We start from the raw sequence: 69,340 nt of genomic DNA, 5'->3' as shown, positions 1-69,340 counted from the left end.
TAAGTAAGGCATCAGCTGCTCAACGTGCTGGTAGGGCTGGAAGAACTGGACCTGGACACTGTTACCGTCTCTACTCTTCTGCAGTTTTTAGTAATATACTTCCTGACTTTTCTCTTGCTGAAATATCTAAAATGCCTGTTGACGGCATCGTCCTTCTCATGAAATCGATGCGTATTGATAAGGTTGGTTAAATGTATTTGTCAGTGCTTGATCTACCTTTTTCTATAATCTCGCGGGGCATGGCTTTCTATGTGGTATACATTTGGTCAGATAACATGTGTTGAGGCTTGTTTTTGCTGGACAAAAGTAGACCTACATGCAAAATCTCGTGTATGATAATTCAGCTTGATGATTTACATGAACATATTTTTGGGGTGGGGTTTTTATTCTTTCTATGCTTTTCCCCAACTGTCCATAAATTTCATCAATAACATGATTGATTTGTATAATTTGGTCAGATATTGGTGTTGGACTTTGTTGAGTTGTGAATCTTATTTTCTATGCATGACTTATCACCAGTGTTGTGTTCATGGTTTTGGGTTGCTGCTGCTTGGTCCATAAGCAGTAACCACTTCTTGTTTCGTTCATATGTAAGCCTTTTCAGTTGATACTGTCATCAAATTAGTATTTAGTTTGTGGAAGTTTTGGGTGGTTTAGTAATTCAGGAACTACCTGATCTAACTTCTATTTTTTCTCGTTGAGATTTGGAGATTTGCTTGTTTTGATAATTTGGTTCTTTGTTTTATGCCAGGTTCTAAACTTTCCATTTCCAACTCCTCCCAAGACCACTGCATTAGTTGAAGCAGAGCATTGCTTGAAGGCTCTTGAAGCACTTGATAGCAATGGAAAATTGACACCCTTAGGGAAAGCCATGGCTCGTTTTCCCATGAGTCCACGCCACTCCAGGATGCTCCTTACTGTTATCCAGACTATGAGGATGGTGAAAAGTTACACCCGCTCAAATCTAGTCTTGGGATATGCGGTTGCAGCAGCTGCTGCTTTGAGTTTGTCAAATCCTTTTGTCATGCAGTTTGAAGGAAGTCACGTAAATAAAGATGACTTAGAGCAGGATGAGAAATCTGGTTCCCTGGATAATGAGCAAGTCATTGACAAGCAAGAAAAATTGAGGAGAAAGAAACTGAAAGAAACTGCAAAAGTGACCCGTGCAAAATTTTATAATCCTAGCAGTGATGCTCTAACTGTAGCATATGCTCTGCAATGTTTTGAACTTTCTGGAAGCCGAGTGGAATTCTGCAATGACAATGCATTGCACTTGAAAACCATGGAGGAAATGTCCAATCTGCGAAGGCAGCTTCTTCAACTGGTTTTTGAAAAAGGCCTCTGTGGCACCGAGCAGGATTACACATGGACTCATGGAACTCTAGACAATGTTGAATATGCTTGGAGGGTTTCCTCCAATAATCCCCCTCTTTTACTGAATGAGGAAGAGATCTTAGGCCAAGCTATCTGTGCTGGATGGGCAGATAGGGTTGCCAAACGCATTAGAGGAGTTTCAGGACTATCAGAAGGAGACAGAAAAGCACACGCCGCTCGGTATCAAGCTTGCATGGTAAAAGAAACTGTGTTCCTCCATCGTTGGTCATCTGTTTCTAGCTCAGCCCCTGAGTTCTTGGTTTACAGTGAATTACTACAGACAAAACGACCATACATGCATGGTGTGACCAGCGTGAAATCAGAGTGGCTTGTTAAATATGCTAAGTCTTTGTGCACCTTCTCCTCAGCCCTTGCAGATCCCAAACCTTTTTATGAGCCTCAAAGTGACCAAGTATTCTGCTACGCCATTCCTACTTTTGGACCTCATTTATGGGAACTTCCCTTGCATAGTTTGCCAATCACAAATGATGCGCAACGAGTAGCCGTGTTTGCTTATGCATTGCTCGAAGGCAAAGTGTTACCATGCTTAAGATCTGTTCGTAATCTTATGGCAGCCCCTCCTAGTTGCATTTTGAGGCCAGAGGCATCAGGTCAAAAAAGGGTCGGAAATCTTTTGAACAAGTTAAAGACCAAATTTATTGATAGCTGCACAATGTTAAGGGAGGTCTGGATGGAGAACCCTGAGGAACTGCATTCAGAAATGCTGGGCTGGTTTCAGGAGAGTTTCCACAGGCACTTTGAAGTGCTTTGGTCACAAATGCACAAAGAAATTCTTTTAGAACCTCAAGAACGTTTTCCCAAAAGGGAAAGAGCTAAAAAAAAGCAGTCTTTTTGTGTAAAAGCTGGACTGGAGATATTATGATTATTTATTGTCGCTATAAGTATTTAGGCTTTGTTATTTTAGGTAAATTACACAACTTTTTTTAACTGTTTTCTTTTCTTTCATCCGACCTAAAACAATGAAAAGGTCCAAATTACTAAGGCCAATATATTGAGCAAAACAAAGCGGGGGACTTCGTAGTTTCTCATCAAATTCATTACCGAGTCCATGGGATTTTTTTATTTATTTTTTTTATCCGTTCATTTCCCAATTTTTTTTATTATGACTGATTATTATCTCTTTTAACTTTGTTTAATAGTTTCTTTAAACTGCCAATTATAGCAATATCCTCCTAACTTAATAGTCTTCTTATCAATAAATCTCATTAAAGTTTAATCTAAAAATGTTGTGTATAATTCATATAATAACTCATTTGATTTGATTTGCACACAAATCTTGAGATGAGAGGGTCAAAAAACCAATTCCAGATGGCACACAATATAAGAATCAAGTCTTTTGGGATGTATATATATCAGAAACAATCATCCATTTGTTTAATGGGCAAAGTTTTTTCCAAATTAGGGGGACAATTCTTTCGAATTGATCTATTAAACTAGAACTTGTGATTTTTATATTCATTAAAAAAAAATGCACGTGAGAATTATATGTTCTATTAAAAATGCAAATGTCAATGAGACCTGCTTCTATAGGGTTGTGGCACAAACTCACCATTTTGTACAATTCAATGAGAGATTGACATATCATCTCAGTACGACTTAAAATAAGAAAATAAACACACCAGATCATAATCTCACCTTACATATATGGATGTGATCTGGTGTGTTTGTTTTATTTTCTTAAGTTGTATTAAGCTAATGTATTAATCTCTCATTGGAGGGTTTGTGCCACAACCCCATATAAGTTATTCTTTATGACAATCACTTGTTCTAAATATTAAATATATATGTTAGTCTAATAAATTGTGTTGAAAGAATTTTAAAGAAATTGTCCTTTGTTTTACTGATTGAAGGTTTCTTTATTTTGAGTAATGCTACTCTTCACACTTATTTTACATTGGTTGATGTGATGTATTTTAAGTTTTTGTTTATGTCAATCACCACGTTACTTGGTATAAACTTTGTAATAAATGAATGTGCTTTTAGTTTTAAAGTTTTTTTTTAGTTTAGGTGGGTAGGGAGTAATACTTGGAGTTACATTTCACTTGTCACTTTAAAAATGATGTGATATTTAAAATCACCATTAAGCTTGTGATTGATTATTATTAAATTTTAATCAAATAATAATTTTAAAAGCCACCTCATTCATAGAGTGACAAAAGATGAACACAAGAGTAACTTCTAAAATTATTGATGGCAAGGTATAGAATTAAAGCCCAATTCTAAGGATCCTTCCTTGTAGCCATTTTACCGTTCAATTAAAATGAATTTTTTTTTAAGAAAAAAGCCCAATTCTAATAAAGAAACTTTTGGAAGCCCAAATTTATTGCTTAATCCATGACACGTGTACGAATCTCTCACCGTCTGAATAAAAATCCAGCCCAAAAGGCCCAATAACGGCGAACCCGAGCCTTCACAAACCCTAGCGCTAATCGCATTTCTGTGGTCGATATATAAGGCCTCGCTTTCGCTAACTCTCATCCTCTCTGCCATAGCAGCAACCACAAAGAGAGAGAGAGAGAGAGAGAGATGGTTTCGCTGAAGCTCCAGAAGCGGCTCTCCGCGAGCGTGCTCAAGTGCGGTCGAGGAAAGGTGTGGATTGACCCTAATGAAGTCAACGAAATCTCCATGGCCAACTCTCGTACGCTCTCTCTCTCTCTCTCTCTCTCTCTCTCTATTTTTTAAGTTTTTGAGATCTGTTTTGCTATGTGGATCGGTTTGATTTTAAGTTTACTTCTTCGAGCATTGTTTGGTTGCCGAGAAATCGTGTGCGGAAGGGAAGAAATGAAAACATTTTTGAGTGTTGGTATATACTGCAGCTTTTGTAGTTGCTGGTGAAAATTGTGAGTTCTATGTTAATTTTTATGCTTTTTCTCAGCGGAAAAAAAAATGTAGCGTTAGGGTCTGAATCTGATAGGTTTTGTTTATCTGGGCTAGGGTTTTAGTTCACCGTTAGGGTTTTTTGTGATTTGCTTTTGTTCAGTTAAATTTGAATTGGACGTTGAGTTGTTTGATTGATTGTGAAGTATGATTTGATTAATTGGTTTATTTAAAATCATAGTGATTTTGCGTTCTACGGTTTTGCTACAGAAAGTTTATTTCTTTGTTTGCACAGAAAAGTTTTGGCTTCATTGACTCTGGTTTTCTCCTTTACTGAGTTCTGTCGGATCCTGTTATTAACAGAACTTAATGTTGAATATTTTGCCTTTTGTGTTTTGAAAAACACTATTCAATTGTAAACTGTTTCTAGTATTTCGTATATTATATTCTGTTTCTATGTGCCATTAGGCTTCACCAATATGGAAATTGAGAAGTGTTGAATGTTTTATGGACCCTGAATCAGAATGATATTATTAAACATTCAGTACTAAAATATTCTATCTGGAATTACTTTGTTTTTTTTTTTTGTTTTGTTTGGTTATTAATGTCTGTGGATTACCGAGTGCAGGCCAAAATATAAGAAAGCTTGTTAAGGATGGTTTCATCATCAGGAAGCCAACCAAGATTCACTCGCGATCTCGTGCACGCCGCATGAAAGAGGCCAAGAGGAAGGGGCGTCACTCTGGATATGGTATTTCCTCAAATCTTGAGAAATATAGAAATCTGGTTTCAAGTGAAATGAATTTGAACTCAGGATTTAGTTGAATCATTAACACATTGCAACAAATTCTCCTATATTTCTAGGTGGAAATGTACACATACATGTAGTTAGTCAAGATGTTATCTAGCTGCTGATCAATTGGTGAAGTGCGTCAGTGAATAAATCTTCTATTCTTATTTGAGAAAACTGAGATGCTAGAATTGATATGCCTCTTTGGGAAACATTATGATATTTGCTTAATGTTGCCAATAAAGCACAAAATGGTTAGGGATTTGGTTGCGGTTGGAAGAGCAGAAGTTAGTGTACATTTTATATAATTAGTTTCTTATTGCTTTCAGGTAAACGTAAGGGTACAAGGGAGGCAAGGCTCCCCACCAAAATTTTATGGATGAGGAGGATGCGCGTGCTCAGGCGCTTGCTCCGCAAGTACAGGGAGTCAAAGAAAATTGACAAACACATGTACCATGATATGTACATGAAGGTCAAGGGTAATGTTTTCAAGAACAAGAGAGTCCTAATGGAGAGCATCCACAAGTCCAAGGCCGAGAAGGCTAGAGAGAAGACCTTGTCTGATCAGTTTGAGGCGAAGCGGGCAAAGAACAAGGCCAGCAGGGAGAGGAAATTTGCCAGAAGAGAGGAGCGCTTGGCGCAGGTAAGGTTTTTGTTATACTATTTTATGTTAAGCTGCAAATGCTCGTTTGGGTACAACAAGGTTTTGTACATTATGCAAATATGATCTCCGGCTATGGTTAAAAGAATGATGGTTAGAATTGAGGCCAACTTGCTGCTGATCATATGAATAGAGATTCAGTTATTATTGATACCTTGGATTATGACCTTGTTGTGTTCTTTGTCGAAACACACACAGGGACCTGGAGAAAAACCAGTTGCTCCTCCACCAGCTGCTCCACCTGCTGCTGCTGCTGCTCAACCTACTCAGTTAGTACAGTAGATTTTGTTCCTCTCATATTTGATTTGAGCATGTTTGTCAATATGATCTAAGTATATTTCTTTCACTTGCAGAGCATCTAAGAAATCCAAGAAGTGAGCCCATTATGAAGAGCACTGAAGGATGTATGCCCTTTGATGGTCCATTTGTCCTCGGTTACTTAATTGCTAGAGTAGTTTTGACAAGTGTGTGTGTTATTCGTTGGTTTTGGAACTCAATAGTTTATATTCTAGATAAAAGGAGGCTTAATATTTTGGTACTTTGCTTAATTAATGGTTTCTTTTATTTTGTTAATCGGTTCCTCCATTAGTTTGAATTTGAGTTGGTAGTGGAGATCTCCAGGATATTTTTCTATTTTATCTTGCACAGTGCAAATGGTTTACAAATTTGCTCTTACCTAATGGGTTGAGGCGAAATTTTCCAAGAGTGTTTCAATTATCTGTTTATGCAATTTAGCTGATGAGCCCAAATACTACTGTTTTGAGGCTGATATGTGAGCTAGTTTTATTCAATGGGCTTGTCGGCTAGAAGTGTCGTTTATTCTCTTAATAAAGTAAACTGTAATGAGCTAATGATATGTTTTAAATTAGGGAAAAATATAGGACCTCTCAAACTGATTGCCGTTGGTCTCAACCTTCTAAATGTACAAAGTAGCTTAATAAACTATTGACACGTGTCAAAGTGATCAGACGGTATCATGAGTTTTTTGACTTGAACTTCCTTAAATGCACTTATGTAAACTGTATAGACTCCTCACCCATCCCATTGACGCCCATCTAATTACCATTAAAAAGCCAGGGAGATCCGTTGAAATGAGGATCTTATCAAGTTGGCACAGACCGCCTAGAAACTAACTAGCAAAGCAGAGTAAAAGGTATCTTTGCGTCTTGGATGGCTTTCTTTACCACCATTTTGTCATCAAACTCAAATTCCGTATTCCTTAATTTTCATCCCCACTTCCTCAATCGGCTCTGGCTTCTCCAGTTCTGGCACCGGCGGCTCTCTTTTCATGGCGGGTTTCTCCACGACCTCCTCCCTTGCAGGCTTTTGGTACTCTCAGGCCATGAATAAAGAACGAAGAAGAAGAAGAAAAAAAAAAAACAGACAGACTGTCTGCTTCTTCTATCTTCTTCCGTCGTCCAAGTTGCTTCCTCTGTTCTTATATGTATATTCACATGGACATTCAAAATGTATAACAGAGTAAACAGAAACACATTCAATATGTTTGATGAAAGACCTCAACCAGTTGACTAGGTTCGTGAAGTTTGGTTTCTATTTAAAACTGTAGTGTTTTACATCAATTCACATTGTACATCTATACAGAATATGTAATCAAGTGGAACTCTAATCTTAAGAATTCTATCTAGGATCAGATCTTCTCTGTTTAATCAAACTTGGTCTCTGTTGTTCACTTGGACCGAAAGTCTATTGTATGGTAAATCTTTAGTTGCTTCTATCTTCTTCAGTTCCGTTTCTTTAAATCAGTTTCCACAAACTGTTTTGCTAGTTACTTTCTTGACCGTTTGTGCCACCCTAGTAAGATTCTTCCTTCAACGGATCTCTATGGCTATGGCTTTCTTATAGTAATTAGATTGGTTAGGAGGAGCCTTTACATGAGTAGCCACTTTGACACATGTCAGTAGTTTATTGAGCTACTTTAATACCTTTTGAATATTGTAAAGACCAACTCGCAAAAGGCTGTGAATTTGAGGCATTTTTATATTTTTCCCTTGAAATTAAGTTCACATATTGAGAAGATAATTGGAGACTAGCAATTTCAACTCTCTCTAAAAGTGCCATGTGTTCTTTGAATATATGAGAAATATATAATGTTTTTTTCTTAATGCTATTGAAAAAGTATACAAGAAACATATGCTCAAATTCACATAAACACATGCTATTTAAAAAATATGTACTTCTCAAGTGCAAATTCATCTGGCACTTTTCGAGTTTGTGTTGTAGAAATTTTCCTAGAGCCCAATTTGTAAAAAAAAAAAATTGTTCATGTTATAATTACCAATATTTAATATTATTATTGTTAGAATTAATAATAATGATATTGTTATTATTGCTAGCGATCTAAGCTAAATCAACACCTTCAAGTTGAAAGGGGCCCATTACGGGCAGCATTATGGATAACGGGCTTCTGGGCTTGAGAGTTGTTAAAAGACCAACTAAAATTTGGGTTGTCTTGAAGAAATATATTGCACAAGTCGCCACCATATACATCGGCCTTCTTTATGGACTTTACAATGATTGAGAGATTCTGGATTGCGCTGATTGGATCACTAGAATTTATTTAAAAATCATCTCATTTTAATAATTATCTAAATCAGTTTTATACCATTTACACAATATAATAAAGTTTGTTAAGTTATTATTTCTAATTGGAATTCTATCAAATGACAAAATTTAATCTTTTATTTATTGGTATCAATAATTTTTATAAATCCACCTTCTTTGTTAACGAGAAAAAATTTTCATATTCACAATTAAATCCATGATTATAATTTTATAACGTATTAGTTCTGTCAATGATACTATAATTTTTACAAATTTAGTACCTTAGAGCATTTATTTTTATATAAATAGAAGAAAGTCAACATACTACTCTCAAACAATGTCTCATCAAAACTTTGAATTATGACAATGTCGTCCCGAACTACCAAAAAATTGCCATTGTCTCCAATGTCAGCAAAAAGATAAAAATGACCACAAATTTTTTTCAATAAGACAAAAATATTCCTATAAATTCAAATTCATTTTTTTTATGAATTTTTATTTTATTTTATTAAGGATATTTTCATTATTAACAATTTTTGATAGTTTTAAAAATATTATCGCAGTGAGGGGTAGGTATCAGTTCAGGTCAGTTTGGTAGAGCCATTTTTTATCAGTTAATCAAAATTGTTTGTTAAATCGGTTAAATTCACTGATTACATTTCGATAAGGATTTATTTTAAAAGTTTTGGTTAAATGGATATTTTGGTTAAAATCGGTCTAGTTAATCCGTTAACTCTGGGATTTTGTAATTGGGCAAAAATTGATTGTTTTGGGGTCTCAAATTGTTTTTTGGGGGCTAAAATAGCTTATTGAACCAAATAAATTCTAAATGAACCCATTAATTATCACAATAAGAGTCCACCATACATAGGTTCTACACTTTTAATAATAAAATGGATGTAGAATATTTATTATTGGTTACTTATCAGTTAATTATATTTATTATTGGTTAATTATCCGTTAATTCGGTTAACCGATAAAAAAATATTTATACCGATTAAAAGAACCGAATCGGTATAAAAATTCTTAACCGATTATTGACCAACTTCTGGTGATAAGTGATTAATGTCGATTCAGTTGCAGTTGATAGGCTGTAAACGGTTAACCTACCTACTCTTAATTGCAGTTAAAAGTTTAAACAAATTATCAATTAAGCAATAATTTGAAAAGATAAAAAGACTTTCGATGCAAGTAAGAGAGATGTGAAGTACAATTTGTGTGATAGTACATTGTAGAAGCGTACGAAAAGGCTTCAAAAATGTGAGAAACGTACAAGTTTTGTGAAGGCTCCTCAATCTATAGGCGCCCACTGGCTAGGGACACTTCCGCCGCGTCCGTCATTAATTTTCCTACGGAAAGGAAACTAAATGCCGAAACCAGCGGCGCTCCCAGTTTTCCGGTAAATGGAATTTGCAAGCCCGCCAACAACCAACAACCCCACACAACATACGCGTCTTAAACCTTAATTAACTTACCTTTCAAACCTAACTTTCAAACTATTTATTATTTAATTTATTACATCCTAGATTTGGTTAAGCACACCTGCCCGTGAGATGGAGAATAAATAATATCTACCTCCTCGGCCGCAAAATAAAAAGTGTTATTATAGCACAATATACTCTTTAACTTTGATTCACTTTTTTAAATATATATAAAAAACTTTTAAAAACCCTTTTGCAATAGATTTTGAATAATGCTATTTACTCTGATTTCTTAACCATTAGGGGTGGTTTCCGCCTAGGGCACCAAGGGGGTGGCTTGGTCAGATGGGTGGCTCAAAATGGGCAAGGATTTTTATTTTTTTATTTTTTTTGAAAAAAAAAAATATTTTTCAAAAAATTAATTAGGTGTGGTGATGTGGCCACTTATGCCAAATGTCAACTTTTAATTGGTCCACGTGTCAATCTGTTAAGTCAACTAATTTAGTCATTTATCAAAACCACAGATTTAAACTGGTGACTTTCATTTCATAAAGCATAGCCCCTTATAAACCACTATAAATCTCTTATAAATTGATCTTGCTAATTATTAAATAATTAAATTTATTTCTTGATTTCATAATTTTTTTACGATTAAAACATTGATGTTCGAGTATTTCGAGCATTTTTTTTTTCGAATAAAATAAAGTTAAGTGTAGCAACTTAAAAATCTCCCTAGCCAATTATCTTTTTTTTAAAGTATTGAAGAAAAATAGAATTGGCGGCATGAAGTAAATATTTTGACTAAATATATGTAGACTTGAGTCCTATAAAACATGGGAATTTTATGAAGCACAATTGCTCTTGGGTAAATAAAAAGAAATATATATATATTTTTTATCTTTTGGTTCTTATATGAAAAATGGGTAGGTTTAAGTCAAATTGAAATGAAAAAAATTCAATTTTTTCATTGTTAATAATTGACATTTGTGATTAACACATAATTTTCACGTAAAAGAATTTCTTCCCACCATACATAATTGAAAGGACAAAAGTTGCCTCCAATATGGTGCAAAATGCAATCTCCAAACCGATTAAAGAAGCTGTACCAAATCAAAACAAAAGGACAAACATGCAATGGTCAGAGAACATTAATTAAGGAATAATCAAACTAAACAAATATCAAATTTAAACAATTTAATTTGGGAAATTAGAGAAATTAAAGACATTCTCTTGCTTTCTATCAACATCAGGTGTAATCTTACGAAGCAAGAACTAATGAACAAGACCATCTAATTCCCCAAATAAATTTTACATTATTCCACATTTCCACCCAACCAAACAAGACCCAAAAATTTGACAACAAACGAGTCAAACGACACCGTTACATAGCCGAAGAGGTCACAGAGCCAAGAGCGACCTCCTCGTCATCGAAGCTCCAGAGATCAGCCACCATATTTTCCTGAGCAGCGTTGGGCGGTGGCGGTGGCGACTGGCCATCGTAGCACGGAATCTGATAGAACTTCATGAAGTTCTCGTACGCCATCAGCTCCTCAGAGAGCTTCTGCACCTCGTTCTCTTCCTCAATCGCTTTCTCTTCCTCTTTGGCCTTCACCTCCTGACCATTCGCGCAAAGCAACCCAGTCGATGAATGGCCCTCCTCTGACCCAGACCCAGAAATCTCATCAATGATTAGGTCGTTAGCGTTCACTGCCCCAACTGGCTCAAACCCATCAGACCCACATCCTCCAATCTGGTTCAGATCGTAACCAAATCCCAAACCCGAACGTTCTGAAAAGCTATTGTTCAAATCAGCGGCATGATGGGGTTGATGATGAGGAAAGCTGGTGCTGGGCGGATTACGGCGACTTTGGGTGGAGGTGAAGCCGTAGCTGTCCTCGTGGTCGTCTTCGTTGGGGAAATTGACTTTGGCTTTCTTTCCACGGATTTTGCGGGCCTCTCGGTCGTAGGCTCTGGCCGCTTCCTCAGCGGTGTTGAAAGTGCCGAGCCAGACGCGAACCCCTTTCCTTGGGTCGCGTATCTCTGCGGCCCATTTGCCCCACGGGCGCTGCCGAATCCCTCTGTACAGATTCTTCCTTTGCCTCTTTCCTGGCTTCTCGGCAGCAGCTTCTTTGTACACATCACCTGCTTGTATTAATTCCCCACTCAGAACCTAAATTTGTTTTTCTTTTTCTTGAAACAAAATAAGAATAAAATAAAGGATGTTTACCTGAAGCGGGCTGTGGTCGTTTAAGAGGGGCTGGGTCAGCATGGCCGAGTCGGCTCAGATTTGACTCGAAGGGGTTGAACTTAACATTGAGCCAGAGATCAGAGGGAGCGACACCGCCGACACGGCCTGGTTTGCGAGGAGGAATGAGATTAGCAAGTATAGCACCGCCACACATTCTTAAAGCCTAAACTTCTTAGTCTTTGGAGAGTATGTGAGAAAGATTTTTGAAGGGTTTTGAAAATGAGAACGAGATGGTTGTTGTTGTTTTTGTTGTAATGAAGATGATGATGTCAAAAGGGTTTAAGAGACTCGGAGTCGGAGAAAAGGATGAGCAACAATGGAGAGAGAGGATTTGCTTTTGTAGTGCCGGCTGCCGAGCGAGTGAGGGGCCCTTCATAGTGCGTGACACTTGTTGTGCAATTGGGAAAAATTGGAACTTTCCTGGTTGATTCACCTATCTTGTGATTTTCCCCTACTGCTGTAATCTTTTGGTCTTACGTGGCTGGCACGTATGGTTGAGTATCCTATTTTACTTTTCTGAAAGGTTCTACTTAATCTCCAAGCACTATACACTTTTGGCATGCAACTATCTATGCAAGTGGATGCTTCAATAATTGGTTTTCTAATTTGTTTTGATTATATTTTCTTCACACCAGGATATTAGTGAGAGGAGGGTTTAGCGGAGGTATTACAAACACGTCGATCACTAAAATATAAATGGGTATTTAATAGCTTATATGGTTATTTTTATAAAAGCTGAAAGAAAATATAAAGGGTTTTATTGGTTTGAAAAATACTATTCATTCACCATATGTAACTTGAGAAATATACAATTTTCAACTTTTATTGAACAATTCCAAAGGATATCAATATAACACCTAGAACCAAGTCAAGTTTATCGCTCAAGGCCAAATCCTACTTTAAATGAGAGTGCACACCCTCATAAGTCATGTATTTTGAAAGTTGAAACTTAAATATTTTATATTTTTTGGTCTTTGGTGACCGGTTGCGGTAATAAAAGCTATGTTTGCCAAAAGAAGAGCCCCGCACTGTAGCTGGAACGGCACTGTTCTAGCTACAGTGTAGACTGACATGTGGCTGACTTTTTCAGCTTAATTTTTTTAAGCAAAATATTAAAAAAAAAAAAAAAAAAAAAAAAAACAGAAAAACGCTGGGGTGGTTCCAGCCACCCCTTGGCCAAAATGGGGTGGCCGGACCACCCCATTTTTGGCCAAGAGGGTGGCTGGAGCCACCCCCTGGCCGATCTAGGGGTGGTCGAACCACCCCCGTGGCCAAGGGGGTGGTCCGGCCACCCCCTTGGCCAAAAAAAAAAAAAAAAAAAAAGGGAACGGGTGCATTTGGGGGTGGCCGGACCACCCCCAAGAGGCTGGGGGTGGTTTCGGCCACCCCACACCGGCCGTATGGGGTGGCCGAAACTACCCCAGCCCCTTGGGGGTGGTCCGGCCACCCCCAAATGCACCAGTTCCATTTTTTTTTTTTTTTTTGGCCACGGGGGTGGTTCGACCACCCCCAGATCGGCCAGGGGGTGGCTCCAGCCACCCCCTTGGCCAAAAATGGGGTGGTCCGGCCACCCCATTTTGGCCAAGGGGTGGCTGGAACCACCCCAGCGTTTTCCTGTTTTTTTTTTTATTTTTTTTTTTTTTTAATTAATATTTTGCTTTAAAAAAAAAAAAAAAAAAAAAATTTAAGCTGAAAAAGTCAGCCACGTGTCGGTCCACACTGTAGCTGAAACAGTGCTATTCCAACTACAGTGCGGGGCTTTCCCTGGGCAAACATAGCTAAATAATCTAGAAGTTATTCATATGCATCTCCTGGCCCCATGAGGTGGCTTAGGTTTATTTATTTACTCTGGTTTTTTTGGCCTCCAGTAAAAGTCAAAGAATGAGAAAGTCGTAGAACTAGAAGAATGAGGCTTCATTAATTATTTTCTTTAGTTTTCTCATCTAAGTCATAAATCGGATTATTTTGAACTAAACAAACTAATTTTGTTTCCAAACATATTCAGTTGGACTAGTCACTAGCTAGCAGGAAGCTCGATCATAGTCATCGATGTATATCCAACTCGTGGGCATCATCCATGTCGGTCCACAACTTGACATGACAGAAGAGGACAACGCGTTGTTTTGGGTTTAACGTTGCCGATTGCCCAAGCCGCCCGACCAACCCAAAGCGTTTAGCTGTCTAATAAGAACGTTTACTCCAGAATCCCAGATACAGATGTTGGAGGGTCTCTCTCACTTTTTGACCGACGTATGTTGGGCGGGATATTTTATCTATTTTTACTTTTTTTTTAAAAAAAACTTCTATTTTGACTTGGTAAACCCATTTATGTAAAAAATTGAAAAATGTTAGGGCTATTAATTATTTAACTAATAGATAGATACTAACATGATGCCGAGTTTATTAATTGAAAATGATCAAAATAATTAATAAAACAAAATGCTATTCATATCAATAAATAAGCTTCACATCATGTTAATACCCATCTATTAATAAAAAAATTAGTACCCCTAACATTTATCTAAAAAATTACCCATGAAATCTAATTAATCAACTTCTTTTCTCTCTCTTTTGGTGTTCAGGAGAACATATTAACACACATGTTTGAATATTACACTACTCTAATCTAAAAGCTTAAACTAATGTCAATGGCCATTCACATTTTTTACTGGAGCCAAATAGAATGCAAAAGGCTAAAGCTGTGTTTGTGAAAGGAAAAATAATAATAATAATAATAAATTCAACTATTTCTCTCAAAATTAACTATAATATTCTTACTTTTTACATCACATGATCTATATCAATCACTTTTTATTATTATTCAAATAAAAAAATCATTACAAAACAATTTTTTTTACTTTTTCATACAAAACATTCTTACTTTTTTTTTTTTTTTGGCCAGAGATCAGGGCAGGCTCAATCTATTTTGAGGCCTAAAACATTTCTAAACACACTGTATGAGGTAATTGCTCGTTGGGTTTGCATTGTTATATCTAGTAATTACAACAAAATTCCTATATGAACTGAATTACAATCAGATGAGAACATATAAACAAATAATATTAAATTGAGATATACAACAAGTGACAGATAAGGGATAAGCATAAGTTAATATCTTTTTTTTTTTTTTTTTTTGAAAAGATATCAAATATCATTAATCAGGAATCTTCAGCAGGTACAATATCTTGAACACACAAAGGGTAGTCCTCTCTCTACAATCTCTCCTCACAACTAGAAAGTGCCAATTTTGCAAGCCTATAAGCTACCTGCAAGCCTATGAGCTACCTCATTAGCCAGACGTTTCACATGACACGCTTTCTAGCTATGAATTTGCTGTAACAATATTTTAGCATCATTAATCAGGTTTCCATACCTCCCCCACGTACATTAATTCTTACATAAAGCTTGGATTACTTCCAGTGAGTCACCTTCTAATAAAACTTCAGTATAGCACAATTTCACACAAAGCTTTGCTATTTTCCATGCTGCCAAAGCTTTAGCAGTGGTACAACCAATAATGAATTGCCTTGACGCCACAAAGGCAGCTCGAATATGACTATGGTGATCACCGGCAATAATTCCTACCCCCATCTTTTGGTCCTCCTTATCAACTGCAACATCCAATTGAATTTAATTATAATATCTTATCACTTGAATTCAGAGAAGAGATATGCATAAGTTAATATCTTATCACTTGAATTCAAATGTGAGTGATCTTCATTGATGTTCGAGATTAGTGAGACTTTATCTAGTGCTTAATCTAGTGCTTTATTAAGGCTTAAGACGAAAAGTTTAAGTGAAGCATTTTTTTTTAAAATATTTAAATATTAATTAAATAATATTTATTCTAATATTAATATTATATTTTTATTTAAAAATCTTTTTTTTTTTTTTTTTTTTTTTTTTTTTTTACTTTTTGGAAAGCAAAATTTATTTTTTCTGGAATTTTGGCTGCTAAATGCTCCTCACAAGGCCAAAAAAAAAAATCTACCCGTTAACAATGCTATCCTAGCAGGTGCTATGGCTCAACATGCGAATCAAGATAAGGCAACTACTTGACATTCAAATCAAGATAAGGCAGGTGATATATATAAGATAAAGAAGATTAATGTCTATCTCTTAAGTTATAACTTTATTATCTCTTTTGTAACCTAATTGTCTCTTTGTTGTTAAGTATATACTTGCGTGTAAGTCTATATATACTTCAATAGGATAAATACATTGTCTATCACCCTTTCCTATAATTTCTCTTTTACTACCCACATGGCCACAACCTTCTAAATGGAACGTTTAAGATTGAATTTTATTTAATAATCTCTTTATTATTATTTGATTCTCTTATTGATTGCTATCAATTTTTTAAGCTTTATTTATTTTGGAATGTTGGAGAATCAAATGATATTAATGCATTTTTTTTAAAAAAATTAACTAGGTGGCCTTAATTAAAGCATATATATTGACGGCAATTAGGTCTTTAATTTCTTTTTTATTTATTTTATTTTATGGAAATTGTTTTATTAGGATTCATTAATTGAGTGTTTTTTTTTTAATTACTTATTTACCATGATTAGGAAGCAGCCTTAATTAAAGAATATAGACGGTAATAAGCGCTTATTTATTTATTTTTATTTTTTATTAATTTGGGGCCTTAATAAAATAGAGGCCCTAGGCGGCTGCCTAATCCGCCTAGGGGTTGAGTCGGCCCTACTGAAGATACTCCGATGCTTAAGTTAACATTCTTGTTTGGAGTGAGAATAAGAAATGAGTTGAAAGGAATTCATCAATCTCCTTTATCTCATGCGTTGCATCCTTTTTATAATGTTTTATGTAACTGCTTTCTGTCGTTACACATTCATTTGGATAGACCAACTAAATCAACCACTAATACCATTTTAAGACCTTCTTATAAAGATAAATACTTACAAACAGTATGGAAGGTACACCCAAAAGTTTTAATCCTAAGCCGTAGAATTGATTCAAGCAAACCAAATCTAAGTTGCATTGGTCAAGGTATAATTAATTTACTCCATATAATTTAAAATAGAATAATGCTATTATCATACGGTTATATGACTTTCATATAATTAGAATGATGTGGAAGTAAAAATTAACTTTTGATTTTTTTAATAAGTGTTGATCTTATGGCAAATTCTTATAGCCATATCATCAAGTTAATTATATAGTAGTCATATAATAATCTACTACATGATATTACTCTTTAAAATATATCAAAGGAGTAATACTAAATGCTCAACTTCCATTTCACTCATATACAATTGGACTGATGTGATAGTGCTAATTAATCCTTAGATTTTTTCATTTTTTAGGAAAGGCTGATCTAAGGGCTATGAATGGAGTTCAAAACAACAAAGAAAATTGTGAAAAATAAATGTGGTAGGCATGTAACGGTCAGCTTACCACATCAACCCAATTATATAAAAGTAAGACCAAAATTGAGTACGCGTACCATTAACCAATAATGAGTTTCGGTTTAGATTAATTTAGTGGGTCAAATTCCAAGACTTTGATAGTTTTCCTCATGGGTAACTCGAATATTAAGAAGAAGAAAAAACCCTTAAATCATCATGAGAAGGTAGTTCGATTGATTTACTGGGTGCAATTCCAAGACTTTGATTAATTGGTAACCTCGAATTTAAAAACAATAATAAGATAGTGTTAGAGGGGATCTTGGCTATTGAGGCAACAATTAATGACAAATTTTAGAATTAGGAATAATTATAGTGACAAACTTTAGATGATTCGTTACAGAAATGTTTATAAGACGAAACTGGCTGTTGGAAAGGTAGAAAAACCATAAGCGACATGTTGGCTGTGTTTGGCAATGGAATGGAAAAATGGAGTGAAACGATATTGTAGCAGATTTGATTGATATGAGAAAAAAAAGTAAAAATGTTTTGTATAAAAAAGTGAAAAAATTTGTTTTGTAATAATTTTTTTTATTTGAATAGTAATAAAAAGTAATTGATGTGATGTAAAAAGTAAGAATATTGGAGTTGATTTTGAGAATTGATTTTGAGAATATATATATATATATATATATATATATATATATATATATATATATTTATTTATTTATTTATTTTTGGGTCGGTCTGGCCATTTGCCAAACACAGCCGTTGTGTTTCTTCACGCGATCTAGCTAATTCATATATTTCATTTAGGGAAAATTTCGACCCCTTTCAATTTAATATATCAAAATCGCAAACTCAAACAAACTATAAATTGAGAATTCTTGAACTTTAAGGAAATAATTACAAAAGTAAAAGCGATGAAAGTTATGAGTTTTTCCTTTCATTTAATAAAGAGAGTAACCTAATTGGAAGTTTGGAAAATTTTATTTATAAAAGGCCATTTGGGCACGTCAATTTCACATATCCATCCCTCTTTACTGGTGATTAGAAAATAAAGCTATATACTATATAGCTTTATTTTCTAATCACCAGTAAAGAGGGATGGATATGTGAAATTGACGTGCCCAAATGGCCTTGCTAAAAACTCTCTTTGTGCACATATCAGTGATGGGTTTCACTCGTTTCTTCTTTGCAACTTTTCTGCGCTCCTTTTGACATTGCTGGTGATTGCCTCTGGCCCTCTGCAGCTGATGGGGATGGTGAAAAACCAGAGGAAAGGGAAAAAGAAGAAAAGGAAAAGCAACAACCAACCCCTTCAAAACTTGATTATGAGAAACCAAATCTAGAAGAAAAGGAAAAGCTACTCTCCACTGTCGTTGGTATTCAAGGATTTGTTTTATGTAAATCTGCAGGCCCCAACTACTTCCCACTTCAAGGTAATCTCTGTTCTTTATGTTTCTGTGAAAAAAAAAAAGAATTTTTTATTTTAATTAATTCATCCTTTTGAATCTCCTTTTTCTGAATGTATAGGAGCTCTGGCAAGGATAAGTTGTGAAGCTATTGATGAGCATGGCAAGGAGAGAGCTCCTTTTTCCATCTTGAGTAGTCCAACGGATAGTAACGGCTACTTCTTTGCAGCATTTTCACCTTCAGAGCTTGAAGGTAAGCGGAAGCTAAAGGATTGCAAGGCATTTCTCCAAAGCTCTCCACTGGAAACTTGCAAAGAACCAACTGACGTCAACCATGGCATTAGCGGCGATCTCCTTTCATCTTATCGCATCCTGCAGGACAAGAGGATGAAAACTATGAAACTCTACTCTGCGGGGCCCTTCTTCTACACCTTTAAACCTAATTAAATACAAGGGAAAACTTCACTAAGCCTCTCCGAAGTTCCAGCTGATTTAACAAACACCTTCTAAATTTTCAAAACTCTCACTTAGGCCCCCTAAACTTTGGTTTGCTCTCACTTTGCACCCTTTTAACGTTAAAGTCAAATAGTTTAACTTTTTATGCCCATTTTATCCTCACCTCAAAACTACACCCGTTTTGTGTCCTAAAACTACAACACCTACCCAGCCCAAAACGACGTCGTTTTAGGCATTTATTTATTATTATTTTTTTAAAAGAAAAGCAAAATATATAAATAAAAAAATAAAAATCAATGCCTAAAATGACATCGTCTTGGGCTGGGTAGGTGTTTTAGTTTTAAGGCACAAAACGGTGTAGTTTTGGGGTAAGGGTAAAATGGGCACAAAATTTGACTTTAACGTTAAAAACTACTAGAGGGGTTCAAAGTGAGAGCAAACCAAAGTTTAGGAAGCCTAAGTGAGAGTTTTAGTAATTCAGGGAGTGCTTGTCAAATTGGCTGAAAGTTCGGGAGGGCTTACTGAAGTTTTCCCTAAATACAATCTATAGGAATAATATTGTAGAATTTCACTGTTGATTTTCTTTTACTTTTACTTTTTTTTTTTTTGAGGGGCATGCATGATCATCAATCATTTTTTTTTTCTTTCTTCTTTTTCTTTTGAGGGGCATGCATGATCATCAATCATCATGGTTGATTTATTGGTGACTACCAGATTGCTACGTCCATCACTTAATAGATACTATGATAATTAAGCTTTGAAAAATAGTAACAATTTGAATTAAGACTCGCAATTTTTGACACCCTAGATCTATAGCCCTTTCTTTCCTATATATATATATATATATATATATATATATATAAAGTGGGGTTGAGACGCATCAGATCAAGAACAAAAGAAAGATAAAAAATTGTTTCTCGCCATATAAAAAGAATAATTACAACTTTAAAAGAATAAGAATATGTTTGGGATTGTGTTTGAAAAATAAAATTTTTTAAGTAAAAAAAAATATTTTTTTGGCAGAAACTTCATTTTTAAGCTTTTGCTAAAAGTGCGTTTTGGTAATTTTTAGGCTTTTTGAACTTTTAAAAGCGCTTCAATTTTTTTTACCAAACGTTTTTTTTTTCTTCAAACGGACTTTTTGAGTGTTAAACGCATTTTTAGGCCCCTCAAATGCACACCGAAATAGACCCTAAATCAATTTATTCCAATTAATCATATAATTTGTTTGAATTAAAAAAAAAAAAAAAACTTAAATAGACTCGTTGTAAAAACCCTAATTCTAATTGGACTTAATGACTAAAACTTAACCCTAATTCGACTTACTTCGAGCCAATTCCATTATTGAATTATAAAATAACACCGACTCTTAAAATAAAACATAAATTTAAATACTAATAACTAAAATAAAACAACAGACTAAATTACTTATTTATCTTATGCATTATTATTCCCCCTTCATCGGAAAAACTCGTCATCGAGTTTAAAAACGTGAAAATATATGTTGAGACATGAGAATGCTTTATGTCCAAGCCCAACTCTTTGGATCAGGCTTTGGGCATGGACAAAACGCATTCTATGGACTTAAATTTCAATCAAGCTTTGGGCTCTCTTTAGTACTCCTCCTACCCGCAAACTCTTTAGACTTTTGCACATTTGTTCGTACTCAAGGGACATTTGTTTGTGCTTGCGCTACTCTACCATACTGTATACCACCATCGGCTCTAATATCACTTATTAGAGAGATCCATACCTTAAAACTTGAGAAGTTTCTTAGTGAGCACAACCATCTTATATTAACCGCTCAAACTTATTTCACTCTTTCAATGTGCACAAGATTCAATATTTTTACACTTACACATACAAACTCAACATGATTGATGAATGCAGCAATGCATGTCAACGTCTAGATAAGTCTCTTTGTTAAATAATATAAAATGAGAGTATAATATGTAACATTTTTCTTCCAATATTGATCCAGTCCTACATATCCGCCTGCATCCACCTACAAATATGCAATTAGGTCAAAGTTTTATATAAAGAGAAGCAGTTTGTTCCATCAAATCTTCAAAAGGAACGCACTCTACTTAACAAATAATGAACTGAGTTAACATTAATTTGCTGGATGCTAGCTAGCTAGACTTAGCAGTTTCCCACGTCCCATTTAGATTATGTATAAGGTTCGTTCCCATCGTGCAGCCCATTAGCTTCCTACTTCACTTTCTTTTCTTTTCTTTTTTTGTTTTTGTTTTTTTTTTAATTGAATATAACAAGATTAATTAGACCCATTTCTTTAAAAAAAGCAAATAATGGTCAACATATATCTCCTCATATTTGTAGACGTGGTTTAATATAGAGAATAAGGATCTTGCAATTGAATATTGTTTGAATTATTGCTGGAATTCCGATCTTAATCTAGAAAAAGAGAAGTGTTAGAGAGCCAAAGAGAATTGTTCAAAATTTTTTCCAAACTGATGTGCCAAAATTCCAGCCACCCCTTGAATTTTCATTTTAAAATTCTGCTATGTCAGTTTGGAAAAATTCTGAACAATTCTCTTTGGCTCTCTAACACTTTTCATAGAAAAATGCTTAAACTAATTTACAATAATCAGTAATTATGGGCGTGTCTATGTTAATTTCTAAAAACTAACAAGGATACAGTACTTTTCTCAGTTTGGGTAGGAGGAAATTCTTCGACTTAAAGTCTATTAAACTAATATTAATTTGTCTTTACAACTTACAAGTAATTCTCAAATGTATTTTTAATAGGGTATGTGATTCTAAAATGTATTTTAAAATACATGTAAAAATCACATGCTTTAAATACTGATATCAGTTTAATAGAGTAAATTTAAAGAATTCCGTCCAACCCATTTTGAATGAAAGTTTCGTCTGACTAATAAGTACTAATTATTTTTGTGTAAGCAAGACTTCCTTTTTTTTTTTTTTTTTTGTTAAATAAAAAATCGTAATGACAGTCCACATAATTGCTGTAAAATGAGTCAACCATTGTGGAATAAAAGGCCATTTTTTAAAGGATAGCAGGGAAACTTTTTCTAACTATTATAATTACTAGGTTGTAGTTTGGGGTTTTGTTCAACATGTTGATTATCACCTAATTAATCAGGCATTAATATCCGTATCATGCACGTTGTTGACGACAAGATCGAGCTCTCCTTTGTGGTAAGCATTAATCATGATCATCTGCCATCAAAATCCATTAGTGTATCTACTATCGTGCAACCAAGTAATTCCTCAAATAATTAATACATATTTTATTTCATGGTTTATACTTTATAACATTATTTGAGCCACAATATCGCTATAAAAGGCCATGCATTTGTAGCCCCTTCACAGCACCCATCCTTCCTTCGATCTCTCTGTGCAAACATTACACAAAACATATATAGAAATGGCTTCAACTGGTTTCTTGTTGTTGACCCCTTTGCTTCTCATGTCACTGATAGTTATGGCCTCTGCAAACGATTATGGATATACCCCGAAGCCAGACTATCACGAGGAGAAACCAAAACCCCAAGAAAAACCTCTCCCCACAAAACCAGACTACTGGAAACCAAAGTCTCTTCCCGAAAAACGGGATTTTGAGAACTCACATCCTGCAGGAGTGGATGACCTACTCCCTACAATCATTGGTATTCAAGGGACTGTTTTATGTAAATTAGGCGCCAAGTACTTCGCTCTCCAAGGTAGTCTCGATCTCTTTGTATAATTAATATTACAGTTAAGTTACATGGGACACTTAGGATCGTAACACAATCTGGTTTTCTTGATTGTTATATAAGAAGATTGCATTTGATCAATTGATGATATGTTCTTGGTGAATGCAGGAGCCATTGCAAGGATAACATGTGTAGCTATTGATGAACATGGGTACGAGACAGCTCCTTTCTCCCAGCTGACTGAAGGATGCGATGCAAACGGATACTTCTTTGCAACATTATCAGGGCTTAAAGATAGCTGGAAGCTTAAGGCATGCAAGGCTTTCCTACACTATTCTCCACTTGAAACTTGTAAAGTTCCTGTTGATGTTAATCATGGTTTAAGTGGTGATCTCCTATCTTCTTACCGAATCCTCAACAACAAGCATACCAAGCTGTACTCTGTGGGGCCTTTCTTCTACACCTCAGAATCTGAGTCAGCCCCTAGCGGTGGTGATGGTGGTGGTTATTAGACAACATTATAATTTATATGCCTGTGTTGTTTCGGTTTTTTTTTTTTTTTTTTTTTTTTTTTTTTTTTTTTTTAAATTTTCAAACTGATTTAATATGTTGAGCTTTGGGAAAGGTGTGGGATTGATCAGTACTCCTCTTGTTTATTACTGATTCTATTGTAATAAGTCTTGTTCAATTATTGAGGCATGTTTCTGCATGCAACCCTCTTGTTATAAGCTTGCGACTTTCCTTACCTTTCAATTGATCTACTTTATAATCTTCTTGAACTTTTATTACTTTTACAAACACATTTCTAAAGTTCAAAAACTCTCAATTTAGTGTATCTAATTTTGAAAAATTTGAAATATCATCCCTCCACTAGGATTTAACCGAATTAGTCCTAACGGAGGAAGCCAAAATAGTAAAAATACCCTTGTTTAAAAATTAGAAAAGAAAATTTGTCGTTTGATCGACTCACGACCTCAATTGATCACGACCAAGTCATGGGAATTTTTAATTTTTAAATATAGTAGTACAGACATTTCACCTATACTCTATATGATTTAACCTCAAAACCTAATTGTAGATGTGTCATTGCAAATTTTTTAAAGTTGGATATACGAAATTGAGAGTTTTTAAATTTTAGGAATTGCAAACGCGATAAAAGTTGAGAGATGTTAATTAAATGCAGTTTCTCCTTAATTGTTTTAAGCATGTGATTACTAAGTGGAGTGAAAACCTAGGCCTGTACTAGCTAATTGCTTCTTGATTGTCATAAATTTGCCCCAATTTCGTAACACAATGACTACGCTTGCTCTATTGAACTCATATCAATCAATATGGACATTCAATGAAACGTAGAATTAAACCTCTATTTCTAATTAGAAAAAAAAAAAAAAATCAAATGATTTACAAAAGTGTTAATTTGTTAAAGAAATAATAACAGATATTGAATACAAAAGATAATCATCATGAGTAATAAAGTGATAACAAGAAGATAATCTGCTTGCTTAATTAGGATCTAATCGCATAGTAATGTTAATTTCTAATCCTCCTTATCTATGGGAAAATGTTGTGAGGATGGGAGTTAGTAATTGGGAAAAGAATACTCTGCTAGCTCTCGCCCTAGTAGGCTGGTTTTAAGCTCTTTAGGGGAATGAGATCAAACATGCATGGTGGCACCCCAAAAAGAGAGGAACAACTACTGAAAGTAATATTATGGAAAATTAGATTTGTTAGATTATTATTGAATGATTTATCTTCTGTTAGGGTGGAAATCCAATGAAGGACTAAAAAGAAAGAAGAATAAAAAAAATGCAAGAATTAATGCAATAATATTATTAAACTGTTCTAATTCCCATTCTATATATTTATAGATTGCAATGCAAGTTTCTCTTTTAACTATTACCTTCATATATGGAAGTTATCACCTTCCATGGAGATGATAGATTTTCTATCATCCAAGCAATCAACCCTATATATCCGCATCAAAGAATGCCTCTAGGAAAATTTTTGGCCCGTTTTGACCCAATTAGAAATCATATTTATAGTCACTTTTGACTAGAGTTTTCTATAGATGTATTATTGATGCCTTAAGTATTATTTCTCTTGAAAATAGTGAAACGACGTTGAAACTCTGTAAATGTAGTTCTTAATGGTGAACCACGTAAATATCATAATATATATATATATATATAAAAGTTTATTAGAAAATATTTATGAATTACTTAATATTATTTCAATTTTATGTCAAAATATTAATTAGTTGGAAAAGTTATAAAATCTGATGTATATATGCTAGCTAGGACTGCTGTTCTCGCATATATCATGCACGTTGTACGTTGACGACAAGATCGGTCTCTAATCACGATCATCTTGTGCCATCAAAGATTATTACTTCATTTTTTCTGTCGTGCAACCAAGTAACTCCTCAAACAATACATATTTTATTTCATTGTTTATAACATAATTGAACCACAATATCGTTATAAGAGGCCATGCATTTGTAGCCCCTTCACAGCACCCACCCTTCGTTGTTCTCTTAATTTGTACATATATGCATATTAACATAGAAATGGCTTCCACACGTTTCTTGTTCGCCACCTCCATGCTTCTCTTGTCACTCATTGTTATTAATGTCTCTGCAAACGATTATGGATATGCTCCGAAGAAGCAAGAGTATAATGAGAAACCAAAACCCCAATATAAACCTCTCATCCCCACAAAACCAGACTATTGGAAACCAAAATTCGAAGGGAATCCAACAAAACCAGATTATGAGAAACCAAATCCAGAAGGAGAGGATAAGCAACTCCCGACAACAACTGGTATTCAAGGGACTGTTTTATGTAAATCAGGTTCCAAGTACCTCCCGCTTAAAGGTACAAATATAATCTCTTCGTCTAATTGTTCTTTGTGAAACTTATCCTCCATCTTTAGATAGTAAAGTCTGATAAAATATTGATTAAATGATTAAATTTATCTTCTTCTTTTTTTAGCTTAAGCTTAAAAATGGCAGTTTTTCTCTGCCCAAGATTCTTGATTCGTTTAAATTTATTGGTTTTAATTTGTTATTGGTAAATGCAGGAGCCAAGGCAAGGATAACATGTCTAGCTATTGATGAGAAAGGGTACGAGACAGCTCCTTTTTCCATAGTGAGTGATGGATGTGATGCAAACGGCTACTTCTTTGCAACATTATCAGGGCTCAAGGATAATTGGAAGCTTAAGGAATGCAAGGCATTCATGTATTCTTCTCCACTGCAAACTTGTAAGAATCCCATTAACGTTAATCGCGGTATTAGTGGAGATCTCCTATCTTCTTACCGCATCCTTAAAGACAAGCATATGAAGGTGTACTCTGTCGGGCCTTTCTTCTACACCTCAGAATCTCAGTCAGCCCCCAATGGTTATTAGACAACATTTTATGCCTTTATTGTTTTTTTTTTTTTTTCTTCTAATTAATTAGTTTCTTAAATTGAGCTTTGAAAATGGTGGGGGATTGAGTTTCTGCTGTTTCTCTGCCATCTTGGAGATTTGTAATAAGCTTAATTTGTTGAATTAATAAGTTGAGGGCATGTTTCTCCCCTCTTGTTTAGATTTTATGCAACTTGCTTTATCCTTCAATTGATATGTATACCTGAGTTGGAAACATATTATCATGCCAAGGAGATTATATATGAGGAGTGAAAACTTGTACCAATTATTTATTAGTTATCTATAATTTCGTCCTGAATTTTGTAATAAAATGATTACACCGTTGAAATTGGAGAACTCAGAGAGAGAACAAGAATAGAATTAATTTGCTTATATGGGTATTTATAAACTACAAAAGAACCTTAGCTAGCTTTCAAGATTAACCTCACTCATTCACTTCACATTTAATTTCCAATTGCTTATATTATAAATTTTAAGTAAGTCCCACGTGTAGATCAATAAGCCCCATGTAACTACAAAACAGAAAGAGTTCGTCAGTTGGCCTTTGGTCATGAGATAGAGTCAGTATCTCTAAGCTTGGGAGAAGAAATGGAGAGAGTGAGAAAGAGATCGAGGTCTCTCCTAGAAGGAGGTCTCGTGAGTGGCATATGAAAAGCATACCCGAGGGAGAGAGGAAATAGACCTTTTATTGGGTCTCTTGGGCCTTGGTTGAAGTGGGCCTTATTTTAGGCTTTTTGGGCCTTCTTGGGAAGGGGTTGGGAGTTTTAAAATGGTTATTAGTGCTCATTGATCGGTGTATGAATTACATGTATGTTGGACGGATTGAGACTTCTTAGAATTTTCTTTAAATTTGAGATTCTCAAATTCATAAATCTCAGTTGTTTATTTCATCTAAGTGTTTAAAATAAACCATGTTTCAGCATTTAATGAGGAAGATACACTCAAGGAATTTAATAAACCATGTTTCCTCATTAAATGCTGAAACATGACTTATTTTAGATGCTTAGATAAAATGAACGGCTGAAATTTATGAATTTGAGAATCTCAAATTTAAAATGAATTTTAGGGGATCTCAATCCATGTTGGACAAAGCCAAGAAAAAGGAAAGGAAATTAAATTGGGTGGATATATTCGCAAATACATCAAACTTTTCTATATACAAGTGTATAGGAGCAAGTTAAGCAACAAACCGTAAAACACAACTACAAAGGACAAAGCAAGGAGCAGGAGATCTAGGGGGATTCGAATCACTAATTAGGATAACAATTATAAGAAAGGAGAGACAAAAGAAGAAGGCTTCCATTGCAACCCATAGAAGCAGTTCATTTAACAAGATTATACACAGCCTGTTGGAATAAGTGACTCATATTCTCTCAGGCATAGAGAGTAATACTAAAATATTAGTATAGTTGGGGGTATTTTGGGGTTTTTCAAAATATGTCTGCACAATTAGAATTTTCCTATAAATTTATTATGTTATAACCCTAAATCATTAATAGTGAAATATAATTGTGCTCTCTTGCGGACGTAAGCACATTGTCGAATCACGTAAATCTATGTCTTGATTGTCTCCTTCTCTCTCTTTTTTGTTTTTGTATTATTCATCATTATTGTATACGGTAACAACACAACCCAATAGACAAGTGCAGTGCCAATTGAGAAATGCTATATATACTACTTTTTCATCTCACTGAGATAATGTTATAATACTCATCAATCCTTGTTAAATAAAATTAAAAATTAAAAACTGATAAGCACTATTACATCATCCCAGTAATATTGCTCGTGCCCATTATACCTAACAAAGATGTGCCAATAAAGTGTTCTACATGTATTTTCAGACATAAGAATGAATTGAACGTAAGATCCCAACTCCACCCATTATGGATATTCCCCCAAATCAAATGTCAATAACATGCATTATGGGACCTCATTAGCCGAGTTATATAATTTATTACTACTTGTTTCAGGAAAAAAGAATTAATTTAATCTACAATGCATTAAAATATCACAAAGATTTAAAATTTTATCTAAACAGAATCTAATTGGTTTATCAAATCCTCAAAAGTTAAGAATATATTAGAAAAAAAGTTTTGTCGGGTAATTGACTTTGCACCTTTGCATGTCATGAGATTGCAAATATATAATTTGAGCTCCCCCTGATCAGCATTCCAATAATTTGATAGGCCTAGCAATCGTGCGACCAAGTAAGCTTCTTTCCTCGTATATTTAATTCCATGAAGAATATAACATGAATACACAATCATTATAAATAGGCCATGCATGATAATAATATTCCTCCACACCTCACCCATTATATGATAATGGCTCTAAACCGTTTCTTCTATGCTGCATCTTTTCTTCTCTTCACACTGGTGATTATTGCATCTGCTAGCGATGAAAAGAAAATCGCTGCAGGAAATAAAGAAAACCTCCTCTCCACAATTATAGGCATCCAAGGGCTTGTTTATTGCAAATCCGGCCCCAAATTCATCCCACTTGAAGGTAATTCCTATATTGTAACGATACACGGAAAACACCGGTCACACGCTATTATCTCAAAACGACAATTAATTTTGAGCTTCTATTTGGCACCCATGAATGTTTTTTTTTTTTTTTCTTCTATTATTCATCTTCTCAATATGAGACTCGGGTGTTTCATATATCGTATCGTTTTGTGCATATAAACTAGTGATTATGTCTTATTTGTTGTTCTCTTTTTTGACTCAAATTTTTGTAGGAGCTGTGACAAGGATAACATGTCAAGCTGTTGATGAGAATGGGTTTGAGACAGCTCCTTTCTCCTTCTTGAGTGATGCATGTGATGCAAAGGGTTACTTCTTTGCAACATTGTCTGGTGCAGAGGTGGAAGATAATAGGAAGCTTACAGAGTGCAGGGCTTTCCTTGAGCTGTCTCCCTCAGAGACTTGTGTTGTTCCAACAGATGTAAACAAAGGGATTAGTGGTGCTCTCCTTGGCTCTTATCGCCTCCTCAATGACAAGAAGATGAAATTGTACACTGTGGGGCCTTTCTTTTTCACATCATAAGCAAAATCAATATCTAATGGTTTCTAAGAATACTTAGTGTGAAACTTAAATAACCAAATTTTGTATTTTGTTTAGTTTATTTTGAACTGTGAGCAGGGGTAGGAGGTAGGTTTTCCTTGTTAATGGTTGACTTTATTGGTTGGTTGAGACTTGAGAGGAAGGGTCTTCCACAAGCTTCTGGAGATTGTTACCAACTAGCTTTTTCTAAAGAAATCACAGAAAGTTTTGTGTTTGGAATTGCGATTGAAAAAAGTAATAATTTGAAAATGCATGTAAAGAACAAAAACAAAATCACGATTTCATGCAGCATCTTTAAAAGTGCTTGTTCGAAAATGCATAATTTTAAGTATTATTTGGTTATAAATGGCTAGCTGTTCATGCATATCTCACATAGTTATTATTATTATTATTATTATTATTATTATCATCATCATATCCAGGAAAATATGATTTAATTGATGTTAGATACCCTTAAATCTTAATGAAATGATGCTTGCCTCCTTATAAAGGGGAGAAATAACACCTCATTTTCGACGAGCTGATCGAGAAATTGGGATAGAAGAAAAGTTTAACTATATCCACTCATTACTTAGAGTATTTTAAAAATCTTGTTTAAGAAATAGAGTTTTTAAGTGAAAAAGTATTTTTGCCAAAAGTGTATTTTGGTCACTTTTGGGCTTTTTAGACCTTTAAAAATGCTTTCAATTTTCTTTTACTAAACATGTACTTTTTTTTCTTCAAACAGACTTTTTGAATGTTAAATGTACTTTTAAACTCTTCAAACGCACACGTAAACAAGCCCTTAGAAGTGTAATCATACGAACTTTTGGTGTGCAGGAGAATAGGTGACAAATTTTAAAGTTAATGTCATCCTATGATATTAAATCCCAAACGCTCATTGTAATTGCTACTGCAATCCTTCGTAATTTTGTTAGAATACATGATAAGACGGATAAGGGGTTTTAATTAAGGTTTTTGGCGCACACACATACAAAAAAAAAAAAAAAAAACAAAAAAAGTTATATGCAAGTAAAGTTTGATTAGTCGGATGAGAATGTTCTAATAATTAAAAGGGTTAAATACCTGAAATCCCCTATGGTTTTACTTTTTTATTTTTTCTCCTCTAGGGTTTATTTTGTATCACAGGAGGTCCTTGTGGGAAACCCTAGTGGGGTTTCAAGTATTTAGCCCTAATTAAAAATATATACCTCATTTACCGACTTCCAATAAATCCCGAAGGGAAGCTTAACCCTTACTTTTTTTTTTTTATATGTCCGTATAAGAGTAGAGAGAGATAAATTCGAACTAATGATATCTGATTCATGAGACATGTCCTCAGCCAATTAAACTATCCCTTGGAACAACTTAACCGTTATACAAGTAAAAGATTAGACCCCAAAAAAAAAAAAAAAAAAAAAAATGGTGGTACGCTTTACAAGTAAAAAACACAAAAAGGAAAAGTGGTATGCTTCTATCGATGTAACACTTTCTTGATTGTTACTTAATTCGAATTGGGCTTCCCTATAATCTGGTTAAGAAAGAGTGAAACCTTCACACACCCTTGTAAAACAACCACTATGATATGATTGTGATTTTATGGGCGGTTTACTCTATTTTCTCAGAAAATATTTCTTTTTCCTTTTTTCTATTTTTTAATTTCTGACTGGAAAATGAGAAAAGAACCCTTTGTTCGTTTTTCTTTTTCGTTATTACTAATCAAAATAAATAAATGTAAATGTGCAATTGAAACAATCTTCTTCCGCCGCCTGGCCTTCTAGGTGACGAGTATTTTCAATGTCATATCACAGACAAGTATTTGGGTGATATTAAGGGTTGATTTTCATCGTCAAATCATCACAGTTTTATAGCATTTTACTAAATAATTTAAAAAATAAATAAGAATAATATTATTTAAGAGATTGCTACATATGTTTATGATATAAATCTTTTTGATTAATGAGGATTTGATTTGTGATTAATGTGGATTTAATTTGTAATTAATTACCTTTAATTTAAGGGATTTGTTTTGTATATATATATTTTTTGAACGAATTATCTCTTCATTGATATAAAAATCAAAGGATAATACTAGACATCCCAACATTTTTTTCCAAATTCCTTTTCCCAAATGATCTAGTTCATTTAATAAATAAATAGATTTATATTTTTTTTTTTTAAAAAAAAAAAAATGAATGTGGAGATCATTTGGGAAAGGGAATTTGAGAAATAGTGTTTGGATGTCTAGCAGCTCTCAAAATCAAATGGGGCAAAATGTTTCTTACAATGTGAAAGATACAATTTGAAATCTTCACAACTCAAACATTATCTATGACATACACAATAGCCTTTCGGGCTATTGTAAGACAATATCTACAGTTTCAGATTTGCAGCAAATTCTGATGAATCACATCTTTATCCGCTGTCAGGTCATTGATTCCCGGCCTGTTTTTATCTCTGCTACTAGTACTTTATCAATTGCAATCCCCTTCACTGCCTCTACCATAGTAACAATTCTTCTTTATGCCTGATAACTCCTTCGTCATCAGTGTATGGTTTGCTCCCAGAAAATGAATCATAAGAAAACAAAAGACCGACGGGAAACCAATTTCATTATTCTTAAGGATTCGTGAAAACAAAACATAAGAAAATGAATAAAACTTCACCCCATAGATCGCTACTAAAAGTAAATCTAGAGATAATACATTCTTATTTAAAAATAATGAAAATACAATAACAAAAACCCAACACACCCTCACGCATTCTACATGTCGCTAGAACGCACGCTGATGACCATTGACACACGCACCCTGGTTGATCTGCAGTGGAGGCGGGAAAAAGGAGGAGGAAGGGGGAAAGAGAAAGGAGGCGGGGAGGAGGGAGTTGTAACGCCCTCCCTCCACTTTGCTATGCTCTCTCAGTGTTGCAAGGATTTGTTTTGTATTTAAAAGAGAAAAATACATTTTACCCCCCTAAACTATCTACCCATTTGCACTTTGACCTCCAATATTTAAAAAGTGACACTTGCCCTCTCCAAACTTTCAAATTGTTGCAATTCGACCATTCTGACTTTTTTTTATCCCAAAATGCCCCCATCCTAAGTTTTTTTATTTTATTTTTTTATTTTTTTTTTAACAAAAAAAATTAAAAATTAAAAATTAAAAATTAAGGGGTGGCCGGCCACCCCAGTTGGGCCTAGGGGTGGCTTTGGCCACCCCAGACTAGATACCCCTTAATTTTATTTTATTTTTTTTTTAATTTTATTTATTATTATTATTTTTTTAACTTGGAATATGAGCATTTTGAAAAAAAAAAAAAAAAAAAAAAGTTCAGAATGATCGAATTGCAACAATTTGAAAGTTTGGGAGGGTCAAGTGTCACTTTTTAAACATTGAAAGTCAAAATGCAAATGAGTGGATAATTCGAGGGGTAAAATATATTTTTCCCTATTTGAAATTATGCTAAAGTTCTATAAATAGTGTCATATACTCAAATTATACAATTAATGAATAATATAGTCATTTAGGCTTTATCATGTAGACGTAAGTCATTGACCGAACCATGTAAAATCTTGTATTATTTTATTATTTCTGCTTTTATCTTATTTTTTCTATTTACTTATGATATAAAGATAGCATGTAAGTGAAAATCAGTTATATGGTTGTATCGTATGATTGGTATAACAATTCACTCCATAAACAAATGTGCAATTGAAACCAAACATCTTCCGCCGCCCTTGTTGGTGAGTCGGTGACAAGTATTAAAACTCATAGGTGGTGGTACAATGACAGGAGGTGACCCTAAGAGAGAATCTACCGTCTGTGAAGGAAGAGGTGGCAATGCAATGAGATGCCACGTGACATATCTGTCCAAACACACCCCCGGTTCAACCTCTGTATTGATGCTTCACTCCTTCTCAAAGTCAATCCTACCCCTAACTGCTCTCCTCTTAAGAAAATAACTCATTTGATTGCTCAACAAAACTAAACTGACACACCCAGAGAGTACAGGAGAGAGCTTTCATGGAGGAGCAAAAGAGCACATGCAAGCGAGATAAGAAGATGACCCAGATAAGCTTTGGCGGCGGAGATGGTATTGGAGCACTGGTTGTTTTGGGAGGAGCCTTGGCCGTTGCAGGTTTGATGGCAGTTTTTGCAATCAAGAATAGAATAAGAAGGGTCGACGGCAATGAGAACTCACAGAAGCCTAGCGGTCGATCCAAAGAATTGAAGAAAAACTTCAGCTGCAAAAGAAAAGATGAAGGGAGTGAAGGGCTGCGCCTTCTTTCTCAAACTTCATTGCCAGCCAATCCTTATAATTCATGGTTCGCGCTTGTAGTTGATTCTGTTGAATGATTGTGTTTTCCTATGATTGTAATTAATCCTCAGGGCATGATCAATCTGCAGTTCCACGCGCCATGAAACGTCGAAGATGAGCGAGACAGAGGTCTTCACCAAAAGTTTGATCCTGGTGAATGTTTATGCAATTGATTGTAGTCATAATCTTTAAGTGTCCTTGGTATATGAATATCACTATGTGCTGAACATTGATGCCATTGTTAATTTGTTGTAGGAAGAGAATCCTATGACTGAAATGGTCAGCAAGGAAAAAGAGGATTCCTTGAGTGGTCATCAAGAGATCATCATACTTTCGGATGATTCAAAACCAGGAAGAATTGCATCGTGCGAAGAATCTTTGTCGCCGGAGATTCCTATTGAAGATGAGAAAGCGGATGAGTGTGGAGTCATCCAAGAATCTTCGTCGCCAGAGATTCCAATTGAAGATGAGAAAGCGGATGAAGCAGAAGAGATTGCAGTAGAAGATTCAGCAATGCAATCAGTTGGAGAAGATGATAAAGCGGATGAAGCGTGTCCGATTGTTCATGCAGTAGAAGATTCAGCAATGCAAGAAGACGCATGCGTTTCAGAGGAAGGCGATGAATGCTCAGAAGGCACCGGCCAGTCTTCTGTGGGATCAAATGCAGAAGCAATTTGGCCGGCAGAGTTGATGGAAGAATCATCACAAGAACACAAGCAAACTGATTCCATTGTTCAAGGTTCTATGGAAAAGCCGGAGGAAGAAGATAAAACAATTAAAATTGATCAAGAGCATGATTACCTTGACAGCAGCAAAAATGGCGATGCCTTCGAGAATGAGGCTGCTGAAAAACCAATCACAATACGGAAGGAAACGCAGGAGCCGGTTATGGTGATGCATCAGCCATCACGCTCATCAAAGTTGAGAAATTGGATTTTGTGTGTGTTCTTGCTCGTGGTGCTGATGCTGTTGCTTTCTCTCACCCATCGTAAAGCTATGTCTTATTATTCCCAACTGTATCCTGATTCTTTCATTATCCGTGAAAGTCTAGAGAAGCACTAGATTTGTTTTCAACAAGTTGGGGACAAATAAGAGAATTGAAATTATCAAAAGGTACACACCACACCATCTAGTTTTTGAACGTTGGATGCTCATTATGCCCCATGCCATGCTGAAATTAACCATGTATGATCATGAAGATCTTGCAGAAAAGCATGCAATAAGGAATTATAAACAAGTACAAACAGAGACCCAAAAAAAAAAAGAAAAGGAACAATTTTACCGAAGAATTCTTCGACAGTATCAACAATTTTTTTGACGAGTAATTTTTTGTCTCCAAAGAGAGAGAGAAGAGAAGATTCTAACTAATAAGATCCGTTAACGTTGAGAATACTCATAATTTTCATGGTGTGAAAGAAAATTGCAGGAAATTGACAGAGCCCTTGTACGATGAAGCAATGCCATTATAACAAAATTCCCATGAGAGAAATAATCTTCTTCCACTAATGCATTAAGAAAGAATTGTAAGAATATACACAAGGGGGGAGAAGATAATATTGTCATAGTATGTGAAGGAAAAAAATTTATATAGCAAGAGATTCTCACAGCCCTTCCTATAATTGTTTTTCTGTCCTGTCGTCTCAAGAACTTTATAAAGTGTATACCTCCTCTTACTCTATCACTCTTGTTTCTATATACAGTGCCCTCAATCCACAGACTAAGCTCTTTGGCTGCTGCGGGTTTATTTGTAAAGTAGTATCCAACCAATAGATGAGAACTAAGGAACTATATACCCAAAAACTAAGATATGATTATGACACACTCGAATCAGAATTTTTCTGAGGACAAAACTTCATACCCAGGTGTTGCTGGGTAAACTTCTTGGGCTCGTGGCTCAGCCGATCATTTAGCATTCAAGAAATCGATGGGTTTCAATTGAGCTTGGCCAGCTGCAACCCGTAGACCATCCCAAAACACCAAGGATTAGATCTATGCTTGAGCAAGCATTAACCTGGGGGAGAAACAATATTATATATAAGAACTACAGATTCAAGACAGAAAGACTAAAAATTAAACATAGAAATAGGTAGTGATACTATCAAGTCTGGAGAGGGATCTTGCGCACTACCAGACAGTCCGCGTTTCCGTCAACATGAAATAGCATGACAGCCATTCCCCTCCCTCCATCAATCTCAGCCTGGTCAACGAAAATGCTAGAGTCACATAATAAAATAGCACAGTTTACAGATATTAATAGACACATTCAATCATCTGTTGAATCAATTTCAACCACTCACCACGCAAGAACATATAGCAATGCCTGCAGCTGCCAATGCTGTTGTGACCTGAGCCATCATGCCTGAAATAATTGTTTAACAACAATAACTAGGTTAAGTGACATTCATGAAGGAAATCTAAACTTGACAAAATAATGGTTAGATATTCCAGTTGAGAATCTGGGTGGTGGATTCCCCACAAAATTTCTATAGTGTCTTAACTTTTTTTTTTTTTTTTTTTTTGTAATTCTTCTATAGTTATTTTAAAAAATAGTTATTTTTAAAATAACTATAGAAGACTTACATGTTATAGCATGATCATCTCCATCCGATTTATATGGATGGCCAGTTAAAATAGAAAACTAGCAAGGAGCCACGCATTACTAGTCTTATATGCCCACTAATGTTTCAAACCTTCTGGCAAAGCAAGAGGAAAGCAAGCATGGTTTTTATTTACCGAGTAAAACTTACCTCTTCGATCTATGCACACTACACAAAACCATTGGATGGAGTGCCCTTCAAGATTGTGCCAAGAGGCAATCTTGCTGGCTTGCCAACTTTCCAAACAAGGCAAGACTTCTTTGTACATCGGAATGTTTGCTTGCATCACCTTGGCAACACCATTTCCCTCTGATAATAACTCCCCTTTCACCTTCAAACTTACATGCTGCACGTGCTTACTATGTTTTCCATTGACCTTGGGGGCCCAAATGCTTCCATTTTTTCTTCCTGGGGATGATAGTTCCACAACATCCATAAGGATTTTATCCCACATAGGTTTGCTCCCCTTGGAAGGATCTGGGAGCTCTTCTGCTTCACTCTCCTCTTCAGAATCAGCAACGAAGTCAGTTACTGTATCTGCAGTTATTTCAGCAGCAGATAGTGCAGCTTGTTCCTTCAGAAACTACACACAAGAAAAATGGTAATTATTTGAGGAAAGGCAACTAGAAGTAGGAACAAAGTGCCATCCAACCACATAAAAATGTTTACTTTCATAATTTTGTGTCTGGCACTACGTGTTTTAGTATGCTGCATCCATTGCTTATGCCTCTGGAAAGCTGATTTGCTCGAGAGTGCCTGGTAAATCAAGAAAACTGTGAACCATCAAGAAAGCAGTTTGGGTGATTGAGTATTGCACATAGACCACCAAAAACATTAGGATGCTGCTTCTTGTTATGTGTTTGAGAATTGAGATAGTCTGCTGGACAAGTAAGACTTGTTTGAATAATACACAACGTGCTGGAAAAATTTACCAAGCAAGATCTTATCATTTCAAAGTACAGAAATCATACCATCATGAAGAAAGTACAAGATCTTAAATAGAAAAGAAAACTGAGTTACCACTTCTTCGGTATCTCTTTTTTTTTTAAAAAAAAAAAAAAACAACTATGTTTAATGGATATGCATCTTAAATTATGATTGTTTGGGATGCTCAAAATGAATTTGGAACTTTAATGAAAAGCTTTAGAAGGACTGGTTCACATAGTTTCTTTTGGTGGCTCAAGCAAAACCAATGCATTACCAACTTAGCATGACATGACATACAGTGCACAAAGAGCCCCCCACCTGGCTGATAAAATTCTGATTATCTTGATATGTAATTGTAAATTTGAGTGAAGAATCATGGCATCTGAACACTTCCTCTAATGTAATTGCAAAAGGAAATAATTAAATACTATTTTCCACATCATATTGAAGGAAATTTTTCTTTTTCCCTTCCTTTACAAAAAGTAATCATATACAAGGAACTCTGTACATTCCACAAAGATAAGTTCAACAAAAAGGAAATTATATTAAGACAATGATAATACTAACATTATAGGTGATTATCTCCACAACTTCCGCATTTGCAAGAACATGCATAGGAGAAACAAGATTACCGTTGACCTGCATAGAAGAAAGTCATGCACCACAACTGATTGATTCTGTTTTTTCAGGAGTAACACTCAAACGGACAAAAGAATAAATATCAGTCAAGATTGAGAAAAATACCTTCGCAGCCACCATCTTGTTGCCAATTTCAGTGTGTATCATATAAGCGTAGTCAATAACAGTTGCCCCCTTAGGCAGGTTCTTAATCTGCACATAATGTCAACCATCAATAAACTTGAGCAAGACATTTTTATATGTGAACATTAATTATGTTTTTTTATTGTCAATATTCAAAAGATAAAATAAAGAAAAAAGACAAAACTGATATGTAAGAGAATCCACTGTCTTACCTCTCCCCTTGGTGTAAACACAAAGACACGGCTGCCTAACAGATCTCTGGTGATGGTGTCTACAAATTCCCTAGAACTCATATTGCCAACAAACTCCTCTTGCCATTCTCTGATTGCATTGAGCCAGCCAACCTGGAGGTAACAAAGGACTTCATATTTGAGAATAGCATTGAAGTTAGGGTCTTGAAATGGTTTGCCATGAAAGCCCTTCAAGAAGGATTGCTAATTATCACAAATTTTCCAGGAAAAAAAAATAGTGAAATACCCTGAGAGCAATGTTTGCATTGTTGAGACAGACAGTCTTTGCTCTTGAACTTCTACCATTAGGCATTGCACGTCTAACTAAACTACTACCAAATACTCTCCCAGTATAATGAGCAGCAATGCCTCTCTCAGCTATAAGGTCCATCTCTTCAGTTCTTATCTGCCAAAAAAGAGATAACTCCAAAGATGAACAAACACTGCAGATGTAATTATATAAATAATTAAAGGAAGCCACTCAAAAATAGAAATCAATAACTTAACAAAAGCCTTGTTTGAAACTACGCAGGAAAAGGGAGCTGTTCAATAACGATCATCCAATACTTACCTGAACTTCTAGCCTAAACATGCTCTCATACAGAAAGGGAATCATGGTTGTGTGCAGACTCTGATAGCCATTAGGCTTTGGGGTTGCTATGTAGTCTTTGACCTGTTACGAAAGAAAAACTGATAACTTAAGATAGATACCAATTAATTTTTTCTAATCATAGAACTGTTGCTCTTCAAAGAGAAAAAACAGCAGTATACGCACAGCTCGAGGAACAGGGGTCCAGATTCCATGGACCAATCCCAGAACATGGTAGCAAATCTGTGGAAAATGCAACAATCAGAACAAGCAGCAGTTTACCGAGTATAGAGTGTAGCAAAAGACACCTAAACCCTTTGGCATGGGCAAAGATTTACCTGATGTGGACTGCATAATGGCCCAACTCCAATGTTTGCCTTTGGTTTTATGATAATACGAAGCTGGTCATGACAAACAGGAAGAAGTCTGTGAATAAGCAAATATAAAACATTATGTATATTGCCTCATCAGATTTTCATTTTAGTGCACGGATAATACCACAACAAACCTGTGCAATTTGGTTAAGCTCATTGATAGAGCCTTTAGATTTGAGGAAAGATTTATAGATACTGCAAGTAAACAACAAAAATCTCAATTTAAGGCTTGTCAAAAGACTTTATAACAACACTTACAACAGGGCATCAAAGAAGATAGCTAAATTAATTTCAAACAAGAAATACAATATCCCATCCCATATAGGGCACACTTAGCATGACAAGAAAATAATATCTCACTAAAACACCTACACAAGTCGGATCCCAAGAGAGTTTCCCCAGACATCTTGAGATCCCGACAGGGCTCTTTTGTAAAATATATCCATACACATAACTGGTAAGACATTAATGTAAAGTATGTGATTGATTTGCATGCTGAGATTCTCCACAAAGTAATACACCACCTAATTGGCTATTCAATCACAAATGATACATATAAAACTTGCAAACTTTAATCATGTTAGAACACCAGACACAAGGATCATGAGTTTAAACATATCATAAGTAGGACAATAAGTAATCTAACGAGTGGAAGTAGTAAGTTTTAGGGTTTGACCTGTATGGCTCCTTACATACAGAGCGAACTTCGGTTTTCACTGTCATAAGGTCTAGAAACTGATCATCCTCAATTTTCTTCATCAAAATTTTGTTTGCCTGATTCAAAGTGACAATGCTTGATAAGTAAATCCCATTAAGACATGAACAAATCAAAAGCTCCTGAACTTAAGATTCTCCAAAAGTTAAATTCTGATGTCACATGTTATTAAAGCCACCATACAATTGATAACAATCTTTTCAAGCTCTATTCAAGATTTCTTGTTTAAACAGAGAAAAGCATCACCTCCACAAGTTCTTTCTCATGTTCTTTATAGAGGTCTGCAATTCTTCTCTTGACTTTAGCATAATCTTCAGCATTTGTGTACATGAAGGATAGATTTTCAAGTTCTGACTGCATTATAATACCAATTTGTTATTGGAATATGAAGTAACAAGACAACAACCATCAAAGAAACAAAAGACGGGATATGAAAATGCAGTTTAAATTATAATCGTTCAATGGTTCTAAATTTGGGCAACAAAGGCAGTCAGGGATAATCATTGCTAATCTTGATCAAAAATGGGTAAACAAGTGCGAACACATACTTGGCAAAAACAAAAAACAAAAAACCTTATCAAAAAACAAATGCAAACACCCGCAAGGAAAGATATATAGAAATAGGTGGCATACTTGCATCTTCAGAGCACTTATTAAAGATGTCAATAGAACAACTGAAAATCAAAATACAACAAAGTAGCTCCTGATAAGAATGAGATAATTTATTCGTCTAAAAGATGCCTCAGCCATGGTATCTTAGCTTTGGCACCATATAAGATACAATGTCTTAAACTCTTAGTCACTCTGAACCTGGAATAGACTCTTGGAACTTTCAATGCACATAACCGGATTTTTCTTTTCGTCTTACCTCAAACCAACCTTCAGCTGTTAGATACTCAGTTTGATGAATTCACTAAGTATAAAAAAATTAAAAAATAAAATAAAAACTGAACTTACACATGCAACTTTATCATATTTCATCATTTGGAATGTTGAGAATATGCAAATACAGTAAATTGTGAAAGTCATCAAAAATGAGAGAGTACAATTAGTGTCACAGTCATAATGAGATGGCAGAATTTGAACAACAAATTATCTGGAACACAAAAGCATCAACAGAAAAAAAAAAAAAAAAAAAAAAAAAAAAAAAAAAGAAAAGAAAAGTAAAAGCCATGCAAGGAAACATAATGGTCTACCTTGATTTGGTACATCCCAAGCAACTTCGCTAGAGGTGCAAAGACCTGCAAAGTCTCCATTGCTATGCTCAACTGCATGGAAAATAATAATGTGAATAGTAATATCAAGAAAAGAGTAGATAAACAACTAATATAACGCTGATAACACACTACCTGCTTATGTGGAGGCATGTAAGAAAGGGTTCGCATGTTATGTAATCTATCAGCTAGTTTAACAATGATGACACGGACCTGAAACAGCAGCTCTTTGAGTCTCAAAATGGTTTTAAATATAATCAAGGCAGAGCATTGACAAAATTGTAAATAAATAGGTCACCTCCTCTGTCATGGCAAGAAACATCTGACGTAGGTCATCAGCTTTTACATCTTGTACTGAATCATTTTCATTTTTACACTTCAGTTTTCCCAGTTTAGATACCTAATCAGGTTAGTGAAGAATATGAAAACCAATGTAATCTGGCGTTTGTCCAACATAACAGAAGTTACTGAAGAAGAAAGATATATAGTACCTTAGTCTCTCCTTCTACTATGCGGCGCACAGTAGCACCAAACTCCTCCTCTAATCTTTCAAAAGTAACAACATTTGTATCCTCAACCGTGTCATGTAGTAATCCAGCAGCTATGGACTCCCAATCCAATTCCTAGAAGAACAATTGGAATCAATTTTGATAGAAACTGCAAGAAAAATACTACTCCAAAGAGCACTTATTTTTTAACTTTGTATGACTCACAAGTTCTCCTAGTATACGAGCAACTTCAACTGGATGAATAATGAACGGCTCTCCACTGCGTCTTTTTTGGCCATCATGAGCCTCAAAAGCCAGCTATACCAACAGTAAAGCTACATTTAGATATCCAGCCCTTCAAAAAGAATGGTCTGGAAGAATGAGAATACTAGGATTTCTTGCCAATCAGAGAGCTAACCTGAAGAGCCTTCCGGACCAATTCTAGCTCTTTAGATGAAAGGTATGAAATACTGGGCTTAAGATCCTGAGGCAATCAAAGGACCATAGTTTAAGTCTATAGCTCAAACCACAGGAAACAAACCTCTCTATATTAAATATTATTATCGTTATCACTACTATTAAGATGTCATGTTGAGCAATAACCGAATCATACCTCCCACAACCTTTCAGGAGAAACCTCATTGAAGGCATCTGAAGAGAAGGAAGAAGAACAGCACATGGGCCATCTTTTACCAGCAACATGAAGCAGTCTTGGTTTAAGGAGTCTTCCAAGAAGAACCAAGTCCAAATCATCACTAGAAAACCAGCCTCTATCATTAAAGGCTTCACATCTCTGGAAGAGGAGAAGATTGAACAAATTTTGTGATTAACAACCATGCAACCCAGTTTGTATACAACTGACCAGTAATACTGGATACATACTACAGGTCCATAATTTATTGTGCGACTCACAGTTTTGTTGCAAACATTGTAATTCTATTATGATAAAACCATGAACTTGCTTGAGACAATTCGAATCCACATTTCATAAATAATTTTTAAAAAAATATATTGGGGATTTTGGAAAAAGAGGAAGGGCCTAAAAGTTATGTCAACAAGATCGTGAATAAATATAATAATTCATGTTTTCCTCAGTTACTCATATCAGAAAAGAAGATGGGAAATCTTATACAAAATCCACTAAATTTCTCATTTGTCAGTGACGATTAAGATCCAAAAAAATTCCAAAATTAATTTTAATCCTTTTTTAGCACACTGCAAAAGATTTAATCAATTACATGCATGTCATGAGATACTTGGAGGCTTCCTACGCATCAAACCAGCATCCCAACTTTAGCTTAAATTCTGACCTCAGTTAAACATTTCTCTTGCATAAAATGCCGTACAGTTCCAAAGTTTTGAACATGATATACACATGACAGACAAAATGCATTTAATAAGCGCAGAAACCAAATTCAAATGCTAAATATCCAAAGGCAGATCAAGAAACTATACAGAATTACTCCGGTTTCTTCTTCCATTTCGCCCGTAAGATGATGAGGAACACTGAGGCGGGTGAGCTGTGCACGCAAGGAACCCGGTCAAGGCCCTCGGCGCCTTCCACGCACACGAAAGAGCACTACAATCATATCTTCCACTCCCATCCCACTTTGGTGATTTACATACGTTAACGCATTCTAACGAAACTACAAGATTCAAAAAACACATTTTTGACAATATCAGGGCCCCAATTCACCAAGAATATGAAACCTCAGAAAACCAAAAAGACAAAAGATAAGTTCTTAATTACCCGTTTGGTTGCTGAGAAAACACTACACAAGCGAAAACAAAAACAAAAACAAAAACAAAAATTGACTCAAATAAGCCACATAGAAGTACTAGGCTAAGTTCACTAAGTCTTCATCTTTTCTTTCCTTTATTGCTTCAAGTTCCGAAGAACGAAAACCCACTATTTGAAATTTCAATTCCCTTCATTTTTCCCACATTTTCTCAGCAACCAAACAAAGTAGACATACAGACCTGACAAGGAAGAAGCAGAGGCCATTTGTAAGGGAACAGAGCAATCTCATTGAATCGAGCTCAGCATTAAACAACCCACAAAACACACACCCCAGAATAGCTCACCAAGAATTCACCAAAACCAAAGCGGGACACAATCAAAAACTCATTGCTTGGACTTTCCGTGAGCTGCGCTTAGGAGAATCAGAAAAGCGTTTCGTGTGGAGGCGAAACGTTCGGTTTCGGACAAATAAGCGAGGGATTGAAACGAAGAAGGAGGCGAAGAGATAATTTAGAGAGAGAGTCAGAGAGAGAGAGATATGGAGCTGAGCCAACGCCACACAAATGCCGTTCGATAAAGATATTTTTTTTCTTTTTTTCTCTTTGGGTTTTATACTTGAGGCGTTGAAATTGGAAATTTATTAATGAGGTTGATTAATTTTAATGGACTAGTTTAGAATTCTTTTCTTTGAAAATATATTAATGTCAAAGAATTCTTGTAAGAACTTTTTTTAAATAATTATTATTAAAAATAATTTATTTTTAATTGAAATATTTTCTCTTTTCTAAAATAAAATAATAATAAGACTAGTAAAACTTATGATTTTGTAGGTATATCTCTAAAATATAGAGTTTTGCTTTTGAATCACTTTTTTTTTTTTTTTTTATATATATATTATAAAGGATATGATTAGAGATGGTGCTTTGTGTTTATTTGTTGAGTTTAGGTCGTGTCGACACTATTAAGACATGGGTATAAGATTAAACAATCATAATATAACTCATTTTAATTAAATTGGTCAGATCCATCAACTTTAACCTTACTAATTTCGTATTGAGTTTGTGGTACGGTTGCGGGTAATGTAAAAAACAGTCAACCTTAGTGTCACATGTCGGGCAGTGGCGGATTTACGCAGGGGCGACCTGGGGGCAGGCGCCCCTGGTAAATTTTTTTTTTAAAAAAATTTATTAAGTATTTTGAATCAGAATTTTATGGGTGCCCCTGGTAAAAAAAAATTACCAGGGGCACCCTTGGCCTTCTTTTGGTCGTTCAAATGGCCATTATGTAGAGAAATGAGGCTATTTTTTATTAAAGAGAGAGAGAATAAAGTTATATTTTATTAGTGGAGAGAGAACTTATAATAATTTATTATTAAAAAAAGATAGTGGGTGAATTTTTTAGTGTTTCTAGTCATAGTTTATAGATAAATGTGATTTTTTTTTTTTTTTTTTGCTAAATTTAAACCCTTAGTCTCTTTTATGTAGGCTTAAACTCTAATATAATTTATGCTTTGAGATTTGAGGCTTTTCTAAAAGAAATAGCCGTATGCTAATAGCCCACTAAAAGTACTCATTTTTCTTAGACACTAGTAGTCATTTAATTGTTTTTAGTTTATTTCGTAAGTAGTTTAAATTATTATGTGTTTGTGACGTCGTTAGATGAAGATTTTTAATAGTTACTTTGATTTTTTTTTTTGTTGGGTAATTTGATGAGTTTGATTTGATTTGTGATACATATATTATGGTATAATTTATTTTTTTGATTGTATTTACCGTATTATAAAAAATATATATAATACATAAAGAGAAAAAAAAATTAATTTTTTACGCCCCTGGTAACTCCTATTCCTAGATCCGCCACTGATGTCGGGCTTCGGGTTATGTCGAGATATGGACATAAGACTATATAGGTCAATAATAACATAATCCTTTAATTAAACGAGTCAAACCCTTTAACCTTAATCCGTTAATTTTGTTTTAAATTCATGTCGAATTCATAAATCATGTAAAAAATTATCAACCTTAAATATGATATTACCTTAATGTTCTCCAAGTTTGAAAAGCAGGTTAGAAAGTGAGTGTTGTCCTTAAATTCCCTTTGTAATCTTTATCTGAATTGTCAACTTAACTGATTAATCGGATTTTGTGAATCCAATTATATGGGCTCTTTTCTTGTAGCCCTTTTCATAGATCGAAAGAAAAAAGAAAAAAAAAAGTTTAAAAGTTTAAAAGTTGCATGTACTATACAAGTTATGCAAGTTAATTACAAGTTAAGTGGGTTGATATGAATTTGATCCGTGTACTAATCGTGTTTAACCGAATTGACCCATTTTCACTTAAATCATATTACACTAAACCCAAACCCTCTAACTTTATATGGTATTTATGTCTAGTTTGTAAGTAATATCAAATATTGTTAGTAATAAAAACACTGCAAAATAAAAAAGAAAAAAGAAAAGAAAAGAAGGATAAGGCATGGTCATACTGAAAATGGCTTAAGAGGGCTACCAACATTATGACAACATTATGAGGTCAATTTAGATTTTGGTATTGAGCTCATGTCCCAATCCAAGTACATTCTTGTTCTTTTCTTCATTTTGTTTTTGTCTTTCCTGAGCTTCCTCTTTTTGTTTATTATCTTTTCAGTGTTCTTGCTTAAAAATCTATGTTGGGAAACAATATGTGCTCAGTGGAGGTTGGTAATTACCGACATTCGAAAAAAAAAAAAGAAGGTTGGTAATTACACTAACATTAAAAAACAAAATGTGCAAAAATAGTATGAAAGCACTAGCTTAATTTATTGGGAATTTATGACGTCAGTGCTTAGGTAAGAGGGATGCTTAATGCACCCTTCAAAAGTTGTGTGTTTTTTTTTTTTTTTTTAACAAAAAAATGGTTGGCCAGGGAGATCAATTGCTATTCTATCTAGATGTGACCATAGTAACACCTACCTGCTACACGGGAGGGACCTAGAAGGTGGGAACCGTAGACGCTCCCTCAAGTCTATCTGAACCATAGCCTGACCCATGCAACCCCACCATCCTTAATGATCACTTCAAAAGTTACTTAAGGCGTAATGAGTTATGTATAATCCAGTACTATGCATTTAGTGGCGGAGCCAGACATTTCAGAATGTAGGGGCCATAAAAAAAAAATTTCGTGTCCTAAAATTTTTTTTCACACTGAAATTTTGGCAATTCACACAATATATGCATCACAAAAAAATATCTATAAAAGTTCATAAATATGCGCTCAAATTGATATATTAGAAATATAACATGTCGGCACTACATCAAAAAGACAGAAATACAAAAAAGTGTCTAGAACTGCACTTTACGATCTTTTAGAAATACAAAATCATCAAGTATCGAATCTAAATCGAAGCTTTCAGTAATTTCCCTTACAATATAAAGAATTAAACTATTTGCAAGAAAATCATTCTCCATTTTGTTGCGTAGTTATTTTACAATTTTCATTGCTGAAAATGCTCGTTCGGTAGTTGTTGTAGATACTGGAAGAGTCAAAATAAGACGAATCAATCTATCAATAAGATAGTATATCTTTGATTTTTCTGTCTTTGCCAATCCTTGGCATAATTCTGCAATAGAAGATAAATTTTGTAATGTCGGATCGGGCCATTTGTAAACTAAATTTATTTTGTAAACTAAATTTGTGCTCTTGAAAGTTCATTTTGTAAACTTTTTTTTTTTTTTTTTTTAAATATGGAGGGGCCAGCTGCAGCGCATTGGGCCCTATTTAGAAAAAAACAAATGAACTTTCAGGAAAATGGAGGGGCCCTATTTAGAAAAGAAAAAAAAAAAAAAAATTCTCAATAAATTAATGCTGATCCACGGCCTAGTGCTGAAAGTGTGAATTTTTTTTTTCAAAAAAAAAAACCTTTTTTTCTCAATAAATTAATGCTCATCTTTAATTTTTTTTTCAAAAAAAAATTCTTGGGGGGGCCACGGCCACCTCTGGCCGACATGTGGCTCCGCCACAATAATGCATTAACATAATTTTGTCATATTCAGCATTGTTCCAAATAGCATTGCAAGACCAAGCTTATAGCACAGTTGATGCAGATCAAATAGCCAAATTCCAGGAAAAGAGTTTCATTTGAGCAAAAAAAAAAGAAAAAAAGTGTCGTAAAAGCTTATGCTGCACTTTATTCAGGAGGAGCTGGGGCTTGGCTGCACTAAGAAATGAAAGATATATAAACTAAGCTAGAAGATTCCAACAAAAGAAAAGGAACAAGGTCCACTGGCCCCCTCTGCCTTCATTTTTGGCTGCTACAGTAAGAATATACCTCAATGTAATGAAAGCATCTGTGGTGTGAATGGGTCTTTTCTGTCTGCTGGAAATGGAATATGAGTTGAATGCGCTTTTATTCACCAAGAAAAACATATCATCTATATGTGGTTACTGCCTCTTTGGGGAGCCAAATGAGTCGTCACGGCAGCAAAGACTTGGTCAAGTCAAGAAGGAAAAGGATAAACGAAGAGGAATTTGGCAAGTGCTTATCTAGACTCTGTTGTTAAGTTTCATATTGATTTCTTCATGAATATATAAGATTGAATTATATAAGTGACTCCGACCAACTCCGATTATAAGTGTTTTTCCTTAGTCGTATAAAAATCAAAGAAGCCAATTTATTTGAATATTGTTAGGAGAAATTATTTTCATAAGTCAATGTGAACCAGATTCATGGGCACACCATTTTTTTCTTCGTTTCTTTTGATACATTAAAAAAAAAAAAAAAAAAAAAAAAAAAATCAAATATGCAACGGGTAGTTCTTAATCACTGGTCTTCCTTACTGGTCTTCTTTTCTTTGTTGATGTGAGTTTTATCCTTATCATAAAATACTGGCCATCTCAATATCAATGAGAGGTCACAAATAATCTCTTGTGTCCCTCCAAAATTAGTGTGACTTTTAAAATCATCATTGGATTAAAATTAAATAGTGACTTATCACAAATCTAATTATGATTTTAAAGTCACATTAGTTTTGAAATGACCCAAGATGGATATAAGAAGAACTTCTAACATTACTCAACGAAAAAACATGAACTAGTTGATAGGAGCTTGGTCAATGTATCCACAATCTGGTCATTTGATGAAATAAAACCAAACGTACAGTAAGAGCCTAAGCCGAGACATGTCACAGGGAGTTCCTAACAAAGATAGGCAGTGAAATGGAGCTTAGAAGATGAGCTGGAAAGGAAGAGCAGTTGAAGTTTGTTATGTAGTTAATGTAGTAATTCTGTTAGGAGATTGTGCACGTGTGGATATGGTAGTTAGTTGGAACCAAAACTGTAAACAGAATTGCCTCAACTGATTAAGCCTTATAAAGGCTGGTGGAGTGCAAAAGAGGAGAGTAATTTTTCTTTGGCATTTTTGGCAGAAACTGTAGGAGATTAGCCATCTCGAATTGGCCCATTCCATTCAATAAAGAGTTGATTCTTTTATTTCCATTTCCATTCTTTGTTCTAGAGAAGTATTTTGTTACAAGTGGTATCAAGAGCCATTTGTTTTCTTTTCATGAAAACTAGATCTATGGGGCAAGATTCTGATTTGGTGCAATTCAGGAAGGACTTTAAGCAGTTGCAGGATGATTTTTTTAGAGAGGAATGCAAGACAGGATAGATTTGAGAAAAAGCAGGATGACCAGTTTGCTTTCTTGAGTGAACAGTTGGCACAAGTGATGAGAGGCATTCAGGAATCGCAGAGGGCACCAGAGCAAAGAGATAAAAGTTCTTCTTTTGACACTATGGAGGCCAATTTTGGTTCAACCTCAAAAGGAAGGATTCATGCAACACATGGTGCAGGGTTTCAGGCAGGAGATGGATTTCACACTAAGTCCATTCGGTTGGAGTTTCCTAAATTTGATGGGGAGGATCCATTGAATTGGTGTTACAAGGCTGAGCAGTTCTTTGATCACTACTCTACACCAGATTGTCAAAGGTTGAAGATTTCTTCTTTTCATATAGAAGGTACAGCCTTAATTTGGTTTCAAGAATTGCATAAATCAAATTCTTTTGCTACTTGGGATGATTTTGCTAGAGCATTACAGACTAGATTTGGTATGGGGTCTTATGATGACCCTATGGAAACATTGTCAAAGTTGAAACAAGAAGGATCTTTGCAGGAATATAAGAAGCAATTTGAAGTATTAGCTAATAGAGTAGCTGATTTACCTGAAGCACATAAATTGAGTTGCTTTATGGGGGGGTTAAAAGATGAGATTAGATTGGCAGTAAAGATGTTTAAACCTAAGGCTCTAGTTGATGCTTATTCTTTAGCAAAAATCCAGGAGGATTATGTGTGCGATTTCAGAAAAAGCACTAAACCACAGTGGAGTCAACTCCCTTATAATAATGCTGCAAGAAGTTTTGGGGGAGAAAGTAAGAGTACTGGGTTTGTGGGAGGAAAAACTACTCTTTTTTGTCAACAGAAGAGTCTTGAGAATGCTGCGAATGGTAATAACCAGAATAAAGCTACTCTTCCTGTTTCTGGTAAAGCAATGTTACCAGTTCAAAAAATTTCTAATGCTGAGATGATGGATAGAAGGAAGAAAGGATTATGTTATAATTGTGATGCTAAGTGGAGCCGTGGCCATGTTTGTGCTTCACCAAGATTGTTCTTGATTGAGGAGATCGAAGAGAAGGTGAACAATTTGAAAGAGGTTGAAGAAGAACCAGATCTAGGTGATTTTTTTTTAGAAGAATTTCCTGAAATCTCTTTGCATGCCATTATTGGAAATCCTACTCCTAAGACTATGAGGATTGTAGGTATGATAAACAATCACAAGATAATAATTTTGATTGATTCTGGAAGTACACATAACTTCTTAGATTAGGAAAGGATTAAGAGAGTGGGAATTCAGCCTGTGAATAATGAATCTATCAAAGTTAAAGTAGCTAATGGTGATGAGCTTGTAAGCCCTGGTAAATGTAATAACACAAAGGTGAGGTTGCAAGGTTATACTTTTGTTGTTGACCTTTATATTTTACCTTTGGCTGGTTGTGATATGGTACTTGGCATTCAATGGTTGAGGACTTTAGGGCCTATATTGTGGGATTTTCTTAATCTCACTATGCAGTTTGTGTATGAGGAAAGAACTTGTTTGCTGGAAGGGCTGGTTGCTAATCTGAATCTGTGTGTAGAAGCTGATGAATCCTTTAAACTAAGTAGAGGTGAGAACAAGGGTGTCTTGTTGCAGCTTCTTGGTGATGATAGTACCCAGATGCAAGGGGATGAAGATGGAAGGAAGCAAAACAAAGAAGTTGGTCCTATGGCTCAGTTATTGGAAGAATTTGCAGATGTTTTTGCTGATCTTAAGGAGTTGCCTCCTAAAAGATCTCATGATCATGCAATACATTTGAAGGAGGGTGCACAGCCTGTTTCAGTGAGGCCATACATGTACCATTTTTACCAAAAGGAGGAGATAGAAAAGATTGTGAAGGAGTTGCTGCAGTCTGGAGTAATTAGATGCAGTCAGAGCCCATTCTCTTCTCCAGTTTTACTTGTAAGGAAGGCAGATGGCAGCTGGAGGATGTGTATGGATTATAGAGCCTTGAATCAAGTAACTATCAAGGACAAGTTTCCTATACCAGTTGTGGATGAGTTGTTAGATGAGTTGTGGGGAGCTCAATGGTTTTCTAAACTTGATTTAAGATCTGGTTATCATCAGATTAGGGTGGTAGAGAGGGATATTCATAAGACTGCCTTCTGCACTCATAAGGGCCATTATGAGTTTTTAGTGATGCCATTCGGCCTTACTAATGCTCCATCTACCTTTCAAAGCCTTATGAATCAGGTTTTTAAACCTTTTTCTTAGAAAGTTCATCTTAGTTTTTTTTGATGATATTCTGGTTTTCAGCAAAGATTTGGATACTCATAAGCAGCATTTAAGGATCACTTTGGATTTATTGAGGAAGAATCAATTATATGCTAAAATGTCTAAGTGTAAGTTTGGTTGTCAGGAGGTGGAGTATCTTGGACATGTGATTTCTGCTTCAGGTGTTAAGGCTGATCATGAAAAGATTCAAGCTATGGTTGAGTGGCCTTTTCCTAAAACTCTTAAGTCTTTGAGAGGGTTTTTGGGATTCACGGGTTACTACAGAAAATTTATTCAAGGGTATGGATCTATTGTAGCCCCATTGACAGCTATGTTAAAGAAAAATGATTTTTCTTGGGATGAAGCAGCTGTGGGTGCATTTAACAGTCTCAAGGCTGCCATGATAGCAGCTCCAGTCCTAGCTCTTCCTAACTTTTCCCAGCCATTTGTTATTGAGTGCTATGCTAGTGGTATTGGAATTGGAGCAGTGTTAATGCAAGCTGGTAGGCCAATAGCATTCTTGAGTAAAGCCCTCAAAGGGAAAGCTGTTCATATTTCCACTTATGAGAAGGAGTTGTTTGTTCTAGTAACAACTATTCAAAAATGGAGACCTTATTTGGTTGGGAGGCCATTTATTGTCAAAATAGACCATCAAAGTCTGAAATTCCTATTAAAGCAGAAGGTGGGTACCCCATTTCAGCAGAAATGGCTCACTAAGTTGATTGGCTATGACTTTATAGTGGAGTACAAAAAGGGAGTGGATAATAGAGTAGCGGATGCTCTTTCAAGAAGGGAGGATTGGGAACCTGAGTTGACCTTGTCTCTTCTATCCATACCTACTGTCAGTTGGGTTAAGGATTTAAGAGCTGAGTATCAAACTGATTTGTAGTTGAAAGCTTTATTGGAGCAATGGGATAAAGGTGAGCTAGATTCAGAAAAATTTTCCCTTAGAGATAATCTGCTGTTCTATAAAAAAAGGATCTATATTGGGAGTTCTCCAACCATAAGAGCACAAGTGTTACACTTTGTTCATGGTGATCCGATGGCAGGTCATTTAGGGTTTGATAAAACTTTACAAAGGGCCAAAAGGGATTTTTATTGGAAAGGGATGACTAAAGACCTGAAGAAGTTTATCAGGGAATGTGAGGTTTGCCAACAATCTAAGTATGAGAATCTGTCTCCTGCTGGACTGTTACAACCTCTTCCTATTCCTAGCAGAATTTGGGCTGATGTATCTATGGATTTTGTTGAAGGGTTACCTATTTCTCAAGGGCAATCAGTGATAATGGTGGTGGTGGACCGATTGTCTAAGTATAGCCATCTTATTGCTCTTTCACATCCCTATACAACAATTAAAATAGCTCAAGTGTTTGTTCAGAATATCATAAGATTACATGGAATGCCTACTTCCATAGTCTCAGATAGAGACCCTGTTTTCACTAGTGCTTTCTGGAGAGAGTTGTTTAAACTTCAAGGCACTACCTTGCAATTTAGCACTAGTTATCACCCTCAAACTGATGGGCAAACTGAGATTGTGAATAAGTGTATTGAGACATATTTGAGGTGTTTTGTGCAGAATCGACCTAAACAGTGGTTGTCTAGGCTGCCATGGGCAGAGTATTGGTATAATACTACATGGCATGCTTCTACCAAAATGACACCCTTTGAAGTTGTTTATGGTTTACCTCCTCCACGATTGCTCACTTATATTCCAGGGACAACCAGATTAGAAGCTGTTGATGAAGTTCTTCGTTCTAGGGAGTAGATTTTGTCTTTGTTAAAGGACAATTTGCAGCAAGCTCGACAATTTGCAGCAAGCTCAGCAGAGGATGAAAAGGTATGCGGATTTAAGGAGATCTGAGAGAGTTTTTTAGGTGAGGCAGATGGTGTATCTAAGGCTGCAGCCTTATAGACAACAGTCAGTTAGTATTAGAAGGTCTTTGAAGTTATCTCCTCGGTTTTATGGACCCTTCAAAATTATCCGCAAAGTGGGGAAGGTGGCTTATGAGTTGGATTTACCATTGACAGCTCGCATACATCCAGTTTTTCATGTTTCTCAGTTGAAACTAAAGCTTGGTAGCAGGAATTCTATTCTTCCTCAATTACCTCCTGTTGATATGCAGGGGGTTATCTTATCTGATCCTTTGAAAATTCTGGCTCGAAGAAGTAAAAGAAAGGATAATAGAGCAGTCACTGAGGTTTTGGTTCAATGGGTGGGTCAAACTGAAGATGATGCTTCTTGGGAGGAATTGTTTCACATGCAACAGTCGTATCCGCACCTTGTGGGCAAGGTGCTTTAAAGGGAGAGGCTATGTCACAGGGAGTTCCTAACAAAGATAGGCAATGAAGTGGAGCTTAGAAGATGAGCTGGAAAGGAAGAGCAGTTGAAGTTTGTTATGTAGTTAATGTAGTAATTCTGTTAGGAGATTGTGCACGTGTGGATATGGTAGTTAGTTGGAACCAAAACTGTAAACAGAATGTAAACAGAATTGCCTCAACTGATTAAGCCTTATAAAGGCTGGTGGAGTGCAAAAGAGGAGAGTAATTTTTCTTTGGCATTTTTGGCAGAAACTGTAGGAGATTAGCCATCTCGAATTGGCCCATTCCATTCAATAAAGAGTTGATTCTTTTCTTTCCATTTCCATTCTTTGTTCTAAAGAAGTATTTTGTTACAAGACATGATTTTGGACAAAATGATAATCAATAGAGATTTGCTTTGTTCATGCATAGAATAAATGGTTAGTCGTGCGATAGGCTGCTTCAATGTTATTACACCATAACACTGGCGATTGAGGAAGAGAAATACCAACCTCACAAAGTAATGACTGGACCAAATTAATTTATTAGTGATATTATCAATAGCTCATCATCAGCCTCAAGCTTGAGCAAGGAACTGCCATACTCTATATAAGCATATTCCCTTTCTCACACTCAGGCAATATAGGACGCCACAATCACCTACTTTTGAGACCTAGCGTCCTTGTTGGCGACCCTTATAGGCTTGTGCACATTTCCCTATCTCAGGATGAACTTTGGCTCTGATACCAAATGTATCACTCATGCTTCAAGTGGTATGATATTGTCTGCTTTACTATCATACCACATTCTATTTAAGCCTAGTATGGACGGCTTGGCCACCGAACCACGTCACTTTTCTCAATTTTTCAAAGAGAAACACTTGGGGAGCGGTTTTTCTTTAGTTTCTCTGCAATTCCTTGATTTTTCTAGCTTGGATTTGTAAAGATGTTGTTAGTTATTGTGCATGTAGATTCACCTTCCCACCACACCACATTGCATCACATTTAGGGTGCGTTTGGGAGTGCGTTTTTTTAAAAATAATCTGTGATTTTAAACAAAATCGCAACTTTAGGGTGTTTGGGATTGCGATTTTAAAAACGCAAATTTTAAAATCGCAAAAAAATCTGCAATTTTCACAAGCTGATTAGAGGGTGCTTATTTGAAAAAGTGCGAATTTAAAACAAAATCACGATTTCTATTAAAAAGATATTTGGCGCAATAGTTATCTTCTTTAGAATAGGAATGAAAAAAATACCAAGAATACCCACCTAAAATATATTAAAACCCTTTTTTTTTTTTTTTTTTTTTTTTTTCTTCATCCTCTATGTCTTGTTCATCCTTATTGATAATTTGGTCATGAAACCGCAATTATATGCTAATATTATCTAAACACTCAATTGATAAAAAAAAGTACTTTTTAGTATGTTTTACCAAACGCCTGTGCGATTTTAAAAACGCAATTTTTAAAATCGCACTTACTGAAATTGCACTCCCAAACGGGCCCTTACTCTGATACTAGGCTTAAATAGAAAACGAGAAATTTCATTTACTATTCTAACATAAATAAACTCATGCCATAATCGGTGTGCTCAATCGAATTGCCGTCATAAGTAAAGATATGGTCAACAAAATCACACACACACGGGAGAGTAATGAACATTAATTAATTAAACTTACGAAAATGTCTAACAAATTAGCATTATTTCTTATTTTCAGCCATAGCAAATCAAGCTAGCAGATGTTGCACGATAGCTAGCTAGCTTTTGTTCTCCAAGTTTCTTCTGCCTAGCAATACGTGATGATCTCATAGGTATATGCTTTCTGCCAAGTTTCTTCCTCCTATCTTCCTCATGAAACTTTCATCTTCCCTTATATGACATAGTCGTAAGCATCCTCATCCCAGCCAGTTGAGCTTGATGCAAGCCCGGGAAATATTACCGTTTCAGCTTCCTCTTTATAAACAGTTTGAGACAATGGAGATTGTTCCATTTGACAGAATTTATGTCCTTTAAGGATGGAGATTACCTGAATACAAAGAACAAAAAAAAAAAAAAAAAATTGATGACTTTCTGTATATATAGATAGCCCAAAAGAATTGAAGGAATATTTCATAATGGGTTAGGCAGGTGAAGTAGCTACCTCACTCATACATGGTCGTGAATCTGGCCTACTCTTTGTGCATTTTTCTGCTACACAAAATATCGTATAGATTCCATGCGGGTCAACATCCTCTGAGTGATCTTCACCCAATAAATCGGGGTATGCTCCTTTCAACAAAAATGGTCGAGCCTGCCAAAGGCCAATACAGAGAAGCATGTGAAATAAAAATGGAGATCGAGATCATGCATGTCGTATTCATAATAACAATTGAAAAATATATATACGACTCCAAACGACACCTATTCTGAATGTATAAGTGTGTCACACAATATTATGCGGAAATAGATTTGACCTAACAAATAATAATTAACCAAAAACAGATATGCAATGAACAATAAAGAATACAAATATTTTGGTTATGAAGAGGAAACCAATTAGAGAACTCTCTAATAGTAAAACCTCTCCGAGGCAGCCAAATTCAGGAAATCAACTAACTCAGTAAAAGAATAAAGGATTACAAGACGTTCACACTTACAAAACCTTTGCAATTGACACGATCTTATATAACACAAGCGACTCACTTGTCTTCTACCGCAGTAGCCCTTTCCAGAGACAACTGACACAATCCTTCTACGTGATCTCCCTTCACCGGAACTCCAGTTGACTTTACTTCAACAATCAACAAATAAACACAAATGATCACTCTAAGGGAGAGAACAGACTCTCTATGTCATAGACTCTCTTAGCACACGACGGCGAATTCTAGATCAGAAATTCGTTCATTTATCTTCCTATATAAGTGTATTTATAATAGTCCCATCATACCTAGACTTAGGAAAGAGTTTATATTCATTTAAAACTGTTACAGGTACGTGGTGTCCGGACGGGAACATGTGCCGTCCGGACGGGACAACAAAACACAGCCAGAACGTGTTTTTAACACATGGCCGTCTGCAATCTCGTCCAGACGAGACTGCACACGAGCAATTCCGCCCAACTTCGTAGTCTTCTCTTTATGGTCCGTTTTTACCCAGTAAACATTGGAATTAGCTAAACCTTGTGAAACATGACTTTGTAGATCCTTGAGTTAGCTTTCCAACGCCGCAAAGATTGCTCCAATCAGAGGCCTGAAACTCAAGATATGACCTTTTTAGTAAAAGTCGTCCGGACGGTGTTCAGACGAGGCTCTCGGGAATTCTTGTTTATCGAGCTCGTACGGACGGGATTGCAAACGAGATTGCAGACGAGGCTCTCGGGGAAAATAGAATTCTTCGAGCATCCGAACGGCACTTCTTCTCATCCGAACGGTAATTGAATGGACGATGAATCTTGGCACTTTTGGTCACCATTTTGCTTACCGAATTAAGCCAACAAGAACTTACAACAATAACAGATCGATTGTTTATACAACTGTCGTATAATTGAAATGACGTAACAGTGAAAATCAGTCATTCATATATATATATATAAGCTATTTTTGATTCGAAGGATAATTTATTTTAATTGTATTACAGTCGTGTATATCAGTCTGCCAAATAACATTACTCTAATAACAATAGTACATCTACTAACCCACTGAATCAAAGTTCTTTCATCTTTTGGTGCAGATCTTCGGCAAAACAGCCTTAAGAGTAGAACTCCAAAAGATAGGACATCTGATTTTACTTGAGTCAACATTGTTTCTTGGTCTAAGAAATCCTTAAACCTGCACCTTTGGACACAAAAATTCGCTGGTAAAGCAAAATACATTTTTTTTGGTGCTTCTGTGAAATATCAAACAAAATTTCGAAAACTTGGATTGTAGTTTAATTAATTAGCTGCATGCACACCTGTTGTGGGTTATGTGCAATGCTTGTCTTAGATGAAGCCACCTAGCTTGTCCAAATCCAGATATCTATCCCATCAAATCACAAGTAAGAAAGAGAGACATGTAATTAATGGAGCAAAACATGAAAACCTCCAATGAGTAGTGTATGGGAGTTTCACCTGTGGCCGTAAGTCGTGTCTCAGAAAAATGTTGCTTGCAATCAATTCACCATGAACCACAGGGCCTGCGGGACATTCTTCATGCATATATCTGACACCTTGAGCAATTTCTATTGCTATCTTTAGTTTGTCTTGAAATCTCAATTCCAATTGATTTCCTCTAGAGCCTGCATGCGCTTAATAGCTTTAAAATTAAATCAATAAAAATGTATAAATCAACTCCAACGTATAGTTTTATTTCCAAAACAATTTCTTGGGGCACGCTCACTGGCAAAAGCTCAAACTTATTTGCAGTGTCCCAAACATTTAGTCGGGACAAATCCCCATATACCCGGTTATAAAAAATAAATAAATAAATAATCTGAGAAGAGTTGCCATAAGCTATTTGAAAACTATTGGTAGCAAGAACTTACCGGGAAGATTTTTGTCCAGGCTCCATCTTGCTGCAAAGGGAAAGACCAGTACAGAGGAATTTTCAGTCTTGTGATATCCTATCATCCGGAGTATATTCTTATGGTGCATAGAGACGGCTGATGCTTTTTCTGCTTCAAGAATGGCCCCACAATCTTCTGTGAATCTCTTTATCAAAACTCGGGACTGATAACCCGGCAGGAATCCATGACATAAGATAAAGTTCTTGTTGATCTTGTCAGCAAAATTCCTTTTCTTAAATCCACATGTTATGTCTTCAATTACTTCCCCACTTAGCTGCACTGGTAATCGCAGCACAAAATTGGCACAAGATTTCACAGATGAGGAGATATTATGAGGTACAAAAATCTGATCCTTTCTAGGAAGCACCACTTCTTTAAGATTTTCCCTTTCTCCATGAAGCTCAGACATCATTAACTTACCTCCTTCACTACTAGAACTCGCTTGAGATACTGCCACGTAATTAAATGTAGGCACTTCCTCTAAGGATATCGATCCATTGACAAGTTTTGGATATTTTCCTTTTGGTTTTATTTCTGTGATGACAATTGAAATTTCCGAATGATCATTTACAACCAAGTGATGATCAATCCTGGCTTCCCCATCATCACTCACAAAAGATATCTTGCAAGTACCTGTTCCCCTCACTTGAAGATTCATGCTGTTAGCAAAGCACCTGTGACAACTAAAAGTTTCTTATATATATATATATATATATATATATATATATATATATATAGATTTTGTACTGTTGAGGCTTGAGACAAAGCAATTCTTGTTTAAATCGGTCATTTTTAGAAGTAATCCTCTGAGTTGGCTTTGTAGCTTCTTTTGATTACTATGAGGTTTATGCAATTTGAGATCATGATCAGCTCATGTTGCCAGCTATGATTAGCCATTTTTACTTCGTTATTACCCACGTACCCAATAGAAGCAGCTTGCTGATATACTAGATAAACTTATCATATGGCTATGCATGGTTTATCACATGTGAAAAAACAGAGAAGTGACCCTGTCCATTACAATCCAAGTAGCCTTAGCGTTTCTGCCTTCTCGACTATATATATATCTTTTGGACAGAAAGTTGTACCAACCTGAATTTTACTAGTTCTAGTACTTACTTCAATCTATCCTATAATATAATAGAGTAATCTATCCTGAAATTAACTAGTTCTAGTACTTACTCTTTTTATCCTCCTAAAGCTGATGTGTCTTTTAAAATCACTATTAAATTTTAGATAAATCATACTTGAATTTTGATCAAATGGTAATTTTGAAAGCCACATCAGCTTTAGAAGGATAATATAAGGATAAAAAGATAGTTCATAGCATTACTCAATATAATATGTTAATTTACTATTTATTCCAAAAGTTTAAATGTATAGAAATAGAAATATTAAGTTATTTAATTAAGATTTTAACGGTGGGTACTAAATAACATATAGTTAATTGAAATGGGAGACATGCTTTGGAGTCCAGGTTTAAAAACAACATATGCTCAAATATATACAATGTTAAATCATCATTTATTTCAAAAGTTTAAGCTTATACTAAGATATGTATTTAATTAATATTAATTCTAGCGTAATAATTTTCACATCCCAATAAGAAGTAACAGTACTAAAACTCATGAAATACTTATCCAAAAAAAAAAAAAAAAAACTCATGATATTATAAAGGGTTAAATACCTTTTAGCCCCCTGTGGTTTAACGCCTTTATTTCTACCCACCTCAATTTCAATTTGTATCAGAAATGGTACTCCTATTATTGATTAAAATGGAGTTAGCACTCCCGTCCAACTTCCATCCAAAAAACTGACAAAAATTCACATCAGTCCAATAAAAAACTAACACGTGACAAGGAGTAGTATTAAAAATCAAAAATGAAAAAATAAAATAAAGTCAAACAATTAATAACAAAACAACTAAAACAATTCAAAAACTGAAAATAAATTAAATAAATTAGCTCCAGCCACCCCATTTTTGCCCAAATGGGTGGCTGGAACCACTTCATGGCCAGCTAAGGGGTGGTTGAACCACCCCCAAGGGCCCTTGTAGCCACCCCCAAAATGGTTTTGGGGGGTGGCCGAAATCACCCACATACGCTTTTAGGGTGGCCGAGCCACCACCATTTGGCCTGGGGGTGGTTTTGGCCACCCCTTACGGTTGGTCTACGGGTGGCCGAACCACCCCCCATGGCCCTTGGGGGTGGTCCAGCCACCCACCCCTAGGAGGCCAAAAAAAAAAACAAAAAACTTAGGGTTTGGTTTTTGGGGGTAGCTGAACCACCCTAGGGGCCATGGGGGTGGTTCGACCACTCCTAGACCGGCCATATCCACCCCCAAAAATCAATTTGGGGGTGGTCGAATGATGTAGATCGACGAGTCTCGTCTGTAGCTTGTTCGGTCGATCCTCAACCCAAGGGCCTCGTCTAAAGCCTCGTCCGGAGATAGTCTGAACGCCTATGTTATTTTCATGTTTTTAGGGTTTTTTGTATGTGGCCGTCCAGACGGGGATATGTCCCATCCAAATGGGTGCCGTAGTATTTCATATTTTACGTTTATGTTCGTGACCGTCTAGACAACCATACGTTTCATTCGGATGGACACCGTAGAGTTTCAATTCCGATTCTAATTCATAGTTTTATTAGGTTTAGGAATATTGGGGGCTATAAATACATGCTTATAGCTGATAAGTGTCAAATATTGCATATTTGGACCCCTTTATTTACATTAGTTAATCCTTTAGCTGTGTCGTTATTTAATATTTTGTGTTAGTTTTGTGTTTTTAGTGTTTTGTAGGTCATTGAAGAAAAACTGCAGCTTTAAAGGGAAAAATGCGAAGTTTGGAAGAAAACATACTTTGAGAAGACCTAGATTGTGTGGTTAAGTCTAACCAAATCTAAGAAAAGGTTAAATCAGATTCAAGTTCAGATTGAATAAGATTTCGGATCAGATTCAAATTCAGATTTTGTACACGTCTCAGTATTTTGACTGTAACTTTCTTCTCAAATATCGGATTGAAGTGATTCAAACGGCATTGGAAAGCTAAGTCAAAATGCTACAATTCGTTGCGAAATAGGATTTTCCTAATTCGTAGAGTTACTATGTCAAAATCGCCCCGCAATTAAGAGACACAAATTTGGACGAATCCTATTCCGATTTCAGACTTTTATTTTAACTGGGAGACAGACCTCCGAATTATCTAGGTTTACTTGGGCTTCTAGGACTTCCCTAAGCCTATAAATAGACTTCTTTGCATTCAAGAAAAGAGACACAATCACAGAGAGCAAAATTCTTTTGTTTAGTTTTTCTTTAGGTTTAGGTTTAGGTTTAGATTTTATTTTTATGTGGAGCTAAATTCCCAACTAAGGTTGGGGATGAAGCCTCACCGATGAAGAACATCAATACTTTTATGTAAGTTTTTATTATTCTGATTTTATTGGGTTTTATATTTCAATTGTTTTACTTCTAATCAATTGTATGGAGTGATTCTTGGATATCTCTTGTGATTCAAGGATACATTTGATGATTTGAGATAATTTCATATGATTGATTGCTTGGGTTTTAACTCATAAAAATTGGATATCCCTTGTGATTTGTTTTACGGATACATCTGGTGTTTCAATTCAATTTGGATTCCTTTTGTGATTTGGTCAATGAATGGATACATTGGATGGTTTTGATTAATTCTTTGAAGCATAGTAAAACATATCTATGATTTAATTTGTGAGAACTTCGGATTAATATTGATGAACATAAAGTATGTTGTTATAATTTGGTGAGTGTGAATTCCCAAACCTTAGTACCTTTATCCTTAGATTTACTTATTTTATTTAGTTTATGTTTATCCTTTAATTTTCAAAACTAAAAAATCAAAACCCTTTTGGAACTAGATTAGGATTTAATTAGTTTAGATATAAATTGCTCTTTCAAAAATACAATTCTCTGTGGGATCGACCTCGCACTTGCAATCCATTAAACTACAATTGATTCGTGCACTTGCGAGTTAAATAAATTTGCACAACAATAGCCTCCAAAAATGCAGTTGTTGATTATATATGAGTTTTGTTTAATAAGAAGCCTCAAAGTTGAGTGTTCTTCTGTTTTCCTTCAAAACCTAGAGAGTATCTAGCATTTTGGAAAAGATTTTTTAGATCCTTTGATAGAATCAAGATTTAGAAATACCTATCAGTTCCTTGTTGCTGTTATTCGCTGCAATCCACTAAGTCACGCCGCATCAGTTAGTATCAAAGCTCAAGTTACTTTCCATGAATAGGGAGGGGCAACTGTTGTGCAGACAAGAACGAAGTGCACGTCCGCACGGAGGAGGCACATAAGGAGCAATCGGCGATTCGCTTGCGCCACATGGAGGAGAGGTTTGGGGGTTTAACCGTTCGGAAGAGGGAGCTTGCGCGCACCCAACAAAGGGTCCTTACCGATCACTTGGCCGACATGGATGGTTCGAGCGTTCGTCGTCATCAACCAAGACCACAGTACACGGGGGTAGAAGACAAATTTATTGTTGAGAGTGAACCTATCAATCCTTTTGCGGGGCGCAGAGTGCGGAGGAAATTTCCTACGGCACAAGCTCATGCTATGTCATGGGAAGCAGTCGTCAAGCTCGACACCCCGGGCTTCCAAGGTTGATTACAACCCAAAGAACCCCTGATTAAAGAAAAGAGAGAAAAATCCGACAAAAGAAGGTGCCTAGGGAGGCGGCGGAGAGGCCGAATCAATCGGTGATTCGTTGGAGGCAATACGTGGATGATCAGATGGAAACCCTGTGGGAACAACTAGAGGCCCTCACGACTCAATTTGGCAACATGGGTGGTCCTAAAGTTCATCACTGTCAACCAACTCCATGTCTTGTGGATGAAGATAACGTGGTTGTCATTAGTAGGGCGCAATCTCAACGATGGAAGTCATGCATTGAGGCGGAACTCCCGCGACAGAACAACTTCACCGTTATTCGCGAGCCTCAAACCCATCAACCAAATCCATATTCTGTGGAGGATCTGTTGATGAGGAGTTCCAGGAATCCGAGGTCATTAATGAGGAGTTCAGGCATGAAGATGTTGAAGATCCTTCACAAGGATTCATGGATTGGAATTCCCACCAACCTATGATGACGATGTTAGTGAGGAAGATCTAAAGGAAAGACCCTTGCCATCCGACTTAGATGAATAAGATGAAGAAGATGGGTTTTATCCCATGTTTAGTGGCCTCTAACCCGAAGAAGATAACCTATAGGAAGATGAAGGACCCACAGATGATATCGTAGAATATTATGAGGAGGATGAAGACCTTCCAGGAGAAGTGCCTAATTTCAATGATGGAGAATTAGGTTATGTTCATTTCCTTGGTATAGACGATATCTTATCAGATTCTCATAACAATGATTGTGATGAGTTTTCTGTGGATGGGGAGAATTACATGTTCACAAGGGAGACAACGACTGACCCATTCTTGAGTATCTTTATGGCATGTGGAAGGGAAAAGCCACAAGAGAAGCACAACAAGACTGAAGTATGGCACGGTGGTGTTTGGGGCATTCAAAATAATCATTATAATCTACCAATGATTAAGAGCATCATGTTTGTCGTGGTGTGTTGCCTTGTCTTGATCTTGAGGATGGGAGAATATTGGAACGAGTTGATAGGGCACTCGAAGGACCATGGAAGGACAATCCAAAGACGAATTCTCTCCAACTTGGGGAGAATGATGTAGATCCACGAGCCTCATCTGCAAGATCATCAGCAGCCCGTCCGGACGGTCCTTAACCCAAGAGCCTCGTCCGGAGACCGTGCAGACGCCTATGTTATTTTCATGTTTTTAGGGTTTTATGTATGTGGCTGTCCGAACGAGGATATATCCCATCCAGACGAGCGTCGTAGTATTTCATATTTTACGTTTATGTTTGTGACTGTCCGGACAGCCATAAGTTCCGTCCGGATGGACACCGTATAGTTTCAATTCTGATTCTAATTCGTAGTTTTATAAGGTTTAGGAATATTGGGGGCTATAAATACATGCTTATAGCATCCAGAAACGCAATTGTTGATTATATATGAGTTTTGTTCAATAAAAAGCTTCAGAGTTGAGCGTTCTTCTGTTTTCCTTCAAAACCTAGAGAGTATCTAGCGTTTTGGAGAAGATTTCTTAGATCCTTTGATAGAATCAATATCTAAAAATACCTATCCGTTCCTTGTTGTTGTTATTCGTTGCAGCCTACTAAGTCATGCTGCATTATCGAACCACCCCCAAGGGCTATGAGGGAAGGGCCCTTGGGGGTGGTTCGGCCACCCCCTAACTGACCATGGGTTTCTTCTTCTTTTTTATTTTTTATTTTTTAATTGTTTTAGTTTTTTAGTTGTTAATTTTTTTTTTTAATTTTTAATATTACTCATTGCCATGTGTCAGCTTTTTATTGGGCTGACATGGACTTCCTTTCCTTTTTTGGACAAAAGTTGGACATTAGTGCTAATTCCATTTTAATCAATAATAGGAGTACCGTTTGTGATACGAATTGAAACTCGAGTGGGTAAAAATAAAGACGTTAAATCACAGGGGGCCAAAATGTATTTAACCCTATTATAAAAAATCATTATCAAATTTGAAATTGTTGATACGGTTGGTCACACCACCATAGTCCAATCAAAGATACCTGCAAAGACAAACACCAAGGACATGGGTGACTCGCCGGAGATACCGGTGAGAGACACTCCGATGCTAAGTCAGTGGAATGATTTCTATGAATGGTAGGAAGTTAAGAAAAAAAAAGGGAAAAATTGTGTGTATCTTAGACTGGATTATCACATCGATCTTTCCTTTTTGGTTCCCCTTGTCTATCTTCTTCCTTATATGACTGATCTTTCCTTTTAAGTTGTTAGATCCTGAATAGGCATGATTTTTAAAGGGAACTACAGTGCTGAGCGTTCGTGTACTATTTATCTAGTGGTTTTAGGGTTGCACTCGTACACTTGGGCAATATCCAGTGGTCAACCAAAAGTTAACGTAAGCTCGAGCTGGTCCCTACACAAGCGTTTGTGAACTATTTGCAGGCAAGCACTCGCGTGGTCCCTACATGAGTGTTCGACTAGAAAGTCCAGAATTCCCCAAAATGACCATCTAGCTAATCCTAGTGACCCAAAAGTCCAATTACCCCTCTAACCAAGCTATCTTATCATAGTTAATTATTTAGGTCGCTACACTACGCCCCACAAACGAATTAACAACTTCATCCTCAACACTATACTCATCTTCCTCCTTCGCATAATGCAGAGTTGGTCGATGGCGATGAACGTTTGGATGAACCATGGTAGCCAATTGCTTTAATTTGTGCGCTAACTTGTTCTTCGAATTGCAAAAATCAATCATCGACTCGCTCAAAATGCTCCTCTATGCATTGCAAACGTACCATCAATTGCTTATCATGCATTGCTTCTTCGTGCTTGTGCAATACACCAATATCTACAAAACAGTTACCCCTTTTGCGTCCCCTTCACGCCATGGAGTCTAAAGCTTGGCTCTCATACCAACTAATGCAGGGTAGGTATATTGGATTGCAAAACAAACATTAGCATATTAACAATTCTTCCTAAAACCAAAAATAAATCAAAGATTTGAAGTAAAATAGATAGAAATTAAATCACTCTTAAAGTGTTTCTTATGAAAACTTAAGAAAATATCACATAAGCTGCGACGGAAGCCGTCCTAGGTAAGTTTACATAAAAAATACAAGTCCAAACGCTACTTATAAAACAAAATAAAATGAAATTGTTAAGTCGCATTAGAACAGATAAAAGTTTCGTTTGAAGGGAACCTTGCAATGAAGTAATGCGGTCAAACGAGTTTCGACCGGCTGTCAACCGAACGTCTCTGGTTGCCGAAAGTTGTAGCACTCGGCCGAATATTGGACATTGACCGTCAATCAATCGAGGTTCTTGGGAAGTCCTTCTGATCAAATAGACGACAACTTAGAATATTCCTTGGAAGTCCATCTCGAACTCATTCAGCGCACGACCACGTTTGACCACGGCCGCGTTCAAATGCACACGTCTTCTCGTGTTTTCTCATGAAACCGAACCCGGTCTGACCTACATCAAACACCATGCATTCTTATATATAGAGGATGATCATCAAGCTATGTACGTGGCTCTCCCACATTTTCCTGACTAAATTAAAGGAAGTTTATTGACTGGTAGCTGTTTGGCTAGCGATCACGTCATACTAACATATGTCATTCTTCATATACAATAAAATTTTGGTACCTCTATGTCCGCACACTACTAATCCTTGTTTTCACCATATATAGCGACACACATCCGGCATTGATTGGTCCGGAAGATTTCCCGTTTGTTTTTTCTCCGATTTGCCACTTCACAGGGCGTTCAACATAGGTTATAATTTACTTAAAATTATAACCTCCTTGTACATGTCACGGAAATTCAGTTAGATGAATTCTATGTTTCATCGAAAGCCCAGACAAAATTTATGTACCTCCAAATTCGAGCTAGGTTTCTACAAACCAGACAGCGATCTATAGGCGGCCCCCAATGTTGTGCTGCTTGTGCACATACGTGGCAAACTCAAAAAAAAAAATAAAAAATAAAAAATTTACGAGTCGATAGTTTATTATGAAGGAATTGATATATATATATTCCCTCCGCCGGTGTTGATGGGGTTCTTCGGCAACCCATTCTAGTTTATAATGCATGAACATGGACACGTACGGTGATTTCCAATAAAACCTTCTTTAATAAAAATGGTTATATCTCAAGTTTCTAACATTAGATGGGGGCAAGTTTGGTGGCATTGAAAATCTGTATCAAAGACCTACAAAATTATGTTTCAAAAAAATTTGCTAATTCCAATGTTTATTTGGTCAAAAGGGGCTGTAAAAGAGAAAACTGAAAAGCTGAACAAAAACTGGCGTTCCAAGTTAGTTCAAACTGACTTAGGACGAGTTGAGATTTTTTTGTTCAAATTCAAACTGGTACGTGTCTCAGTTAGAACTGGCTGCAACGGTTCTTGTAAACCGACTTATTTCAGTATTATACTAGGTTTAGAGTTTTGTTTATTATAAATACATGTTATAAGTGACCTAAGAACATAAGTCGTTTGATGTTATTTTGATTGATTATCAATGGAAAACACTTTGAAAGTGGTTTTCGTCCTATCCTACCTTGAATACTTGATCGAATATTGATTTTGGAAAGAGTTGTGACTCTATTAATTGTTGTTTGTCTTTTGTCCTAATATATTAATTAGTTTCATTCTATAGAGTTTAAATTGACCTTTCATATCTAGATTGAAACTATAATAAAGCACTTTAATTACTTAATTAAGGAGGTGTTTTCAGGTTAATGTTGTGAACTTTTTAAAGATGTTAATGGGTAAAAAGATTGGAGTTGGTAAGGGATATAACTCAGAGGTGAGAATATCAATGTTCAATGGTGCATACCCTAGCCGTTGCATCCGTTGGATCAATGAACTAAAATCGAAATTTAAAAAAAGAGTAATACTACTCTTTACACATATTTTACACTAGTTATATTAATGTAGTGTATTTCAAGTGACTTTCATTTTTTCTGGTTTTTTTTTTTTTTTTTGGAAACTTCAATTCACTTTGGACCCCGTGAATTTTCACCTGTTTTGACATCCCCTTCTCAAAACTTCAAAACTTCTCAATTTTGACCCTGAACTTTTAATTGTAGTCAATTTAAACTCATCCGTCAATTTTTGCCGTTAAAACCTTTAAAAGGGCAAAATTACCCTTCAATTTTTTTTTATTTTTTATTTTATGTGAAAGACGGCCACTCAAAGCAAGTCACATGAGTCAGCCGATATGAAATGAGTTTGATAAATGGGAGTGAAAGAGTAGCAATATTACTTTTTAACAAAAAAAATAATATTGATCGATCTTGTAATTGCATTTGTGAAATACATAAAGTCCTTTTGGACGATGATTCATATAGATCAATTACAGATGATTATATACATTAATATAGAGTCAAAGAACCCTTAATTTGTGAGTTTAAGGGTTTGGGTACTTTTATTACTACGAGAAAGACAGAGCCCCCTACAGGCTTTTTATTCGCGCTCATAAGCTAATCTTAAGAAACCCTAAAAATACTTGAAACTTAACAACTTGTAATATTCGTCAATAATAGAAGGCAGGCATAGTGTAAAATTTGCAAGGAAGATGGATGTCTCTCCGAAGAAGCTTCCAAATCTCCCACCCACCCAAGCTTCTTCTATTACATGATGATCAACAGCCATATATATATAGTTCCCTGCTGTACGTGACACTAAATGCGTGCACTTAATTACTTGGTATTCTGGCTATACATTTTAATAAAGAGAAAGAAAATAAATTGTTGAAGATGAACAAGATCCAAGAAGAAACTAATTATAATTAGCGCAAACTGATGGAATCTGTTTCCCTGAGCACGTCATGTCTGCATTTGTGCATTCGGATTTAACGCTGCCATTACCCCCCGAGTATTTGAGATCGATGTCTACCATCGAAATGCTCTGGCAAGGCACCGATGTGCTGCATGTGAGTGACACTGCCAGACTCGTCGTCGTCGTTCCACTGATGCCCTTGTAGTGAACCCCGCTAATCGCCACTTTGGATGGCTATATATATATATATGCACAAAATGAAGCACAACCCAAATCAATTTTTTTTTTTTTTTTTTTGAAAATTTAGCATAAATAATAAGAAATTAACTCATATATATGTGTGTGTGTATTACCGAATCCGAAAGAGAACCATATTTCTGATCTATAATAATGGGATTTGCAACATCTATCATAGTAATATCTTCAAAAGTGATGTCAGAAGCTTTGCTTGGCTCTGATCCTTCCCAGGTTTTGATCCTCACACCGTTCGTGGTGCCTTTCAAGGTGACATGAGACACAGTAACCCCACTCACATCCTCCTCATTCTTATACTTGCCAAGGCTGCCAATACTGCAGTATCAACAACAAAAAGCCTTTACTCTCCGTTTCAAAAGTTAGTTATAGTGTCCACTAAAAAAGTGAAGAGACAAAAATACCCAAAAAATATAACTAAATGAATCATTTGAACCGGAGAGGAAGGCTTAAGATAAGTAAATGTGTTAATTGATATATATTTATATACCTAATGCCATGTCCAGGGCCACAGGTGACATCAGAGACGGTGAGTTGGGTTGTTCCATGTCCAACGGAAATGCAATCATCACCGGTTCCAACTGTAATGCCAGATATATCGACTTGACTGGAGGTGCTGACATGGATGCCATCTGTGTTGGGGCTATCTCCCGGAGCAGTTATAGTGAGACCATGAAACTTCACGTTTGAACTGAATGACATAATTATGTGGAACGATTTGCTGTTTACGGAATGGATCCCAGAAATGTCGGCATTCTTTATTTTGGCCAAGGCAATTGTCTGCACAT

The 69,340-nt window shown here is 35.7% G+C and overlaps 10 protein-coding genes and 2 pseudogenes across 10 annotated transcripts in view; 8 read left to right on the top strand and 4 right to left on the bottom strand.

Moving 5' to 3' along the window:
• FAS4 (RNA helicase family protein) overlaps positions 1-2,324 on the top strand; it is a 7,554-nt gene extending 5,230 nt beyond the window's left edge. The window contains exons 11-12 of the mRNA XM_059581733.2: positions 1-182; positions 752-2,324. The exon at positions 1-182 is cut by the window's left edge and continues 1,054 nt beyond it. Coding sequence (XP_059437716.2) covers positions 1-182; positions 752-2,257 — 1,688 coding nt within the window. The 3' untranslated portion in view covers positions 2,258-2,324. The remainder of the gene's footprint in view (positions 183-751) is intronic.
• Positions 2,325-3,868: 1,544 nt separating this feature from the next.
• LOC132172726 (large ribosomal subunit protein eL19z) lies at positions 3,869-6,236 on the top strand. The gene is made up of 5 exons (XM_059584283.2): positions 3,869-4,033; positions 4,841-4,963; positions 5,332-5,645; positions 5,862-5,932; positions 6,017-6,236. The coding sequence occupies exons 1-5, from the start codon at positions 3,922-3,924 to the stop codon at positions 6,039-6,041; spliced, it is 645 nt and encodes a 214-aa protein (XP_059440266.1). The 5' UTR covers positions 3,869-3,921; the 3' UTR covers positions 6,042-6,236.
• A 4,536-nt stretch (positions 6,237-10,772) lies between these two features.
• On the bottom strand, positions 10,773-12,257 carry LOC132170506 (uncharacterized). The gene is made up of 2 exons (XM_059581506.2): positions 11,874-12,257; positions 10,773-11,788 (listed from the first exon to the last, which is right to left on the bottom strand). Exons 1-2 carry the CDS (start codon positions 12,046-12,048, stop codon positions 11,028-11,030), a joined length of 936 nt encoding a protein of 311 aa, XP_059437489.2. The 5' UTR covers positions 12,049-12,257; the 3' UTR covers positions 10,773-11,027.
• Positions 12,258-16,824: 4,567 nt separating this feature from the next.
• On the top strand, positions 16,825-19,122 carry LOC132169150 (protein SEED AND ROOT HAIR PROTECTIVE PROTEIN pseudogene; annotated as a pseudogene).
• A 3,421-nt stretch (positions 19,123-22,543) lies between these two features.
• Positions 22,544-23,323, top strand: LOC132169149 (protein SEED AND ROOT HAIR PROTECTIVE PROTEIN-like). Its single transcript, XM_059580232.2, has 2 exons — positions 22,544-22,838; positions 22,980-23,323. Exons 1-2 carry the CDS (start codon positions 22,544-22,546, stop codon positions 23,321-23,323), a joined length of 639 nt encoding a protein of 212 aa, XP_059436215.1.
• Positions 23,324-25,377: 2,054 nt separating this feature from the next.
• Positions 25,378-26,218, top strand: LOC148587963 (protein SEED AND ROOT HAIR PROTECTIVE PROTEIN pseudogene; annotated as a pseudogene).
• A 2,339-nt stretch (positions 26,219-28,557) lies between these two features.
• On the top strand, positions 28,558-29,287 carry LOC132169148 (protein SEED AND ROOT HAIR PROTECTIVE PROTEIN-like). The gene is made up of 2 exons (XM_059580231.2): positions 28,558-28,744; positions 28,980-29,287. The coding sequence occupies exons 1-2, from the start codon at positions 28,558-28,560 to the stop codon at positions 29,285-29,287; spliced, it is 495 nt and encodes a 164-aa protein (XP_059436214.2).
• Positions 29,288-32,951: 3,664 nt separating this feature from the next.
• On the top strand, positions 32,952-34,960 carry LOC132168808 (uncharacterized). Its single transcript, XM_059579868.2, has 3 exons — positions 32,952-33,608; positions 33,691-33,754; positions 33,857-34,960. The coding sequence occupies exons 1-3, from the start codon at positions 33,307-33,309 to the stop codon at positions 34,661-34,663; spliced, it is 1,173 nt and encodes a 390-aa protein (XP_059435851.2). The 5' UTR covers positions 32,952-33,306; the 3' UTR covers positions 34,664-34,960.
• A 121-nt stretch (positions 34,961-35,081) lies between these two features.
• RSH1 (RELA/SPOT homolog 1) lies at positions 35,082-43,811 on the bottom strand. Its single transcript, XM_059579867.2, has 24 exons — positions 43,478-43,811; positions 42,953-43,143; positions 42,111-42,290; positions 41,916-41,981; positions 41,723-41,815; positions 41,501-41,632; positions 41,308-41,409; positions 41,145-41,222; positions 40,992-41,063; positions 40,042-40,149; positions 39,757-39,854; positions 39,215-39,275; positions 39,045-39,107; positions 38,893-38,949; positions 38,689-38,790; positions 38,365-38,523; positions 38,100-38,231; positions 37,870-37,956; positions 37,693-37,764; positions 36,868-36,954; positions 36,349-36,781; positions 35,899-35,960; positions 35,730-35,798; positions 35,082-35,612 (listed from the first exon to the last, which is right to left on the bottom strand). The coding sequence occupies exons 1-24, from the start codon at positions 43,500-43,502 to the stop codon at positions 35,508-35,510; spliced, it is 2,634 nt and encodes an 877-aa protein (XP_059435850.1). The 5' UTR covers positions 43,503-43,811; the 3' UTR covers positions 35,082-35,507.
• Positions 43,812-52,958: 9,147 nt separating this feature from the next.
• Positions 52,959-53,375, top strand: LOC132181631 (uncharacterized). Its single transcript, XM_088513510.1, has one exon. It carries the CDS (start codon positions 52,959-52,961, stop codon positions 53,373-53,375), a length of 417 nt encoding a protein of 138 aa, XP_088369636.1.
• A 353-nt stretch (positions 53,376-53,728) lies between these two features.
• LOC132169147 (protein CYTOSOLIC ABA RECEPTOR KINASE 7-like) lies at positions 53,729-58,551 on the bottom strand. Its single transcript, XM_088513509.1, has 7 exons — positions 57,873-58,551; positions 57,460-57,635; positions 57,303-57,367; positions 57,046-57,184; positions 55,513-55,662; positions 55,312-55,398; positions 53,729-53,830 (listed from the first exon to the last, which is right to left on the bottom strand). The coding sequence occupies exons 1-7, from the start codon at positions 58,549-58,551 to the stop codon at positions 53,729-53,731; spliced, it is 1,398 nt and encodes a 465-aa protein (XP_088369635.1).
• A 9,432-nt stretch (positions 58,552-67,983) lies between these two features.
• The window catches only part of LOC132172542 (exopolygalacturonase-like), a 2,717-nt gene continuing 1,360 nt past the window's right edge, over positions 67,984-69,340 (bottom strand). The window contains exons 3-5 of the mRNA XM_059584056.2: positions 69,043-69,332; positions 68,654-68,870; positions 67,984-68,534 (exon numbers count right to left, since the gene is read on the bottom strand). Of these exons, the coding sequence (XP_059440039.1) occupies positions 68,301-68,534; positions 68,654-68,870; positions 69,043-69,332 (741 nt within the window). The 3' untranslated portion in view covers positions 67,984-68,300. The remainder of the gene's footprint in view (positions 68,535-68,653; positions 68,871-69,042; positions 69,333-69,340) is intronic.

This window comes from Corylus avellana, chromosome 1 (genome assembly GCF_965113065.1).
Source record: "Corylus avellana chromosome 1, dhCorAvel1.hap1.2, whole genome shotgun sequence".
NCBI lineage: Eukaryota > Viridiplantae > Streptophyta > Magnoliopsida > Fagales > Betulaceae > Corylus > Corylus avellana.
The sequence above is the reverse complement of the archived record's forward strand: the minus strand, read 5'-3'. Positions and strand labels throughout refer to the sequence as shown.

Excerpts from the sequence above, each read along its gene's own strand:
- LOC132169149 (XM_059580232.2), top strand. The coding sequence starts at position 22,544 with ATGGCTTCAACTGGTTTCTTGTTGTTGACCCCTTTGCTTCTCATGTCA. Across the intron at positions 22,839-22,979 it reads CAAGTACTTCGCTCTCCAAG|GAGCCATTGCAAGGATAACA; the intron begins GTAGTCTCGATC and ends TGGTGAATGCAG.
- LOC132169148 (XM_059580231.2), top strand. The coding sequence starts at position 28,558 with ATGATAATGGCTCTAAACCGTTTCTTCTATGCTGCATCTTTTCTTCTC. Across the intron at positions 28,745-28,979 it reads CAAATTCATCCCACTTGAAG|GAGCTGTGACAAGGATAACA; the intron begins GTAATTCCTATA and ends AAATTTTTGTAG.
- RSH1 (XM_059579867.2), bottom strand. The coding sequence starts at position 43,502 with ATGGCCTCTGCTTCTTCCTTGTCAG. Across the intron at positions 39,108-39,214 it reads AGCTTAACCAAATTGCACAG|CTTCGTATTATCATAAAACC; the intron begins GTTTGTTGTGGT and ends TGTCATGACCAG. Across the intron at positions 38,232-38,364 it reads ATGCAAACATTGCTCTCAGG|GTTGGCTGGCTCAATGCAAT; the intron begins GTATTTCACTAT and ends TGTTACCTCCAG.
- LOC132168808 (XM_059579868.2), top strand. The coding sequence starts at position 33,307 with ATGGAGGAGCAAAAGAGCACATGCAAGCGAGATAAGAAGATGACCCAG. Across the intron at positions 33,609-33,690 it reads GCCAATCCTTATAATTCATG|TTCCACGCGCCATGAAACGT; the intron begins GTTCGCGCTTGT and ends ATCAATCTGCAG. Across the intron at positions 33,755-33,856 it reads TCACCAAAAGTTTGATCCTG|GAAGAGAATCCTATGACTGA; the intron begins GTGAATGTTTAT and ends AATTTGTTGTAG.
- LOC132172726 (XM_059584283.2), top strand. The coding sequence starts at position 3,922 with ATGGTTTCGCTGAAGCTCCAGAAGCGGCTCTCCGCGAGCGTGCTCAAG. Across the intron at positions 4,964-5,331 it reads GGGGCGTCACTCTGGATATG|GTAAACGTAAGGGTACAAGG; the intron begins GTATTTCCTCAA and ends TATTGCTTTCAG. Across the intron at positions 5,933-6,016 it reads GCTGCTGCTCAACCTACTCA|AGCATCTAAGAAATCCAAGA; the intron begins GTTAGTACAGTA and ends TTTCACTTGCAG.
- LOC132169147 (XM_088513509.1), bottom strand. The coding sequence starts at position 58,551 with ATGAATCTTCAAGTGAGGGGAACAGGTACTTGCAAGATATCTTTTGTG. Across the intron at positions 57,185-57,302 it reads TTGCACATAACCCACAACAG|GTGCAGGTTTAAGGATTTCT; the intron begins GTGTGCATGCAG and ends TTGTGTCCAAAG. Across the intron at positions 53,831-55,311 it reads ATAAAGAGGAAGCTGAAACG|CCTATCGCACGACTAACCAT; the intron begins GTAATATTTCCC and ends ACATTGAAGCAG.
- LOC132170506 (XM_059581506.2), bottom strand. The coding sequence starts at position 12,048 with ATGTGTGGCGGTGCTATACTTGCTAATCTCATTCCTCCTCGCAAACCA. Across the intron at positions 11,789-11,873 it reads ACGACCACAGCCCGCTTCAG|GTGATGTGTACAAAGAAGCT; the intron begins GTAAACATCCTT and ends TAATACAAGCAG.
- LOC132181631 (XM_088513510.1), top strand. The coding sequence starts at position 52,959 with ATGGTGTATCTAAGGCTGCAGCCTTATAGACAACAGTCAGTTAGTATT.